This window comes from Cynara cardunculus (genome assembly GCF_001531365.2).
Source record: "Cynara cardunculus var. scolymus isolate 2C chromosome LG 16, CcrdV1, whole genome shotgun sequence".
Classification (NCBI taxonomy): Eukaryota; Viridiplantae; Streptophyta; class Magnoliopsida; order Asterales; family Asteraceae; genus Cynara; species Cynara cardunculus.
The window spans coordinates 14583520-14650568 of NC_037543.1; the positions used below are offsets into that span (position 1 = coordinate 14583520).

General features: G+C 36.8%; 2 protein-coding genes across 4 annotated transcripts; one reads left to right on the forward strand and one right to left on the reverse strand.

The window, feature by feature from the left end:
• The first annotated feature begins 30132 nt into the window (after positions 1-30132).
• On the forward strand, positions 30133-38511 carry LOC112529213 (ATP-dependent 6-phosphofructokinase 6-like). Of its 3 annotated transcripts, none has more exons than XM_025140358.1 (14): positions 30133-30160; positions 30480-30583; positions 31998-32044; positions 32137-32176; positions 32664-32726; positions 32799-32936; positions 34231-34389; positions 34472-34525; positions 35050-35118; positions 35658-35787; positions 36757-37025; positions 37615-37663; positions 37844-37998; positions 38104-38511. In XM_025140358.1, the coding sequence occupies exons 2-14, from the start codon at positions 30482-30484 to the stop codon at positions 38284-38286; spliced, it is 1458 nt and encodes a 485-aa protein (XP_024996126.1). In that variant the 5' UTR covers positions 30133-30160; positions 30480-30481; the 3' UTR covers positions 38287-38511. The 3 variants fall into 3 exon arrangements, with proteins under 3 accessions (XP_024996126.1, XP_024996124.1, XP_024996125.1); XM_025140356.1 differs by lacking the exon at positions 30133-30160 and adding an exon at positions 30167-30388 and having other exon boundaries at positions 30475-30583; XM_025140357.1 differs by lacking the exon at positions 30133-30160 and adding an exon at positions 30167-30388.
• Positions 38512-48439: 9928 nt separating this feature from the next.
• Positions 48440-59472, reverse strand: LOC112529738 (methyl-CpG-binding domain-containing protein 5-like). The gene is made up of 3 exons (XM_025141113.1): positions 59128-59472; positions 48884-48991; positions 48440-48798 (listed from the first exon to the last, which is right to left on the reverse strand). The coding sequence occupies exons 1-3, from the start codon at positions 59410-59412 to the stop codon at positions 48577-48579; spliced, it is 615 nt and encodes a 204-aa protein (XP_024996881.1). The 5' UTR covers positions 59413-59472; the 3' UTR covers positions 48440-48576.
• Positions 59473-67049: the final 7577 nt, after the last annotated feature.

The following is a 67049-nucleotide window of genomic DNA, read 5'->3' on the forward strand; positions in this document are numbered from 1 at the left end:
GATGACACATGTTTGAAGACGTGTCACATTTGGAAATTTCAATCTTAATTTGTGCTTAGTGATGCAATCTTGTATTTTGGGATTGTAAACTTTATTTAATTTATATTTATGTTTTGAAAATGTATGGTTGTGTTGTTTATACACTATTGCTATGAGACTCTACCTGCCATACCCCGTGTTTCCGCTTTAGCGGGGTGTGACACGATGAAGGAGTCCAATTCATTGAATCCAATCCCTTGAGTGTCCATTTGTCTGTTTAGTTTTTCGTACACATTTTGGGCATCCTTATATTTCTTCATCAGAAGTTCATTGGTTTGAAGCTTCTGGTGAAGAATCTCCCTTTCTTTTTGAAAGAAATCTTTGAGAGCTATTGAGTTAAGTCTCTCTACCTCGGATTCTTTTAAGGCCTTTGCCTTCTTTTCTAAGTCCTTAGTTAGTCACTTGTTTAAATCCACAAGTTTTTCTTCCTCTAATTTTTTAAGAGTGGCAATGCGAGTCTTTTCCTTGATGAGTTCGGCTTTTTCTTCGGTTAGAAGATCAGTCTCTCTTTTGTAGAAACTAACTTCTTTTTCCGCTTTAAGTCTTTCAGATTTTTCAAAATTTAATTTTTCTTTTAGTTTCAAGAAGTCCTCTGAAAGTTTTATTACCCTTAACTCTAGCCAGATCGAGCTTAGTTGGTTTTATCGATAGAAGACTCACATACATGATCATCAGAATTAGAGGCGGATTCTGCATTGGACTTGGCCATCAGACAAATGAGTGCCTTGTCTTCTTCATCGGATGAAGAATCATATACCCAATTTTCTTTTCAGCCATCAGGCTTCGCTCTCTTAGATTGTATTTACATTTATTTTTGTAGTAATTAGCATCCTTCACCAATCGTTCTTTGCATTCTTTGAAAAAATGACCGATTTTTCCGCACCTAGAGCAATGAAGGTCATTCTTCCTTTCGTCTCGGTCTTCTTTCTTCTTCTCTCTTCTATCTTCTCTTCTGTCTTCTCTATCTTCTCTTCTGTCTTCCTTTTGGTAGAACTTTAATGGCTTATTTTCATAGGATGGCTGGTACTTCTCCCTTTTGAAGTCTCTTCGTTCATAGGGCTTCTTGATGAACTTCTTTTGGAACTGTTTTGTGATCAAGGCCAGAGACTTAGCAAAGGCTTTTGATATCATCATCTGATTCGGATGTCTCATCCTCAGATTCTGATTCTACTACAAGTGCTTTCTTTCCTTTCTTCTTGTGGTTTCTGGTGGAGGTCCTTGAAACATCTTTTTCTTTAGCAGCAAGAGCAAGGGGTCCACCGATGGATACTTTCTTATCCATGATATCTTGCTCTTGTGCAGCAAGTGTTCCATACAGGTCATGAAGTGACCAGTCGTCTAAGTCCTGATTTGCTTAGAGAGACATAGACAGCTGTGTCCATTCATCGCCAAGACTTTTAAGAAATGAAACATTATTTTCTTCCTTCATCCTGGAGATATCGTTTCGACGACATTGATTAATCAATGTGTTGAAACGATTGTATGTCTTCTGAATCAGTTCATCAGGAAGAGCCTTGAAGTTGGTATATTCGTTGAGATATTGAGCTCTACGATTTTTCTTCGTTTTTGCTCCTCCTTCTAATTGGCTTGTCAGCTCATCCCATAATTCCTTTGTTGTGGAGCATGCATCGAGGGATTGGAAGATTTTATTGGGAATGGCCATGATGATTAGTCTTTTGGCCTTCTTATCAGTCTCCACGTGCTCTATATCGTCATCATCCCAATTCTTCTCATCCTTTGGGCATATAGTAGGCAGGAATTTATGCTGTGGTGCTTGTTTATGGGACTCTTGAAACAAGAGTCTGTGGAATGTAGGGACCCTCCATGACAGATCGCAGAAGATTTCTGTCCATCCATTCCAAAAAGTTTACCATTCGTATCGTCCATTGTGGATACTCTTTTCTTTGAAGAGTTGGAGGTTTGGTGAGGGAACCAACACTGTAGGCGGAATTCCAGTTGGCCATTTAAGATTTGGAAGAGAAAACTTACATTTTTAGAGAAGATCTTTTATGAATTTTTATGAATGAAAAATGTGAATTGAGAGATTTTAATGATTGTTTTGATTGGAAAAACAATCAATTGGCTCTGATACCAATTGTTGATCTCAGATCTCTCAGTAACACTAATAATTAAGTTAAGAATAACCTAATTATATAGTTTGGATGAATAAAAGGATGAACACTCAAGAACAATTGATGAACATTCAAAGAATATACTTGAGTGTCAAAGGTTTCACTTTATTTTTAATGATTGTGAAAAACATAAAATAGTCAAAGATTATAGGCCTAACCACCTATTTATACTAGTAATCTAGACAAGAAGATAACTATCTAGTGAGACTATCTAGTTAATCTTCTAGGGAAAGATAAAGCTTATCTAAACATGGATAATTAATAAAACAAGATAAACTTTGTAGAATCCAGTTGTTGATTTGTCATCTCCAGCTGTCTTCCATGGGGCATTAGTTCAATCTTATCTTCATATCTTCATCGCATGCCTCTGGTTGAACTTGTGTGGAAAACTCCAAGTGTTGGTACCCAGAGGGGCTATGAAGATGCACTTTCCATCGCATCTCTGGTCAGTTCATCGACCCTCTGGTTGTTCTTCAGACTTAGTTGTTTTGCCTTGAAGTCTTCCATCGGCCTTCTGGTTCTTCATCACTTGTTTGTCCTCATTACTTCCACACATAAGACTTATGGGGTCTAACAGAATGTTTCTTGCACTCTTCTTGAGTTTTTCATCATAATAGGGTATTTTCATCTAGTTATGTTGTGAATTTGTATTGAAAACCTGTTTGTGAGTATTTTGCTAATTGATATGTGCATGTTTCATTCAGTTTGGTGTATTTTTGTGATTTAGATCATTTTCTGACTTCTTCACCAAGTGTTTTCTTTATCGGCTGTTGATCATGTTCATCAAGCGATAATACTATTCATCGCGTGTTGAATATCATACTGTTCGTTTAATATTAATATCTGATTAAGTAAGTTTTGGGCAATAAGGATTTGAACGATTAGGTGTTTTATCTGATAAAGACTTGAACGGTAAGTGTTTAGGGTGATAAGATTTGACAGAGAAAGTTTGTCCGATAAGAGGTTGATATCGTATCAAGTCTGTCCGATAAGGCTTTATGCAATAAAGCTTGTCCGATAAGTGATTGACCGATAAGGTGTTCTGGCAGATAAGAGTTATTCGATAACCTTGATTTGGATGTTTTACTTTGTGTCTGATAAAGTGGTTTGATTGTCCGATAAGTGTTTTGTTTTGGTGATTTTCTAAGCTTTGAACTGTTCGAAGATCAAAAGTGTGATTAATCAATTTGAAAATATCTGAAATGATTTTAAAGTGTAAAAGAGAGAATAAGGATCTGAAAGAGAGAGTTTCTGAACTTGAAAAGGATATGAAAAAGGAACAAGACAAATATGTTAAAATGTTTTATGAAAATCATTCCAATCTTAGTTGCGCAAAAGATTTGATTAAGGAAAATGAGCAATATCTTGAAGAAAAGAAGCTTTTAAAGGAAGAAATTGGTGAATTTATCCCTTTGAAGAGTAGGAGGTTTAGTGAGAGATCCTACACTATAGACTGAATTCCAAGTGTTATTTGCCATTTAGAACAATCAATTAATGACTATTTCTTCTTCAAAACTAGAATAACCAACAGTGGTCATAGGATTTTAGATATGTAAAAGAAAATTGCGAAAATGGGTTTTTCGAACACAAAATTTCAGATTTGTAGAAAATACCCAAAATTTGAGAAAACAAATTCAATAGAGTGGATAGACAGATTGATCAACAATAATCAATTGGCTTTGATACCAATTTCAGATCAAACAGTTTATAAATGGAAGAACAATTAATCAATATTAAGAACAATATGAAGATATAATCATAGTCATATGCTTAATCGTGGTCATAGATCTTACATGGGTTAGAATGATGAGGGAATTTGTAGATGGAAAGTTTCTAAGAAACAACCCACAATCACAAATTACAAAAGGGGAAGGGGGTCCTATTTATAGGGAAATACAAGAAATAATGATTTTCTAACTTTGCACCCAAGTTTTCCTTTTCACACTTCTAACACTGAAATTGGGACTAACACTTATCGGTTAGAAATTCCAATTGAGCTACAAAAGATACATAGTATATTCCATCTATCCAACTTGTAGAAGTACTTGGTCAATGAAGAAATTAAGGTCCCACTAGAAGAGATTTGAGTCAATGAAAAGCAGACATATGTGAATAGAAAGGATAATTGATCAAGCTGCTCGAAGATGCAGTGGAAATATAAAAAATGTCACAATGCCACTTAGGAAAATGTGAAGGAATGAGGCAAAGTTTACGTATATATTATAAGGGAAGTAGGTTCCGATGACAGAATATCTTGGAAGGAGGGAAGACTTATAAGAGCTTGTTTTAAAACTAAGTATAAAAGAAAGAGGGGGATTTTATATATTAATAAAATAAACTAAAAATAATAATAAAATAGTAATAATAATGGGTTGTAAAATATTTATTATAAGTACTAAAAACAAAAAAAAGATGGAAAAGAGAGTGGTTATGAGGTATCTATTGTGGCATGGGGTGCTTAGAAGGAGGCCACATCAAAGGGTGAATCACCTAGTTCCAAACTATGTTCATGATTCTTGATTTACATGTGCATATTAATAAGAATAAAGATCACTGATGATTGCACTAGCGAGAAGTGAATCAATGAGTTCTAATAATAAAAAGATGGTTAAAATGAGGTTTAGGAATTGTGTATCATTGAGACATTATAATCGTGATAAGGGTTAGTAGAAATGACCCTCGATTCTTAGTGAAGGTCTCAAAATAGTACTGGAGGGTGTGACATCTGCTAGTGGAAATCCGATTTTAAAATGGTGAACATTATGAACATATTAGCTTGTTTACTTTCTATTATCAGGCTACAAAATTTGAATACATGATATTTGATGTATAAATTTAAATCACTAAGCAGTTAATTGCTTATAGTTAAGTATGTATCCAAGATATCATCCCATGCTTTGAAGGCAGCAGTTGATAATTTTGCCATTGACGGGGTCATCAGTTGATGAGTTTTTAGTTGATGATTGTTTTCTTATTAACCTGGATATCCAACCTGCTATACGATCCGACTTGTGATAATTGGACCCTAGTTATCACTCGAGGTAATTAATATGTGATTATTTGATAAATGATTATGTGATAGCATGATAAATTGTTATATTTGATCATGCTAATATGTGAAATTATGTGTATAAGTGGGTATCCATCAAATATGTGGATATAATTATATACATATACATGGATGTATGCATAGTATAAAATGCATGCATAGGAGGTTATGTGAATATGTATGAAGGGGTATATAGTTATGGATGTATGCATGCATGTGAAGGCTGCATATGGCAGCCGACTTTCCTAATTTGGGAAAGGTATAAAAGGAGGGTTTAGCCTCCATTTTATCTCTTCTTGCAAAATTTGGAGAAAGTGTGCGATTTAAGAAGAGGAAGTGGTGACCGGATTACAAGTTGATTTTCAAGTGATTGGTTATCAAAAGGAATTCAAGGTGAGTGATTTAACATTTTGATCTCAATTGTAAAGTAATTCCTTTGGCTTGATTAATAAGTGTTTTGAAAACTTGTTGTTACCCGGTTTATACTTAAACCGGACAAGACGTGAGCGGTTTACGGATAAATCACCTAAGGGTCAACCTCTGTAGCCTTAAATCGGACAAAGGCTGACCGGATTAGACATAAACCGGACAGTCTCACACGGTTTAAGGGTAATCCGACCAATGTATTAGCCGATTTAGGTATTGAGCGATTTATGAACTCTGAATTTATGATTTAGTGTTTTGAACGGAGAAGTATGAATACGACTAAAGGGTGACCGGTTTACTTGTAAATCGGACAAGTCTTGAATAGTGTTGTCCGGAGTAGTAATCCAGACAAGGTTTTGAGAATTAATCTAAGTGGTAAATCAGACACAATGAGAAGTGTTGTCCGGATTAGTAATCCGGCCAAGGTGTTGACCGGATTATGTGTTGACTTATCATTTTGTTGATTCTTTTAAAGAAATAGAAATTTTGATAAAAATGATTTTCAACTAATGATATTCCATTGGAACATTTATGACTGTGGTATGTTCAATATGGAATTATTTTACGAAATGTTTTGATGAGGATATAAGGGTGGCATATCAAGGAGAGGTGTACCATGGGTTAAGGGTGACATATCAAGGAGAGGTGTACCATGGGATAAGGGTGGCATATCAAGGAGAAGTGTACATTTGGATATAAGGGTGGCATTTGTATGTGTGTTATGTAATATAACTCTTACTATTATATCCTTTAAGATTACCGTGGTCTGGAATCTTTATTTCTTTGTGATTTAAAGGTTTAGAATCAGGGTTCTTATTGGAAATCGTAGTCTGGATATTATTGAGAAAGAAGTAATAGGTTTGGCCTGAAACTTTGAATAAACCTTGTTTAATTAAAAAGGTTTAAAAGTGGCACTATGATATACCTGGTTAGTACAACCTATGTGGGTTTGATATATTATTTGCAAACAGAGAATTTGGCTTGAAAAGTGGAAAGGTACTGGTAATATGTTCTTACATGTTCATATATTTGTTATATATACGAAAAGTTGTTTTACATAAAAGTTTTGGTGATTTTCACCCTGCAATAACATAAATAGGGTAACTCACTAGACCTTCCGGTCTAACCCTCGTTTTGTGATTTTAAATATGTATTGCAGGAGGCGCACACGGTAAGGGAAAAGGGAAAATATGATAATTCCCTATATGTATATCTGCATGAAGATTGCTGATGATATGTATATTTTTGATAGATGAAACTTGATTAGTACAAGGTTTGTATTTTGAAATTTTTGGACCGTGTATTCAGTTTTGGTAGATTCTTGTACTAAGGGACCTATGTGGTGTATAAATATGTATTTCTTATGTATGAAATATATGTTACATGCAATGTGTGGAATGGGTGTTACACGACTAATCCCAGGGTAACCACCCGTTTTATGGGTAGCGTGGAGTCACCGTTATAGACTAATGTTTATCATCAACTTTGTAATTGCCCACTACTTATTTCCAGCAATCATTTTCATTTAATGGAAAGTTCTTCAAAGTATTAATATAAGAGCAGTTACGATTTTCTAAGTTCAAAAGGGAATGATCCCTGCCAAAATTATTCAAAAGTAAGCTCTCACGCAATCTCAAGTTTGTTCCAAGTTATACACTCACCATTTTCTTGATGTTACTCATGAATTACCCAACAATCTTAAGTGATATTTCCATTACCTATAAGACTCTATCACCTTAATTTTTTTGTCCACTCCACTTAGTCGTATGAAACTGGCATGCATCCTGGCTYCTGAGACTCTTTCATATAATCCCTATCCCTTGGAAAGAAAAAGGTTTAGTGAGGAAATGTCGAGTAATCAATCCATGAGAAACGTGACGACCAAGTTCACCAAATAAGAGAAGTTTAAGGGCTTGTATTTTAGATGATGGCAGAAGAAGATGCACTTTTTCGCTAACCACTATGAAAGTGGTTTATGTGTTGAGTACTCTGATGCCAGAAGTGATGGAAGATAAGACTCTAGAGATGACATGACGTTAGGGAAAATGGGGGAACGAATATTACATCTGTCGTAGCCATATTCTAAACGGTATGTATAACTCTATCTTTGACATTTATCATAATATCGAATCTACCAAAGATCTATGGGACTCTCTCTCTCCAGTCCAGATACATGGTCGATGATGCTTTTAGTAAGAAGTACATCTTTAGTAATTTTAATAATTACAAAACGATGGGCTCAAGGCATGTGATAGAGCAATATAATGAGCTCCAACACATTCTAGGGCGATATGCTTAACATAATATGAATATAGACAAATCCATCTGCATATCGAGCATAATTAAAAACTTCCCCTTCTTGGAAAGATTTCAAGAACATGTTGATACAAAATAAAGATGAGTTATCTCTTATACAACTCGGTAATCACTTACGCATAGAAGAATATTTTCAGATGCAAGAGGCAGGGAAACGTAAGGCAAAAGAAGTTTATGCTCTTTTAGTGAAAATGATGGAAGAGGGCAAATCCAACAAGTTCAAGGGAAGATGTAAGTTCAAATGAAGCCAAGAAAGGTCCCAACAAGAAGGTAAAATTGAACATATTGTATGATAGGCCATCTCAAGGATCACAAACCACATTAAGGTCAATGTATTGATTTTAGTTTTAATTCAAATTTGAATCATGTACCACAAATATCTAAATCATTTTATGTGAAAGATGATGATATTACTTAGTGGCTCGACTCGGTTGCCATGAATCATGTGTGCAAGGATCAATGTTGGTTCACATCTTTGGAATCGGATAAAGATGCATCCATCTTATACATGGAGAATGAGTTGAGTGCTCCCATTCTTGGACGTGGCTTATGTTCATTCTCTCTCTCATTTATTTGATGATAATCCCTTTTACCCATCGAAGTATTATGTTTTTGTCTATTCAGTTTCAGCAATCGTCACTAAGTCTGTTTAGTGATCGCTGAAACATGTATTGTAATCCTACAGCGACAGTTATACTTCAAGAAGACAAAACTCACACCCAAGAACCTTCAGCAAATATCGAAGATTGAAACTGAAGATTAGTGACTAGTGCGTTCGTGATCTGAAGAGGTATTCAGTGATTACAACCTGGTCAACATATGTGTGAAGACTGCACAAGCCTCAGTGAATGTTGAAGAGACCTCCAACGTTATTCCAGCATTCAACGATCAAATGAATCTTGCCATACACGATTGTTTTTGTCTTGTCCTTTCACACACAAAGGACAAATCCATACAATCTCAAGAGTATAGTACATCATGGAGCCGATTAGTCGACTCTAGTGCCCACCAACTCCATGAAAGGATGTTTGTTCATGAATAGAAAAAAGTACTATTCACTGTAGCAAAAGACAAGCTTTTCTCTAAAAGCTTGACGCGTGTTCTGACTCTTCTGAATTGCATTTAATGAAATGGGTATAAATAGTTGTGTGCTCTCTCCCCTCATGCAATATGCGATACAAGCAGATTAGAATTTCTCTCTCTAATTCTAAGAAGCATACCCAAGAAGAACACACTTCTAGTCTTATCTCTTTCGGCAAATCTCGTATATTTGCTAAGTGTATCTGTGTGTATTTCTAGATTGTTTTAGATAGGTTTTTTCTTTACATTGTCTATTCCGCAAACAGTCTGTAAAAATTCATAATGTATTTCTTTATCAACAAATATTTTTAAAAGTGAAAGTCAATGTGTCTGTATTCATCCCCTACCCCTTTCTACAAACTGATCACCTCTAAACTCTAGTAGATTCGGGTGGGACCAACAAGTGGTATCAGAGCAGGCCTTGCCTTGTATTGTTTTATTATTTGTTTGCATTTTATTATCTCTTCTTCTTTAGATAATTTATTGCTTTTCAAATAGCTTTACAAAACACCAGCACCAACTTTCACGACAATGGCTCTCTTGCCAAACCTCCCCGATTCAATAGAGACAACTTCAATCTATGGAGCAATCAGATGTCTCTCTTCTTGTAAGATGTGGATCCTGAAATTCCACACTATATAGAAAATGGACCATATGTTTCATACGCTATATCTCTGTCTGTTCCTGAAACTGCAACGACTGCTACGATTCCTGAACGGCAGATTCCAAAGCTTCTTCATTAATGGAGCGATGAAGATAAGAAGAAAGTGGCTATAGACACTCGTGCAAGGTCTATAATAGCCATGTATCTTCCTGATGAGGTTTATCATTCTGTGATGAAGCTAAGAACCTCAAAAACCATGTGGGACACATCTTATGTTCAATATGAAGGTACTTCTCAAGTACAAGAGTCGAGAAAAATAAATTTAATTAGACAATATGAAAGTTTTCTCTGTGGAAAGAATGAATCGTTGTCTGAAGTACATCGACGCTTTAACTATCTCCTTATCGACTTGAGGACAGTTGGAAGAGAATATTCCAACTCCGAGACACTGACAAAGTTTTTGGAATGCTTGCCAGAATCATGGGATACTTATTCTATGTGTCTCAAGATGTCCAATGATATGTCCTCTCTCTCTCTCTCTCTCTTAGTTCTCTTTATGAGATACTACTTAATCATGAGTAGTCCTGTCAACTGAAGAGGAATCTCATTAAAGATTCCAGAGAAATGAAAAGCTCTCTGTTAGCTTTGATCTCTAAGGATTCTTTAGCTGATCTCCCATCTTCTTCTTCTTCCAAACCTCGTGTTTCTTCTTTTTCTGTGATGAATCTCAATCAGCTAAATCTAAACCCATCACTGATGATGATGATGAAGAGTTAGAAAGTTGGGTGTTCTCTCATTTTGGACAACCTAAAGCTTCGTTCAGCAATCAACCCAATGTTGATACTCCAGAAGCTTATGATGATCCGCTTATCATTCCAGTTGCAACTAATAACCAAGGAAAATCCTCTTCAGGGATTGTTACAGTGCCCGTTAGTTGCATTCCTTCCTCTACTTCAAACATTGACCCATCAGTGGATGAAATGCCTTCAGCATCTGAACCTCTATAAGTTGCTAAATGTCTCTGTGAGGCTCCTTTAGCAATTCAACCTATTGCTAAAGAATCTGTAGCTGAAGCCTCATCTTCTCTACCTGAACATCAATGCTCAGATTATAATCCTCTGCCAGCTCAGCGATGGAGGAAAGACCATACAATTCATCAAATTTGTGGTGATCCAAGTGTAGGTATTCAGACACGTCGTGGTCTAGGTAATATTTGTCTCTTTGTCAACTTCCTTTCTCTAGTTGAACCCAAGAAAATCATTGAGGCTATCTCAGACTCTAGTTGGGTCGTTGCTATGCAAGAGGAACTCACTGAATTTGATAGGAACAAATTATAGTACCTTGTCCCACGTTCATCTCACAAAACTGTGATACGCACCAAATGGGTTTATCGCAATAAGTTAGATGAACAAGGTATTGTAACCCGTAACAAGGCTCGCCATGTTGCTCAGGGTTATAGACAAAAGAAGAAATTGATTATGAAGAAACCTTCGCACCAGTGGCTAAACTAGAAGCTATTCGACTCTTTCTAGCCTTTGCTGCTCATAGAGACTTTAAAGTGTTTCAAATGGATGTAAAGATTGTATTCCTTAACGGAAAACTCCAAGAGTAAGTTTACGTTGAAAAACCTTCATAGTTTCTTGACCTTAAGTATCCAAATCATATCTATAGATTGGATAAAGCTCTTTACGGGTTAAAAGAGGCCCCTCATGCCTGGTATGATACCCTCTCCTCGTTTCTCATCTCTGAAAAATTTGTCCGTGGAAAGATTGACCATATCTTATTTCTTAGAAAAGTTGAAGGTCATATCATTGTAATCTAAATTTATATCGATGATATTATTTTTGGTTCCACTAATCCCTCTTTGTGTTTTTGGTTCGGTGATCGCATGAAGAAAGAATATCAGAAGAGTATGATGGGGCAACTAACCTACTTTCTAGGTCTACAGATCAAGCAATCAGATAAAGATATCTTTATCAGCTAGAGTAAGTATGTCAAGGATATGCTAAAAAAGTTTGATCTATCCAACAACTCATCTATGAAGACTCTGGTGGCTCCTCCTTTTTCACTAAACAATGATCCAAACGAAAAGCCTGTAAACGTTACTTTTATAGAGAAATGATTGGCTCTCTATTGTATCTCACAGCAAGTAGTCCAGATATCATGTACTCTACCTGTCTATGTTCACGATATCGATCTGAACCTAAGGAATCCCATCTGATTGCTGTAAAACTCATATTCAGATATCTGAAGGGAACTCCTAGCTTGGGTCTTTGGTATCCCAAGGGTTCAGATTTTGACCTAATAGGTTACTCAGATAGTATTTTGCATGATGGAAAATTGATAGGAAAAGCACCACTCGAGGCTGTCAGCTTCTAGGTGGAAAGTTGGTTAGCTGGACAAGTAAAAAAGCAAAATTGTGTGTCCACATCAGCTGCTGAAGATGAATATGTTGCCGCTGAAAACTATTGTGCTTAAATTCTTTGGATGAAAAACCAGCTTAACGACTATAATCTATAGCTTTCCAAGATTCATATCTATTGCAATAGCACCAGTGCCATTGCTATTGCAAACAATCATGTTCTTCACTCCAAGACCAAACATATTGAGATCATATATCATTTTATCAGAGATCATGTTATTAATGGTAATATTGAACTTCACTTTATACCAAGTGAGTACCAATTCGTTGACCTTTTTACAAAGCCTCTTGATGAGACAAGATTTAACATCTTGATCAGCGCACTAGGAATGCTGAACGCTGAGGATTAACTCCTTTAGCTATAAGCACCTCAATAAGTGAAATGATTCAGTCTTCATATCTATCATTGAACTCTTGAGTAAATATATCTTCTCGCTCTAAGGTATGTGTACTTATCCCTTTTTTCAAAACTTAAAACAATCATTGAATCTTTCCATATTCAGTGATCAAACTGTTTAAAAAGATTGTTTCAATGTTCCTTCTATCACTGAACTCTTTAAGCAAGTGTATCTCTCTAAGACGTACTTATCTTATCTTAAAACAAAAACCATCACTGACCCTTTTATTAATCAGTGAAAAATGTTTTAAAAGTTAAAATTCCTTCAGTGATTCTTCTTATCACTGAACTTTTTAAACTTATCTTTTCAAAAAGATATACTCTTAAAAACTTATGTTTTAAAATTACTTAAACTTTTTTGTTTAAAAGAAAATGGAAAATGAAACGTCTTCTGACGTCATTTCATTTTAATGATATGATTTTTTGAGAGGCGTATACCGTTCTGACACACGCTCCCCCCTCAAAATTCCATCCAATCGTGGATGAGGATGTGCTAACTTTTTCATCATTTCACAACTGTTAAGTCGTATTTTCCTCTCTCCTATTTCCATTTCTTTCTCCTCCTACCTATAAATATGAGACCTCTTCTCTCATTTTTCCTTATGTTTACAAAAAATTATTTTCGAACCTCTTCTTCTAAAACTTTTGCAAGCAAGAACTCAAAGAATGCTCAAAAACCTTCAACCTTCTTCTTCTAAAAATCACAGGTTGATAACCCTTTCTTTTTGATTTTGATAAGTTCTTCTTTTAAGAAACTCTTGTTATGTTATTTAAGAACTTGTTCTTTTTAACAACTAATATACAGATTATTAACACATTCTTATACTTGGTTATAATCTAAGTTTCTATACACTTATTCTTCTTGAAAAAACCCTAAATCTTATTGTGGATTTTTCAAAAGAAGTTTTATCAATTCAAAATTTGAAGTTTACACTTTTATCTTGGATTACTAACAAACATGTTATCTTCTGTTTTATCTTATATATCGTAGAAATGTCTGTCAAGAACGTAAATTTCACCATTGACGAAGTGTCTTTCAAGCCCAACAACCATGTGGCTCTTGTAGAAATTCCCGCCAATAAAACCACATTTTGAGGACGCTGCTATATTCCTCAAGGATTCTCCTATTTTCTTTGCTCTCATCCATGAACCTGTCATGGTGAAAGAAGTCCTTCAGCAGTTCTGGCTAACTGCTAAAGTCAAGCAAGAAACTGACAAGACTGGTAAACCACCGGTTGAGAAAATCTCATTCGCCTTTAACAGGATGACCGTTAGTTTTGGTATAACCACACTAAGGACAGCTCTCTAGCTTCCAAATGGTTCTTATGCCAGTAAACCTTCCATTGAAGACATCATCTCTTGTCTAGATGATATTGTCTATGCCTAGCCAAAAAGAAGGACTACAGCGATCCCCTCAAATCGCTCTCAAAAATTGAGAAGAATCGCATGTTTGCGAAATTTGTTTTCCCGTTTCATTCAGTTTATGGGAGGCAAAACTGGTGGAAAAGACCAAATGTCCAGACTTGCATTGAACATTGATATTTCTATCATTTTCCAGAGACCAATCAACTTTGTTGGCGTTATCTTTGAAGACCTGGTGCTGAAACTGAACAAGCGCCAAAGGGAAAAGGTAGTGCCTTACATCAGATTCTTGTATATGGTGTTTGCTAAGATCTTTAGCAACAAATACCCCACAGAAGGTAACTTGGCAATTTGCAGGCTTGGGTCTAGAATCTTGGATCATAAGTCTAAACCTTAAGATGTTGCACTTCTCTCTCTTCTAGATACCTCGCACGGTACACATTGCAGTACTTTTTCATCTTCTGCAATTGTGCCTGATATCCTTCTTCCCTTGCTATGGTGGTCAAGACTAAGGAAAAACCCCCTCAGTCTATCCCAACCACCATCACCCTCTAGTCTAAAAGATCCTCCTCTCAAACCACTCTTGGTTATCCATCAAGGTCCAAGAAAGCCAAAAAGGGGCTACCTACATCCATGGCTATTACCTCTCAACAGGTTTCAGTCATTGAAACAAGTCTTACCCCCGAGGCAACTTCTGTTATAACCCCACTTAGCTCTTCAGTGATTTCAGTCACTGTCATACACGTGGCTCATCTTCAAACCGCCTCAGTGACCCAAATCACTAAAGGTCTGAATATCAGCATAACCACTGTTGAACACCCACTTCCTCCATTCTCAGCCATCTTCTATTCTCCTCCTTCTTTGGTCTCAACACATGTTGGTGATTCATTAGTGATTGTCCTTGATGATGATGAAGCAATCACCACAAGACCTGAGATCGCTCCTCTCGAGATACCTCAATCAACGAAAGCTTATCCTCTCGAAGGCAACCAGGAGAGAACCAGTATCAATCCTTCAGATTGTGCTAATCACCCCTTAGGTACCCTACCAACCTACCCCTTCATTTATTCCAACCCCGGGCTATTTTTTTCTCAAACTTCTTATTTCCTTTCAATGAAGAGCTGACAGCCATGGAAGAGGAATACAACATGGCTGATGATGTCAAGCTGATTCTCCCAACTGTAGAGACTATCTTGATCAAAATGGACCAAGTCCATAAAAATATGCCTCTCAGGGATGACCTTTCTTCTAACTTCTCAACTGTCAAAGCTGAAGTCAATGATGTGAAGGAATTTCTATCTACGGTGCAACCCGATGTTCGCACCAACACTGAGGCTATCTTTGCTCTCAACAGCAAAGCCGATGAAGCACAGGCTCAACTTACCGGCATGGTGAGGTAATGCAGCAGATATTGGATCTTCTTCAAGGTCCAGCGCCAGTTCCTGCACCCTCCTTCACAAGCGTTGATCGCCTATCGTTGGATCAAGTGCTCGAACTTGATCTTCTTCAAACTCAGTCTCTGGCCGAGCTTGAACAACAATTGGATATAATTTCTAAAAGTCTTGATGATCTCACATCTCGTTATGCTGATGACAAAGATGGGATAAAGACTTACCTCAAGCTGTTGCAGCTGCTGGCCCTACAACACTAGCTGATGTTGATGCTCAAATTGAAAGAGCTGAAGCAAATGAAGTTGTTGTTGAAGTTGTAGATGCCATCACTTCCCGTGAAGCTGAGGAAAATGATGATGCCGTTAGAGCTTATGCTCAAAACGAAGACCTTCCTATCACCTCTGCAGCTAATGCTGGTGATAAGGAAGATGAAGATGAAGACGATGAAGCTGATGATCCTCTTTCCTTTCTTGATACTGGAAAAGATCTTGGTGCTGATGATGATGATGATGAAGACGATGATGATGAAAACTTCACCATTTAATACCACACCAAACCAGCTACCACTCATAAAGGAGTCTCTCTCAGGGAATCTTCATCCCATGGGGAGAAAGAGAAAGAGACATCTACAAAGAACCATAACACCTTCTCTAAAGACAAAGGTGTTGCTGAAAAAGGAAACATGAATGTTCTTTTCAAGCCAATCAATCCTCAAGGATATGTTGAACCCTCCAGTTTTGTTGTCATCACTTCTCTCTCTCAACTCTCATCTACCATTCCTTCTACCACCTGTGGTCGTCTAGTTGAGCCGGTACCTCAAAACCCAACTTCTAGTGTTCCTAGCGACCTACATATGACTCAGCTTAAGAAGTCACTTGACCAAACTAGAATAAAAAATCCTCTTCGTACCTCTAGTTGTGGTGAGTTCGACTTCCTTACTGAAGCTGAAAGACTCAAAGCACACAAGGCTGAGGAAGAACTCTGAATTCAATGACAATAGACTGAGGACAGCCTCAAGTTGGCCAAGTCTCTTGCCTCTTAATTTCTTCCAAAGAAAAAGTCTAAAAAGATGGTGAACGCTGTCAAGGCCCAAGATAAATTGCTCTCAACTACAGAATCTGAACAATAAAAAGAAAGGCCCGAGAGATGGAGTGAAGATCGCCTAAATAAAAGAAATAGTTCCTATCATATTTCTACTTTCTCAATCAGTGGTCGTAAGAAAGATGGTGGAATGATTATCTCCATGCTCATCATCAGAGACAACCTTGACGTTGTCATCGAGTATCCTTTCTACTTTGGAAAATATGGCTACAACGAATGACTGGAAATCCGCCAAGACATTCAGCGCTCAAAGTCAAGACATAAACCAATAACTGAAGACATACTCAGCGAGCTGATCAAGTAGATGTCCAAACTGTTGTTTGTACCTATAAAGCCGACACTGAAGCAAGGTGGAAGAAGAAAACCTTTTGATCCTAATGATGGACCAACTCTAAGGAACGAACATGAATCAAAGTTCTCCCTGGAGGAAGTCCTAAAGGATTCGAAGAAGGCAGATATCTCTATTTTGAACCTATCTTTGCCAGCGAAGGGTCCTTACACACCCAACTCTCTGCACCAAAAGCTTGAGTTTGGATTTATATTCCTTAACTATGATAGTGAACACAACTTTCAGAGAGTACCTGAGCTCTGACTCTGTCCTATAGAACATCTAGATTATCTAAGATATTGGTTGGACAATGACCTTTATGGTGAGACGATAGACCGCAAGATCAAAAGAGAATTTCTATGACTTCAGCTACTTAGACTAGTTAAGATTTTCTATCTTGTAAATCTTATTTTTCTCTGTCTTTTCTTTCAGTGTACAACTTATATGTAATAAGTCTAGAATGTACTATTGTAACACTTGTATTCCTCTTTTTTATTAATATAAGTATTGCACCAGTATCACTGAAAAAGATCCCTAAAAAGAGTAATAGGGACACATGTCTATGAGTTCCAATTTGCTCTTACATTCACTGACAATATTCAGTCAGTGAACATGCTTTCAGTTTCAGTTTCCCTTCTTGTACTTGTTTTTTTTCTTAAACTTGTAACTTAAGAAAACTTATATAGGAAAAACTGTATCACTGAAAAAGATCCCAAAATAGTTAAAAGGGACATGTACTTTACATGTAATTTTTCCTTACTATTATACCTTAAAGCAATTTTCTTTATGTTGCTTTGTCATCATCAAATAGGGAGAGATTGTTGATCATCTCTCTCATTGATTTGATTATAATTCCTTTTACAATCGAAGTATTATGTTTCTGTCTATTCAGTTCTAGCGATCGTCACTGAGTCTATTCAGTGATCGTTGAAACATGTATTGTAATCCTACAGCGACATTTATACTTCAAGAAGACAAAACTCACACCTAAGAACCTTCAGCAAATGTCGAAGACTGAAACTGAAGATTAGTGACTAGTGGGTTCGTGATCTGAAGCGGTATTCAGTTATTACAACCTGGTCAACATATGTATGAAGACTAGACAAGCCTCAGTGAATGTTGAAGAGACCTCCAGTATTATTCCAGCATTCAGCGATCAAATGAAGCTTTTCTTGCATGATTGTTTTTGTCTTGTCCTTCCACACACAAAGAAAAAATCCATACCCTCTCAAGAGCATATTACAACACAGAGCCGATTAGTCGACTCTAGTGCCCACCAACTCCATGAAAGGATGTTTGTTCATGAATAGAAAAAAGTACTATTCACTATAGCAAAGGACAAATTTTCCTCTAAAAGCTTGACGCATGTTCTACCTCTTCTGAATTGCATTTAATGCAATGGGTATAAATAGCTAAGTGTTCTCTCTACTCATGMAATATGTGATACAAGCATATTAGAATTCCTCTCTCTAATTCTAAGAAGCATACCCAAGAAGAACACACTTCTAGTCTTATCCCTTTCGGCAAATCTCGTATATTTGCTAAGTGTATCTGTGTGTATTTCTAGATTGTTTTAGATAGGTTTTTTCTTTACCTTGTCTATTCCTCAAAAAATCTATAAAAATCTGTATTGATATTTCTTTATCAATATATATTTTTGAAAGTGAAAGTTATTGTGTTTGTATTCTTCCATCCTCCCCTTCTACAAACAGATCACCTCTAAACTCTTGTAGATCCGGCTGGGACCAACAGCTTAGTTAGGCTAGAGTTTAGTTCTATCAAAATAATTGAACTTTCAGATGTTTTGTATGTATCACAAATTCAAAATAATTTGGTTTTTGGTAATATCTTGAATAGGTTAGGATATAAGCAAGTGTTCGAGTCCGACAAGGTTTCTCGTCAAAAAGGGCTCTTTTGTAAGCTTCGAGTATTTGATAAATAGCATGTTCATGTGGAATTTAAATAACAATAATTTTATTTCAAATTTGTTTATGTTGCGAGTTCAAATTCTCTTCATTCTAGGTTATGGCATGCAAGGCTTGGTCATGTTAATTTAAAAGAACTAAATAAATATCAAAATAAGGAATTAATTCCAATCTTTGACATGATTTCCTAAAAAATGTAAAACTTGCATGTTAACAAAGATCATTAGGCAACTTTTTTTCCTAACGTGAAAAGGGATTCGTCGATGCTTAATTTAAGTCATAGTGATATTTGTTATTTGCATTTAACTCCTTCTTTGGGCAATAAAAATTATGTAGTTACGTTTATTGATGACACTTGACGATTTTGCTATGTATTTTTGTTACATACAAAAGAAGAAGTCTTGTACAAATATAAAATATATAAAACGATCGTTGAATTGCCAAATGAATTGTTTTACAAAATATTTATGCATCAATCATGGTGGAGAGTAATACAACGCCATGTTTTTTCTAATCTTTAGAAGCCATTCATGAGACTACGACGCCTTGTACACCACAACAAAATAGTGTGGTGGAACGGAAAATAGAGTTCTCAAAGAAATGTGAACTCTATGTTATCCTACTCCGGATTGGTGATGGATTCTGGGTTGAAGCCATGTTAACGATTTGTTACCTATTGTATTTGGGTTAAAGTCATGTTAAGATTTGTTACTTATTGTATCGAGTTCCCAATAAAAAGAACAAGATTACCTCATATGAGCTTTGGTTCAAGAAAAGACCAGACTTGAGTTATATTCGAGTTTGGAGTTGTTGGCGGTTGTAAGACTACCCAAATCCGAAAAGGAAAACTTATAGGTTTTTGACAAAATAAGTCCTTGAAGTTTACATTATATCCCCCCTTGACTTTCCACCTCATTTCACTTTTAGCCCAACAAAATTAAATATATTTAAATTATTCCCTTACTTTTTCCTTTTTCTTTGAGTGTTACACTTCAGTTGATAGTTTTCAACTGACGAGGGTCCATAGTTGATGGTTTTGCTTATGATTTGTTATCAATGTTGGCTTTTGCCATTAACGAGGTCATCAAACAATGAGGCTTTAACTCATGGTTTTCCTATTGATAAGTTATCAGTTGATGGTTTTCATCAATTTTGTAACTGATATATTTTGTCACCCCATTACTGATTTCCAACAATCATTTCCATTTAATGGAGAGTTATTTTCGACGTTAATATATGAGCGACTACGATTCTTTAAGTTCAAAATGGAACGATTTTTTTTCCAAAATCGTGATCAAAAATTTGAGATTATCCTAGAGTGAATTTTGTATCCTAGAGTGAATTTTGTGATACCTAGGTAGATTAGGGTCGAAATATCACTAAAGATAGGTATATTCTCACATGATCTCAAGTTTTATCCAAGTTATACACTTGCCATTTTCTTGATATTACTCAAGAATTCCCCAACAAATATTACTCGTAGAAAATCTCTCAAAGATGATTCGATATATAGCTCAAAGGTTACAAATGAAGGATCCCAATATATCTATGACACTCCCAGATCTAGAAAAATAGCAACAAACTCTATAGAAATTGAGTAGATAATAGCATGAAAAACACTTAGTCAAAGATTCAGTACTCATAGGCTTGATTACAATGGAGGGAATAAGAGATTTGTATGTTCAAAGTTTTAACCGTAAGCTCTCTATATGTGTCTGTGCAAATGAATCTACCATTCAAGTTACAAATGAAAACCAAGGCACCTATTTATAGACCCAATACAAGTATAAATCCCAAGCCCACTAACAAGCCCAATTGATAAAGACTTTATGGAACTTTCATCTAAATAGGGGGTATTTAGATCCAACATTCTCACACTAAAGTTTTATAAAGAAAACACACCATGAATTGTCACACCCCGCTAAAGTGGAAACACGAGGTGTAACAGGTAAGCATATCATAGCACCAACTAATATATAACACCATTAAATAATATAATCCAGAAGTTTACAAGTCCATAACCAAACTGTTCTCGATGAAGACAACCTCATTTACAGAAAAAGGTTTCTAAAACTTGTGAACAAGTGTTATCGCAAAAGTGCTTCCAAAACTTCCATTCTTACTTATTTTCCTGAAAAGCATGAAACATAAAACGACGTCAGCTACAAAGAGTTAGTGAGTTGACGGGTTATCATATGCATAAAATATTTACAATGCATAAATCACTTCTTCAAACTAATACATAAACTTGCACAAGATGAATGTAAATTTCTAACGATGTTTAACACTTGAGACGCTACTGAACCTTACCTGACCAATGTGCCCATTAGTTTACAAACTACCATAAGTGGCCCGCTCACTCACTTAGGTACCAAGGTTCGTATCAGTACTACTTCAGCGGTGGCCCATTCGCACACATGAGTAGACTATAAAAACATAGGTAATGTGCACCCGTTTTTGGGTGGGACTGTCAACACAATAGCGGCTATCCACAATTACCACGGCCGGGGAACGTGCCCGAGTTAACTAGTAGCGTTTACGGAAGGGGAATTTTAAAAATATACTCTCAAGTACATCAATTTATCATTTATACATGGTGCAATAACATTCAATTTTTCGTGATTTCAATATTTTTGAGTGAAACCAAGACAATAAAACAACCATTCGTCAAAATAAATTTTTTTAAAGGAAAAACAAAGCATTTGGACTTTTATTTTAAAAGATTCAATCGACACAACTTACTAGTAACAATCTGTCAGTTCCAAAATGTTACTTTTAATGGTTAAATTCCACATGCAATGTGGTTTTACCTCATTTTCTTGGGTTCTAAGTTTGTAGATCATAGATTATCACCATTTCGATGACATTTTCATGTCTTTGATGAATAATCTCCCATCTTAGATATCCAGAAAATTTTAGCTCAAAGAGAAGAAAGAAATGTGACGGAAACGAGAAATAGTGTTGAAAAAGATACAAAGATATTAAAACTAGTCTATTACCTTTTTGCTTGTTATTACTTGAAGACTTGAATGTTATTCAAGATTTACGGAATCTAAGAGGGTTTTGGAAGGTGGATTCGGCTGGAGAGGAAGACTACGAGTCTTAGAGAGAGAAAGAGAGTGATACAAATGAAGGTGAAATGAAAGATTTCAAAAGAAGTGGGGTTTTTATATGGAAATAAAGAGGCCGGCCCATTCAAGGCCCCAAACCATCTCATATTTATTTTATTTTCTCATAAAATAGAGCCCATTTAAATGTTAGCATAAATACAATTTTATTAAATACTGATAAAATATATCATTATTAAATCGAAATCCCAAATTTTCATAAAAATTATTTGAACATTTAAATGAGACTTTTATAATATCAACTTTATTATGTTTGGAGAATTTTTGGCATTACATAAGTTAACTTTATTAGTTACCCGTCGAGACAGGGTTTTCTGAACTATAATTTGGAAACTAATCCAAATGAATTCTAATAAACATGACTAGACCCTAATATAATTCTAAATATAGAAATCCTATAATGATGCTAACCTGACGCTCCAAAAATGACGGATGTCACAGTCTCCCCATGTCGAAAGAATTTCGTCCCAAAATTTTATTCGTCAGTTCCTAGCTTTGGATCCATTTGAGAACAAGTGGGGATACTTGTTTTTCGTAAAATCTTCTCTTTCCCACGTATACTCCGGTCCATACCTTGAGGTCCAATGAACTTTAACAATCAGGATCTTCCTACGCCTCAACTGCTTGACTTCTCTATCCATGATTTCTATTGGTTGTTCAATGAAGCACAGATGATCGTTAATTTGCACATCTTCCAATGGAATGACCAGCGTTTCGTCGGTTAAGAACTTTTTGAGGTTTGATACATGAAACGTATCATGAATGGTGCTTAACTCCTGTGGCAAATTTAGTTTGTATGCCACTGGTCCAATTCTCTCAGTTATTTCAAATGGAACAATATATCGGGGGCCCAATTTGCCTCTTTTCCTAAAACGCATTATTCCTTTCCAGGGTGAGACATTTAAGAGTACTTTATCTCCTTTTTGGAATTCTAATGGTCTCCTCCTATTATCAGCATAACTTTTCTGGCGATCTCTTGCAGCCTTGAGTCGATCCTTGATAATTATAATTTTGTCAGTAGTTTCCTGGACAACATCGAGTCGAGTTGATTGCCGATCGTCGATTTCTAGCCAACTGAGTAGAGATCTGCACTTGCGTCCATATAATGTTTCGTAAGGCGCACACTGAGTACTGGCATGATAGTTGTTATTGTAAGCAAATTCGACTAATGGAAGGTGCGTATCCCAGCTTCCACCAAAATCTATGGCGCACACGCGCAACATGTCTTCAAGTGTCTGGATTGTTCTTTCCTTCTGTCCATCCGTTTGAGGGTGGTATGAAGTACTTAGATCTAGACGTGTACCCAAACCTCCTTGAAGTGATTGCCAAAATCTTGAGGTAAATCGACTGTCTCTATCCGAAATGATGGAAAGAGGTACCCCATACCGGGTGATGATTTCATTTATGTAAATCTGAGCCAACTTCTTCATCTTATAATCTTCCCGAATTGGGAGAAAATGAGCAGATTTCGTCAGTCGATCCACAATTATCCAAATTGCATCATGCCCTTTCCCAGTCCTGGGCAACTTAGTTATGAAGTCCATTGATATTTGATCCCACTTCCACTGAGGAATCTCAGGTTGCTGGAGTAGACCGGATGGTTTTTGGTGTTCAGCCTTGACCATTGCACAAGTTAAACACTTATTTACATACAAGGCAATGTATTTCTTCATTCCAGGCCACCAATAGTGTTCCTTAAGATCCTTATACATCTTATCTGCTCCCGGGTGGACTGAGTATTTTGATCGATAGGCTTCCTTCAAAATTATCGATCTAAGATTGTCAATCTTAGGTATCCAAATCCTATTTTCCAAGTAATTTACTCCATCTAATTTTAGTTGAAACTTAGTCTCCATGTGGTGTAAGGTCTCATTCTTCAAATTTTCTTCCTTTAATGCTTCTTTTTGATCCTCGAGAATTTGTGCTTTCAAACTCGTGCTTACTAATATTCCCAAAGCTCGCACTCTTGTTGGTTTCACCCTTTCCTTTCTACTCAAAGCATCAGCTACTACATTAGCCTTGCCTGGATGGTACTTAATTTCACAGTCATAATCACTAAGCAGTTCAACCCATCTTCTTTGTCTCATATTTAATATTTTCTGATTGAGAATGTGTTGAAGGCTTTTGTGATCAGTGAACACAGTGCACTTGGTACCATAAAGGTAATGTCTCCAAATCTTAAGCGCAAATACTACGGCTCCTAATTCTAGTTCATGTGTAGTATAGTTCTTCTCGTGCACTTTGAGTTGTCTTGAGGCATATGCAGTGACCTTATCTTTTTGCATTAGTACGCATCCTAATCCTTGATGTGATGCGTCACAATATACCACAAAGTTTTCTGAGCCTTCTGGTAAGGATAAAATAGGTGCATTACATAGCCTATGCTTAAGAGTTTCGAATGTTTCTTCTTGTTTCTCTCCCCAAACAAATTTCTTGTCTTTTTCAGTTAAAGCTATGAGTGGTTGCGTAATTTTTGAAAATTTCGTAATGAATCGCCGATAGTAACCTGCCAAACCAAGAAATTGACGAATTTATGTCGGGGTTCTTGGGGCTTCCCATTTCTTAATGGCCTCAATCTTTGAAGGATCTACATGAATCCCTTTTTCATTAACCACATGACCAAGGAATTGTACTTTACGAATCCAGAATTTGCATTTGGAGAATTTTGCATACAATTTCTGGTCCCTAAGTAGCTCTAATATCAATCTTAGGTGTTGCTCATGATTCTTTTTGCTTCGTGAATAAATTAGTATGTCATCTATGAAGACGATTACGAATTTATCCAGGTATGGTCTGCAAACCCTATTCATTAGATCCATAAAGACAGCCGGTGCATTGGTTAACCCGAATGGCATAACCAAAAATTCGTAATGGTTGTACCGGGTTCTAAATGCTGTCTTGGGGACGTCTTCTTCATGGACTCTCACTTGCTGATATCCTGATTAGAGATCAATCTTTGAGAAGTATACAGCACCTTGAAGTTGATCGAATAAATCGTCGATTCTAGGAAGAGGGTATCTATTCTTGATGGTCAACTTATTTAGTTCCCTATAATCAATGCACATCCGCATTGATCCATCTTTCTTCTTGACAAACAAAACCGGAGCACCCCATGGTGAAAAACTAGGTCTTATGAATCCTTTATCCAATAATTCTTGAAGTTGTCCCRACATTTCTTGCATCTCCGATGGGGCCAATTGATATGGTGTTTTTGCCACTGGGGTAGCACCAGGAATTAAGTCGATTCCGAATTCGACTTGTCTTGGAGGGGGTAGTCCTGGTAAATCTCAGGAAACACTTTAGAAAACTCTCGAACTACTGGGAAATCTTCAATACATCTCTCTTTGACCTTTCTGTCTATAATGTGTGCCAAAAATGCAACGCAATTCTTCCTTAAGTACTTCCGCATCTTCATACATGATACTATCTTAATTTTCCGATCGGACTTTCTCTCCTTGAATTACAAGTGTTTCACCTCCTTCTTGAAGAATTTGGATAATCTTTTCCGAACAGACTATTTCAGCTCGATTTTTGGATAGCCAATCCATGCCTATAACTATATCAAAACTTCCTAACTCAATCGGAATAAGGTCTATGCTAAAATCCTTCTTGGCTAAACTTAAAGTGCAGTCCATGATTATGTCTCTAGCCCTAATTTCTTGACCATTAGCAAATTCTATTATGTAAACTTCTTTCAACTTTTGAGGTTTTAAGTTAATCTTCGGCTTAAAATTTAATGATACAAAACTTCTATCTGCTCCTGAATCAAATAATACCGATGCAAATTCATTATTCAAGATAAATGTACCTGTAACCACATTGGGATCATGCCTAGCCTCCCTTGCTCCAATTTCAAATGCTCGGGCCCGTGCTTGACTTTCTGAGTTTCCTTGATTGGCTGGTTGGGCTTGGTTAGCATTTGTTTCTTGTTTTCTCTTCGGACAAACGTTTCTCATATGATCCGGACTTCCACAATCAAAACACAATCGCTTTCGGCAATCCTTTGTAGGATGGCCCCCTCTGTGGCATCTTTGACAAATGATGCAATTTCCCCAGTGCGGATATTTACATTTATTGCACTTAGGTTTGCTTCCTTGATTTACCACTTGGGTCTGTACCCCAAAATTTCCTACCACTTTCTTATTCTTGCCAAATCTTCCCCCAGATCTCTGGTTCCCAAGTTCTTCCACCTTTCTTTTTTCCTTTGTTGAATTCCCCAGACCGAATAGCATTATTTGTGAGCTTGGTCGCAATGTTTATTGCCTTCTGAAGGGTCTTTAAGTTTGCCGAGGTGATATTACCTCGAATTTCTGGAGACAATCCTCAAATATATCTCTCGATTCGGACTTCCTTAGGTGTTACCAGATGACTAAATTTGCTAACTCATGGAATCGAGCAGTATATGCAGCTATGTTTTCCCCTTTCATCTCATGGTTCCATAACTCCATTTCCAACTTTTGGAGTTCACTCCTAGGACAGTATTCGTCCTTAAGTAATTTCTTGAACTTCTCCCATGATAGTTGGTTGGTCGTTTCCTGACCCCTAGTCTGAACTAACGTGTTCCACCATGTCAATGCTCGGCCTTGCAGTAAGCATGCAGCGTATTCTACTTTGTTTGCTTATGAGCATTTACTAATATGGAGGACATATTTCATACCCTCAATCCAGGTTAATAATCCTACAGCTCCCTCAGTTCCATGGAATTCTTTTGGGTTGCAGGATCTGAATGATTTATAGGTGCATTCCCTGGGTGTTCTAGGCTYAGAATTGGTTGGTTGGTTAGCTTTCAATCCTACCGCTACCTGGCTGACAATATTGAGAAGTGCGGCCAAGAGTTGTTCTGACACGAGTCGTGCAACTTCAGGGTTTTCTCTTCTTGACGGCATTTTCTAAGGCCTAAGTTAAAAGGGAATCTCGTCATTTTTATAGCAATGTCATTGACAATATTCTCTAATCAACAGAATGATGCATAGGATATTCATCTTGTAGATATCATTCAAACATTTACATGATTAAACATAATAGGTTTATATTCAGCTAAGGTTCAGTACATTTAAATATTTTCAAAAGATGCTACGGGCTTACAGTTGATTACAACCCTCAAAACAGATCTTAGGTTTCAATGCAAAAGAGTAAATGTTCTATCACTAGTCATCGCTTTTAAAGCAACATCCAACAGATCAGCATTCCTAGCATTAGCATCATCAACACACTCGCCACTAGACATTTATACAATTTCCTAATCTCTCGCCTAGCAGCGAGGACGGCATCCGAGGTTCTATCATATGCTGGTGGTGCATCTCCAATACATTGGACAGGTTGTTCAAAATGTAGTGGTGATACCCTAGCCGGGTCTGGTGAGTTTGAGTCTCTAATGCGATACCCCGCACCCACTCTCGTTCATCCAGAGTCATACCCTGGGTGTATGATGCAAGTACCCCAGTCACCACTCGTGAGACTCTGCTCCCATGCTGCGGTTGAGATGCCTCTCCTCTTGTTCTATTAGAGTTCTCGAAAGTCACCCGTCGAGGTAGTGGTACACTTTTCCTAGCCGTGACCCTAATCCTCGAACCATGAAATGTTTGAGGTGGAATATCGGGCACTGGCTCCGATAGGGGTAATGTTGATGCAGGTGGTAAAGCAGGTGTCTCGCTAGTCGTTGTGTCCTCATGCTCATATGGGTCTACATCTTCATTGATTGATAAGCTCCTTCTAGATCGACTAACAACATAACCAGATTCGTCTGCCAAATATTCGCTAGGAATAGATGATGACATAGTGATCTGCGATATTAACAAACTTAATTACTAGACATACCATCAATAAGCTTAAGGTTAGGACAAAAGTTACTATGCAGGGACAAAGGATGGCAAAGTAATTTAGAGCCTCAGGATTACCAAAGCTTCTGGTTGTATTACCAGAGCTTCTGGTTGCATTGCCAGAGCTTCTGGTTGAAGTTCCCATACTTAAACAATAAGTGAATTTTCTAGTTCATCGGTCTCTGGCTCCTCATGCATAGCAAACCAATGGATCTCTTGGTCCATCAACCTCTGGTTCCTCATACTCAACAAACCAATGAATCTCTTGGTCCATTGACCTCTGGTTCCTCATACATAGCAGACCAATGGATCTCTGGTCCATCGATCTCTGGTTCCTCACACTTAGTACATCAATGAATCTCTTGTCCATCGACCTCTGGTTCCTCATACATTGCAGACCAATGGATTTCTGGTCCATCGACCTCTGGTTCCTCATACATAGCAGGCCAATGGATCTCTGGTCCATCAATCTCTGGTTCCTCATACATAGCAGACCAATGGATCTTTGGTCCATCGATCTCTAGTTCCTCACACTTAGTAGACCAATGAATCTCTGGTCCATCGACCTCTGGTTCCTCATACATAGCAGATCAATGGATCTCTGGTTCCTCACACTTANTCCTCACACTTAGTAGACCAATGAATCTCTGGTCCATCGACCTCTGGTTCCTCATACATAGCAGATCAATGGATCTCTGGTTCCTCACACTTAGTGATATAAAGGATTTTTAATTCATTGGCCTCTGGTTCTAATACACACTTAGCAAATATTTTCCTTTCGAGGACCAGAGCCTCTGGTTTCTCTAACCAGAGCTTCTGGATGCCCTCCACTCATAAGGTTAAATATCCTTTAACCAAAGCTAGAACGCAGAGCTCACTTTATATGTCAAGGCAGATCTTATCTAATACAGAATAAGAGTAATTGAATACAGGGGTTATAGAGACTAGACTCTTTATCTACGTCTAACCACCAAGTATTCAGATACAGAGTTGGCCCTATGGTTGCCTTAGCGCTCTAGATACATAATTGAATCTCATTCCAACTCAAATCATCCTCCGATTGGAATTTAACACATAATTTTGGTACCTTAAGGTTAATCTCATGTGTTTGAATGATTTTGAGCATCCAAATCATCAAGTCAATCTTCAAATCTTTGAATAGTTGCCACAAATGATCAAATTTGAAGTAGATTTGCTTCAATAGGCTTTGATACCAATTGATAATCGCAACTAGCAACAAACTCCATAGAAAAATTGAGTAGAGAATGGCATGAAGAACAGTTAGTTAGAGGTTCAATACTCATAGGCTTCATTACGATGGAGAGAATAAGAGATTTGTACATTCAAAGTTTAACCAGTAAGCTTTCTCTATGTGTGTGTATGTTTAAATGAATATGCCTATTCAAGTTACAAATGAAACCCAAGACACCTATTTATAAGGCAAATACAACAATAAAGCCCAAGCCCACTAACAAGCCCAATTAACAAAGACTTTATAAAACTTTCATCTAAATATGGGTTATTTAGATCCAACAATCTATTTGTACGTGCCAAAAGGGGTTAGGAAAACATGTCCCAATCAACATTAGGTACGTGTAAAGTGAAATTAACGCTTACAGAGGGACTATATCATGCAGCGGAAAAGTCCTCTAGTGTTGGATGTCTTATGGCTGGTCTACTTAGAAAATGTTTTGCTTATAATTGTACTTGATCAAAAAGAAGCTATTTCTGATTTAACTAAGAAGTCATCTTTAGAGTCGTCTTCTATGTTGATCTAGAAGCCTACACTTGTTTTCTCTTTGAGAATATTTCTTTATAATATTGTTACAATAATAAGAAGACTGAGACTTCTAGATATAACACGATCGGAGGAGTCTGCTGTAATGTGTGTTGGAGTTTTCATCGAAGAATGTGTACATATAAGCAAGAACCAATGATCTTCTCCCCCTTCCCTTACTGTCTGCTCCGTCTTTCTTCCCCTCTGGCAACACCAATGATCACACAAGTGGTGGTGTGTTGCTAGTGTGGTGTATGATGCAGGTGGGGGCGGTCCTAACAACGATCGAGAAGGAATGAGATGAAACAACAAATTTTAAGGTGGCCAAGAAGATGATTTGATGATGGAGGTTGGGATCAGGGAGGGGTAGTCAGGAATCAGAGAGGGTCAAAAGGAAATTAAAGAATGGAAGAGAGAGAGAGAGAGAGAGAGAGAGAGAGAATTATTATATATAAAATAGAGGAAAATTCCAGACGAGACATAAATAATTATAAAAAATACCATAATAACGCCTGATAGAACGAAAAATTAGACGCAATGCAAGCTATAATCTTTATCAATATAATAAATGAAGAGCATTGATGAAGCAAAATTTTCAAAAAACCTCACAAAAAGAGATTTATTTAATAACATCTATGTATACTCATATCTAAAGAATGGATCATGCCATTTCTCATATTGGTTCCTTATCTAGAAGTAACTGAGTTGGCTTTTGGCTTTTGGCTTTTGGCTTTTTGAGTAAAGGTACAAATAGCAACTATTTTGTGGGTCTTGAAATAAAAACCAGCAAAAGGCAAGCGTGGGTTTGTATTTGATTCAAGAGCAACTATTTTGAAACCTATGACTACTGAAAACCACCAAACGGTAAGCGTGGGTTTGTGGGTAAACCTTATGCAAACTTACGCCACCTGTTTCTGAAATCTAGAAGAGGGTTTGTGGACTTTCATTCTCACTTTTCAAAATCCGAATACTTAATAGTCTGCCGTTGATTATTGAATGTTTTGATAATCAACCCATTTGTGAGATCTTGACAACTTTTTAAATTTCAACTTGCTTCTTTGAGCCCGTGCGTTAAATATATATAAACATACGGTTCGCGATTCTTTTTTGATACCTAAAACTCTATTCAAGACGATCAAATCAAGTTAACCCATCTGCTGATTTGTGTTTACGACAAGGAAAGCTATGGAAAATCACAGCAGTTGTCCGATGAAAATTGAAACAGGGGATGCAGGTTATGTGCTTGAAGATGTGCCTCACTTAACTGATTACATCCCTAATCTCCCTGTAAGTGATCCCTAACTATCTCTTTCTCTTTCTCTTTCTATATATATATATATATATATGTATATATATATGGACATCTGATCAATTTAGTATCTGATTGGATTTATTTATATTGTTTATGAGAAAAAAGTATTGTTGTTACTTTGACTTTTAGGTTTTGTTTTTCAATTTTAATTTTTAGTCGAAAGATTCCCTAGAAGTATGTTTTGTGGGTTTGTAGATCTGTTGCATAACAATGTGAATCCTTCTGACGAAATTGCTGTTACGGGTAAGATAAACTATGATTTTGGATGTCAAAACAATTTACCTTTTCAAACATTAAACTTGATAAAGTTTTGGATATTTTCTTTGATGCAAGACCTGATTTCATCACCTCGCCCTTGGCTCCGGTTATCTTCAACACGAGGATTATGAACCAAAGAACCTGCCTCTTGATAGTAGACTAGTAGTGGCAATTAGTAAAGGCATCACAAAGAAGTGTTTGACCGATTATAGAAGTGATCAAAGAAAAGTACACCTGAAGAATGTCCACTTTTTAGGTTGGTGCAGTGTTGATCAATTGGCCAATAAGATGCCATGAGCCATGACCATGGAAGCAAATTTTCTTTTTGAAATCAATTATGGAAGTAATTAAGAAGAAGACAATTGTTTGAAAGTACAAGAGTGGTTAAAGCCCCCTTGTTTTGTTAATGAACCCCTCTTTATTTATGGTTTATTGTGGTCTTGGCTTGACCAGGCTGGCCTGAACCCCGTGGGTCTTCTTGGGTAAATGCCTATGGAATACAAGTAGATTTATGTTGGTTGTCATCATGAGACCAAATGGATATCAATTGGCATATGGATTGTACTATGTTTGACATGAAAAGTCAAGGTGTAGTTCTTTTCCATGAATAGTGTTATTGGCCAAACTGGTTCACCAAATAGAATGTTGTTGCAGATCTCTCTTTTATGTTTGAAGTCGATATTTAAGTGGTATTATCCACTTGGGATACCCCTTATGATTAGTGTCCTACTTTTGTTGCCCCTTTATGGATGAATGGGGTGGTAAGAACATGGTGTGTGGAGATTCAACAAAATCAACATACATTTTATCTCAAACTAGATGAGAAAGGTAGGGGAATTCTTGGAAATGAACTTTGTATCTTTCACGAACAAAATTGATGATCATATCTTAGATCTAAACCTAGCAAATCTCAATAATTGATTGGTATATACTTGGTCTACTTATATATATATATATATATATAGAGAGAGAGAGAGAGAGAGAGGCTTTGTGAATGGTAGATACATGAATATGCAATCGTTTGCAATGTTTTGTGTGAATATTTTCTTACAAGGGTCTGTTTCCTACATGAACCGTTTTCAATAAATATATTCTAACTAATTTTTGTTTCTTGTTATTTATTCAATACAGACTTATCCCAATCCATTGCGATCCAATCCTGCATATTCTGTTGTGAAGTAAGTTAAATTTGCATCTTTTCTTCAAGAAAACACAGGTTTACATTTTCTTTATGGCTATTTGTGATGTTAATCGAACCTGTCGGTTTCAGGCAATACTTTGTTGATGCGGATGATACTGTGCCTCAAAAGGTAAGTTTTATTTCTTAGCATGTACAATAGTATATCATGCATATTTGTAAGTTGACATATATGATGGAGTTAAATTTGCGAACTAGAAGAACAATTAGACTGATTTTACCACCAAGTTAAAAACTATTCTTTCCTAAATGACATCAACTATATTTACTTTTTTTTTTGAAAGGGTGTCCCAGGTTGTGCCTGGACTAATCCCAGCAAATTGTGACTGCAAGAAATCAGCCTGATGAACTCAATGGCCACAATTGTTGTGTACGCCTGGAACCGAACCCTGGGCAGAAGGGATATTCCACCACATCCCCTAGGACCTCAACCACTATACCCCAGCCCTTGTGGTTTATATTTACTTATTGGAGTCATCCTAGTTTCAACAATCATATTGATAAAATATTCATGAACTCATAGATGGATATAATCCAATTGTAAGTAAGTGTAACCACTGACCAGGGACGACTTGACTAACTTGTATGTCTTCCTGTAGGTTGTTGTCCACAAGGATGGCCCAAGAGGAATACATTTTCGACGTGCTGGACCTCGCCAAAGGGTACAGTTTTTACTTTTACCTATAATCCGTCTAATATTGGTTTTTGCTAAGGGAGGGCCTTCATTGCTGCAGGTTTATTTCGCACCAGATGAGGTGCATGCCTGTATTGTAACGTGCGGTGGTTTGTGTCCTGGATTAAATACGGTGATCAGGGAAATTGTATGCGCATTGTATCACATGTATGGCGTGACCAAAGTTCTTGGGATCGATGTAAGTCTTTCTTTGACATCACCATCTGATAAATTTCTTTTTGTAGGGACTCGATATTAACCAAGTCTTAGATACCTCCACCTTCAGACTCTCTGATTTGACTGAATACACCGGAAGAAATTGATTAACGCATGATTTGATGATGAAATTATCTCTTCTTTCATTTCTTAAAAGAGATGGAGGTATTGCATGTATTATTTTCCTGGTTATAAATTTTGTGGAAGATAAATTGTAATACTTTCATTTGGTTTTTTATTTGTCTAAAACAAGCTCTATTATAAAATCAACACTATGTTAAATTTGTTGTTCCTTGATTACCCTTCCTTTCTAAATATATGATGAAGTTCATTTTGTTAATTTTGTATCTTATCATGTACAGTGTTCTAGAAAGCGCTAAGCTAAGCTAGGCGGTTGTCAGAAGTTCTAGCTTTTAATCACCTAAGTGGGGATGAAGCTGAAGCATAAGTGGTATATTTTAAAATTACATTAATATTTAGATCAAGTAAACATACAATATATCAGAATTTAATACTATATTACTTCGATACAATTACTTTTCTAAATGACTATTTTCATTATTACAATTAGTTAGAAAAGATCGGAAAGATTCTTTCCAAGTTGATTGACAAAAAGAAGTTGAGCATATTCTATTAATCCATGCTTTAGTTTTTGAAAGTTTAATTCGATTATTAGTTGCTAAACTGAAGCAGTGGGGGGATCCCCCTAAGCGGCCTTAGGCAGGGATTTTAGAACGCTAATCTTGTATAGAAATTAAGGTGTACTCCACTAGATTTTTGTTTATTGTTACCATGTTTTGTCCATCTAGAAAGGGATATGCTCTTTGTTTGTAGAATCTAGCCTTTCACTATTCATATAATTAAAATTGACATGGATGTATTTAGCTTTCTAGCATAATCAGTTTATGATTACAATATGTTGTTACAGTTTGATGCAATAACCATGTTACAACAATTATTGGTCACTTTTGAAGTTAAGGAAGTAACCAAATTTGGCATTGGACTCTCTTTTTGGTGATAAAGGGAGTGCCACAATGTACAAAGAAGTTGTTTTCGTAAAATGAGACATTTTAATAATGGTGTGTAATGTATAAATAAATAGATAACTATTAATGCAAAAATAATACATTTGCACACAGACATTTATCATTATCTATGTTCTGGTTCATTGTTGTTGCTTTGAGTATTCATGCGAAACCAAAACACAAAGATGTGGTCATTATGTTACTTTCCACTAATGTCTCACCTCATATGATGGTGCATTTGTTTTTGTGTAGGGAGGGTATAGAGGTTTCTACTCAAAAAATACCATTACTTTGACACCAAAGTTTGTGAATGACATCCATAAGCGTGGTGGTACAATTATTGGTACTTCTCGAGGGGGCCATGATAAACCAAAGATAGTTGACAGTATTCAAGATCGTGGTATCAATCAGGTGTGTGAAGTATATATTTTTAGCTATTGGTTGTTTGATTAGACAAGAGTTGATGTCACTGATTGGTTCTTTTATGATTCAGGTCTATATCATTGGAGGGGATGGAACTCAAAAGGGAGCAGCAGTTATTTATCAGGTAAATACTCAGCGTCAATCTTAAACAACGAGTCCTTTATTACAAACAAGGCTGAAAATGAAATTCGCCACAAATAAAGAGATGCAAATAAGACATTCACTTGGTTTCTAAATGCTTTGGTGCTTTAAGACATGCACTTTTGGTGCTTTTCTGCACAAGTTTTGTGCAATGTTTGCTTATATAGTGAAGATAGAAAATTAAAAGGGAACAATAAAATGAGAAGGCTGTAAGCACTTCACCAAGTTTGGCATTCCTTCTCAGCTTCTTTATCCGTTCTTGTTTATTAAAAAGGCTAAGTTTTATATATCTTTTTCAATATGTTTTTTTGCCATGTGTTTGTGTGTTTATGTGGCATCTACTTTCCCTTCTCTTCATATACTAACATTATCAACTTCAGGAATTTTATGAAAACTTGAGAGAAGTTGTTCAGTTGGACACTTTTATGGAGATACATAATATGTTTCTTCATGAACAACTATACAAAGTTAAGGTATTCTCTTTACAATCTCATTCTATTTGTGCAGGAAATAAGACGACGTGGACTTAAAGCCGTAGTGGCTGGGATTCCGAAGACAATTGATAATGACATTCCGGTATTTATTTGCATTCCTATAAATAACAATTTCCTGGATTAGCTATATGTTCTTGCGTCAACATGTGTCTACTTAACACATTGAGTTTTCAAGCTAGCCACTATTCAGGAGCCGAGGGTTATTGACCGCTCTTGAACCTTCCATTTTCACTAGGGTTAGAACAGAAGTATTATCAAAGTGCGTAGAGGTAGTTATAATATAAATAGTCTACCTCAAATCATAAAATTACTGAATATAAGCAGTAAAGGTTATCTACAACGGGCACTTATCATAAAAAGGTGAAGACTAGGTTCAAAATAAAGAAGGCATGAACATGATGAATGAAAAATGGTACTTTTAAGTTAAATAGGTGGCTTATCACTGTAATTGATATTTGGTATTTATCTTCATAACATGGACAATATTATTCCAAAATATTAAGTTGGTCACTTGTTTTGGATAGTATCATCTGTGAATGTTTTGGATTTCCTTTGTTTTTTCAATGTAGATAGCTAGTATCTTTGGTCAATGCTTACAGGCTTATTGCATGTTTATTCCAGGTCATTGACAGATCATTTGGTTTTGATACTGCCGTTGAAGAGGCTCAACGTGCTATTAATGCTGCACATGTGGAAGCAGAAAGTGCTGAAAATGGCATCGGGGTGGTCAAACTGATGGGGCGCTACTGTGGTATGCTTCACCTCCAATTGATTTTTGGAAGTTGTGTAACTGTATTAGTAGTGTACTTCACATAGCATCAATAGAGTTATTGTAGAGAAGGTAGCAATCGTAGAATAATTGATCAAAAAAACAATCAATAAGATTAGAGTTAAGTTGAGACCTATGTTGAGGAATGAGGATCTTGACGCAATTTAAAGAACTAAGTGCTGTTTAGATAATTATTTGCTTTATCATTACAAGAAGAGGAGAATTGACATAATGATCTATGCTTAGAAAAACATAAGGCCTGTAAGGTATAAAGAAAAAGGGTAGACACCACCCTTTGGACCGCCCACAATGCACCGGTCCCACGGCCATCATGGGGGAGGTAAGGGCATGTTTGTTAGCAGCTTAATTAGCTTAATGGGACAGCTTATTCGGTCAGCTATATATGACTGTTTGGTAGTGGCTTAATGATAAAGAAAGTGACTTATTCACTAAGATTCTACAGGGGAGTTTTATGCAGAAAGTGAGTTTTTCCAAACCTGGCCCTCCCAATTAAAAAACATTCTCCTTTCATCTAAGAAAAAGCCCTCCCAAACAAAAACCTTCCTAGTCTATACAGACAGATTAATCCATATTGACAACTTTATCCATACAAGACTTGATGGAAAACCAGCCAAACAGCCCCTAAATCACTGCTAGTCGGTAGTAAGTGGTGGTGCAAGGGTATGAACCCAGGACCTCTTTTGTCGATGCCCACCATCCTACCACTGAGACAAGACGCGGGGACTTTTGTAAGGTATAGGGTGTTACGCTCAAGTATTGTATGGTTTTACTCTTTTTGGGCCATAGGCTTATTCTCAACTTCCAGAAACCTTCCATTTTAAAGAGTTTTGGATCATAAGATAACACTCAGTCAAACGTTGGTCGCACTAGGTCAAATATTTCAGGATGTCTGATTATTTCCCTACTGAATATGTAATTGTTGTTTTTCAGGGTTTATTGCAATGTATGCAACTTTGGCAAGTCGAGATGTTGATTTGTGCTTGATTCCGGAATCACCTTTTTATCTTGAAGGAGAAGGTGGACTTTTAGAATATGTAGAGAAACGTCTCAAGGACAACGGACACATGGTTATTGTTGTGGCCGAAGGTGCCGGTCAGGAACTTCTTGCAGCAGAAAGCTTGAGTTCTGCAACTGCACAAGATGCTTCCGGAAATAAACTACTTCAAGATGTTGGATTGTGGATATCTGATAAAATCAAGGTATTTAGCTCATGCTTGATAATTTATAAATTTGAAGCTTGCCCATCATTTTTGCTATTACTGGTCCCTTCCCATGAAACTTGCAATGACTAGTTTCTGTAAAATGTTTTGAGAAATTGTCAAATATGCCCAGGGTCCCAAAGTAAATGACCGCAATAAAAAAGCACACAGTTTCATAAATGTATTAACTAAATGACAATTCTACCCTTAATTATTGCACTTGTTTCCACTAAAAATTTCTCTGTATCATCTCTTAAATATTCTTGTGTCATAATTAAGGATAGAATTGGAAACTTAGTAAATTATAACTATCTATTTTTGAAAGTGGACACTTATATTTTTGGGACACACTTGCATAGAAACGTGGACACTCATCTTGATACGGAGGGACTATCTAAAGGATGCTCTGATGAAGATATAAAAAAAGCTCGTGGACACATATCATGTTTGCTAGTGCTGAAGCTGTGGCCTGTGTTCAAGAAACCGACTAAATTTTGTTAATGACATGGGTGCCACAAGGGTTGGCTACTGAAATTCTGATTTTTCCACAAATATTAATTTTTAACGAGTTTTTTTTCCTTTTTTGTAGGCTCACTTTGCTAAACAGCAGTCGATGCCCATTACTCTTAAATATATAGGTAATTCTTTGCCATCTTATGTTGCTAAATGAATCCCTTTCATCGTGCATTAGAAATGTAAAAAGAGGGGTTGATGTTGATTGTGAGAGTGAAATTGGTATTTCAAATATGACTTCTTTTTCTTGACACACACAACACAAAGGGGTTAGAACAATTGGGAATGATGGAGTTGTTTGGCAGATCCGACTTACATGATCCGTGCGGTTCCAAGTAATGCATCTGACAATGTGTACTGCACTCTCCTTGCTCAAAGTTGCGTTCATGGAGTAATGGCAGGTTACACCGGCTTCACCAGTGGGCTTGTCAATGGTAGACAGACTTATATTCCATTCAATGTAAGTTAACAAACTCCATTTTTTTGATGAAATAGCAATTGGGATGAGATGGTTTTTTATAATCTTATATGTATTATATATATAAATATATATATTGTTGTGCAGCGTATCACTGAGAAGCAGAATAATGTTGTGATAACCGATAGAATGTGGGCAAGGCTACTGTCTTCTACCAATCAACCGAGCTTTCTGGGACCAAAAGACGTGATTGAAGTCCAGAAACAGGAGGAACCGCCGGCTCAGACTCAGTTATTGGATGGAGAAAATAGCAAGACGGCAGACAATTAAATCAAGATTCACGATTATGCACAAAAATAATAGGCACTACAAATTTGCTATTGTGGATGCGCGATTAACCATCTGTATTGGAGCATCAGATAAGTTTACTTAATTCATGATCCGAGCCTCTTCCGAAAAAAAAACATTAAAATTGAGGAGTCTTTTGTTTTGGGATATTTTAGTATGCAGCTGTGACTGGTCTTGCATTTTGAGCACCCTTTGTTGATCTTACCCACTTTTTGATTTTGTGTGGATGAATGCCATATAACTCGGATCATATAGGGTTGTTGGGCACAAAATTGATTAGAAACCAGGAACCACCTACGGTACACCAAGTTATTCATCATGAATATGTGATTCATGATTAATAGGAATCCATATTTAGCATAAATGTGTGATTCATGATGAGTAACACTTCTAAATTCATCTTTAAATGTGTTATTCATCGTGAAGAGGGACACGTATCGTGGGCAGTCGGGTTTCTAATCGATTTTGGGTTTTGTAATCAGAGAGAACTAGGACCGAGATATTAAAGAGAATTCTTTATTATATGATTAATCATAATATTCTAATTTACAAGAGGAGAGACACTATATATAGACATAATTACACGGGAAACCCTAACCCTAAAGCCCATCGGACTTGGACACATTACCATAAACAGGTTACTTAATTAACACTCCCCCTCAAGCTGGAGCATATATATTGATCATGCCCAGCTTGTTAAAAAAAGATGTGATTCGGTTCCCTGGTACGCTTTGGTGAAGACGTCGGCTAATTGATTGCTAGTTCTGACATGAGAGGTTGAAATAGATCCATCTTCAAGCTTTTTCCGAGTGAAATGACAATCTATTTCAATATGCTTAGTTCTCTCGTGAAATACGGGATTGCTTGCAATATGGATAGCTACCTCGTTGTCACACCATAAATTCATTGGTGTAGATTGATTAAATCTAATCTCTCCCACTAGATTACGCAGCTATATCAACTCACAAGTAGTTTGAGTCATTGCACGGTATTCAGATTCAGCGCTTGATCTTGATACAACATTCTGCTTCTTGCTTTTCCAAGATACCAGATTCCCTCCTACAAAGACACAGTAGCCTGTTGTTGATCGTCTGGTTGTTGGGTCTTCATCATAGTCTGCATCAGTAAACCCTTCTATGACATAATGACCATGGTTTTGGTACTTGATGCCATAACCAGGAGCTCCCTTCAGATATTTCAAAATATGGCAGACTGCATCCCAATGTGTAGTTCTTGAAGACGACATAAATTGACTCAATACACTTACCGGAAAGGCAATATCGGGACGCGTGATTGTCAGATAATTCAGCCGTCCCACAATTCTCCTGTACTTCTCTGGGTTCTCAAGAGGATCCCCATCATCAGACTTTAGCTTTACATTCGGAACCATAGGAGCTTCACATGGTTTCGTGTCGATCATGCAAGAATCATGTAGTATGTCAAGGCAGTATTTTCGTTGAGATAGGCAAATTCCTTTGTGATTCCGAGATACCTCAATACCYAAGAAATATTTCAGTGGACCAAGGTCCTTAGTTTGAAATTGAGATGCGAGGAATTCTTTCAACTTCTTAATTCCATTCTCATTACTGCCCGTAATCATAATATCATCGACATAAACCACTAGCAGGATACATCCAGAATCAGATGAAGTAAAGAACACTGAGTGATCATATGAGCTTCTTCGTAACCCAAATGTAGTTACCACAGAATTGAACCGACCGAACCATGCACGAGGTGATTGCTTTAGGCCGTATAACGACTTCCGCAATTTACAGACCTTCCCAGACTCCCCCTGAGCAACAGACTCGGGGTTGCTCCATGTAGACTTCCTCTAGCAGATCGCCATGTAAGAAGGCGTTTTTCACATCTAATTGGTGAAGAGGCCAATTATAGGTAGCAACTAGAGAGATGAAAAGCCGAATAGACGCCATCTTTGCAACAGGAGAAAAAGTTTCAGAATAATCCACTCCATAAGTTTGGGCATACCCCTTTGCAACCAAACGAGCTTTTAACCGTGCTATCGAGCCATTAGGATTAACTTTCACAGTAAACACCCACTTACAGCCAATTGCTCTTTTGTCAGCATGTAACTCTACCAAATCCCATGATAGTGTTATGATCAAGAGCATTGAGCTCATCAATCATAGCATCCCGCCATCCAGGACGAGTCAAAGCGTCTCCAACCGTAGATGGAATAGGTATAGAATCAAGGGTAGAGACCAAAGAACGAGATGACATGGAGAGTTTATCATAAGAAACAAAGGAAGCAATAGGATACGTGCAGGAACGTTTACCTTTTCGGAAAGCAATAGAAGCGTCAAGATCAGGATCCTCATTTACTGGAGTGGGTATAGAAGCTTCAAGAGGTACATCTTCTGGGGATGGTGGATCTGCAGATTCAGATGATATTGGTGAAGACGGAGGAGGTCGTTCGCGCCTATTATATACATGAACAATGGGTGGTTTGGTGGCTTGAGTAGTGGACTCAGGAGTGGGTATGGCATACACCAACAAGTCATCATCTTTCTCATTTAAAGGAGTCGGAGGGGAAATTGGGAAGAACGGCACGTTCTCATAGAAGGTAACATCCCGAGATACAATATAGCGGTTAAGATTGGGAGAGAAGCACCTGTAACCCTTTTGGAGACGAGAGTACCCAAGGAACACGCATTTCAGAGATTTGGGATCAAGCTTGGTGATAGTGGGGCGTGTGTCAGGAACAAAGCATGTAACACCGAAGATCTTTGGCTCAATAGGGAATAATCGTTGTCCTGGGAACAAAACAGAGAATGGAGTTTCTCCATTCAGGACAACATACGACATTCTATTGATAAGAAAACAGGCTGTTGATACTGCATCAGCCAAAAAGACTGAGGGACGGACATCTGAAACAGAAGTGCTCGGGCAACCTCAAGGAGGTGACGATTTTTTCGTTCGGCTACCCCATTTTGTGCTGGAGTATCAACACATGAGGACTCATGAAGGATACCATTTTGCAACATATAGGATTGAATTTGTTGGGATACATACTCTTTTGCATTGTCACTTCGTAAAGTTTTAATAGATGTTTGAAACTGAGTTTGGATTTCAGAATGAAAGGAACGTAAATGATTAAACACTTCTGAACGGTTTTTCATGAAGTATAACCAAGTAGATCGAGAATAATCATCTACAAACGTAACAAAATACTTAAAACCAGACTTAGACGTTACAGGACATGGGCCCCAGACATCAGAATGTACTAATTGAAATGGGGAAGCAACCCGTTTATTGACTCTAGGACTTAAGTGAACACGTTGATGTTTGGCAAACTGACATGACTCACATTGTAAATACTGTAAATGGGAAAATTCAGGACACAACTTCTTGAGACTCTGTAAGGAAGGATGACCTAGTCGAYAATGAACTTCAAAAGGAGATGATGAACTGGAACTTGCCAAGGAATATGGTTTGGGTGGTTCAAATATGTATAGGCCATCCGATTCCCTTCCTCTACTAATAATCCTCTTCGTCTGCAAATCCTGAATGACATAGTAATCAGGAAAGAATGAGACACTACAATTCAAAGTGCGAGTAATTTTGCTCACAGACAGTAAGTTAAAAAAATTGGTAGGCTCAGGACTGAGGATAACGAGACAGATGGGGACAATTTAACAGTGCCAGACCCAATTATTTGGGAGACAGATCCATCAGCTATTATGACTTGAGCTGAGGATGCATGTTTATTGAAATTTAGGAGAAGGTGAGAATTACCAGTCATATGGTTTGAGGCACCTGAATCAATGACCCATTTGGAGGAGGATGATACAAAGCATTTGTCAGAGTTACCTGTCTCAGCAAACATAGCAGTGGAAGCAGCGGGGTGCTCATTTACCAGATGAGGTTCCTCTTTGTGTCTCATAGCTGTGTCATCTGATGTAGTTGCAGCATGTGCTAAGGAGAGTCTCTGATTTCTAACCTGTCGTTTCTTGCAATTAAACTTAGTATGACCAAGTTCACGACAGTAGTGGCACTTTACGTCTGAGTTAAAATCAGTTGGTCAATCATTGTGGCCTCCTCTAGTGCTACCCCTTCCACGATAGCTACCTCGAAAACCGCCACGGTATCCACCTCGGCTAAGTAAAGCCGAATTATGATCAGATGGTGGAGTAGGCTGAAAATCTTCATGCCGAAGAACCCGAGCAAGAGTCTCTTGAAGAGAAGGTATCACGGATTCATTTAAGAAATAAGATCTGATGGAATTATATTCTGGGCATAAGCCAGTTAGGAAGCTTATGACAGCACTCTGTTCCCTTTGAGTCTGCATAGTTTTCAGATCAGTACTCAACGGGAGAAGAGAGTTCATTTCCTCATATATCTTCTTGAATTCCATGGCATAGGCGGTAAGTGATCGGTCATGTTGTTCCCCACGATGGAATGACTTACATACGTTGTAAATCCTTGAAATATTACTTTGTCCGGAGTACAGGAAGTCAAGATATTCTATTAGCTCTTTCACATATTCACAGTGACTGATTAAAGTTGAAACGGAGGGATCAATAGAAATTATAATTTGCAAGAACATACGGGCATCTTGTTGTAACCAAAGGTCATGATTACCCGTAGTGGGAGGGTCAGATTCCAGATGGGAAGCCATTCCCATACTTCGAACATACAAACGAATCGTTTTGATCCATTCGAAGTAATTGTTACCATTAAGCTTGTTTTCTGTAACTTTACTACTRGCTGAAATTATGTCAGGAACACGAGTACTACCGGAGGCTTTATCATCAGTGTTCGTCATATTAATTAAATCAGAAACGAACACTCAAGGGACAGATTATCAAAAGAAACCAGACTAAATAGATAGCAATTAACAAAGTTTGACCAAACGGATGAGATCAGATCTGTTGCGACTAGATAACAACAAAATTAGACCAAAAAAGATGCCGGAAAACAAACCAGATGGGGATTCCGACCAACAAAATTAACAGAGTTACTGTAACTCCGGCGATGAACAGTAACGGCGGTGATGAACAGTAACGGCGGCCAACCCTAGGCTCTGATACCATGAATCAGAGAGAGAACTAGGACCGAGATATTAGAGAGAATTCTCTATTATATGATTAATCAGAATATTCTAATTTACAAGAGGAGAGACACTATATATAGACATAATTACACGGGAAACCCTAACCCTAAAGCCCATCCGGCTTGGACACATTACCATAAACAGGTTACTTAATTAACATATTTCTAATGTCCAAGGTTGTTTATCTATATTTGAAGGGGCAATTGTGTAAAAGTCCATTCTAAAAGATTAAGTGGTTATTGAACTGGTCCAACCGGTTACGACCAGCCAAGGATGGACCTACAGCGGTGTGTCATCGTACTATTTCCCGTTCAAGGCTAAAAAGGTGTTTAGGTTCATAAAAGGTGTCACCATATAATTTCTTTTGTGCCACGATATGTATATTGAAGTTATAATGAGAACAATTTTTCTTCGGTAGAGTTTGGTTGCAAGACTTTTGATCCACCTCTGGCTTGAGTTTGAATCCTGTTAGTGTCATTTCTGTAGTCAAATGGTGTCACGGTTTGAAAAAATTTATAGGTCCGTTCCCTGCTACTAGCTACGGTTATTATATCTAGAAACTAGTCCATACCAAGTTTGTGATTAACCAGTTTGTCCATCTCTACTTCTGATTTTAGTTATATTTCTTGCAAAATTTTCCCAAAAATTGAACCTAAACCTAAGAAATCGATAGATACAAGACCATGCATATAGATATAGAGGACAAGAAGTTGAAATCAACCTATAACCAATGGCATTATGCTATTTTGTCATTTAAATCATTTTGATGTTTTGGTTTGTAAGAATTTTAATATAGTTATATATGTTCTATTTATTACTTGTTCATTCGACCAATAGTCTTACATGTGTAACAGGGCCTTCAAGTACATTAGAACGTCCATGATGGCATACAATAATTGAATATAAAATACTTAGGGTGTTTGGTTTATGTATGGAATGAAATTGAATTCCATACATTTCACCATTCATAGATTTGGTCATTCTCTCACATTTCAGAAAGAATTTAATTCCATTTCATCCTATTTTCTCAAAAAGACAAAATTGCTTATCTTCCCTACTTGATTTGAACCACCGCCAACCATTGTCAACCACATCGGTTTGAACACCGCCAACCACCACCGATCGGAACCATCGTCGACCACCACCGATCGGAACCACCATCGACCACCGTCGATCTGAACCACCGTCGACCATCATCGATCTGAACCACCGTCGACCACCTCTACATGAACCACCGTCGATCTAAACCACCGCCCGACCACCACCGATCTAAAACCACCGCCCGACCCACCAACGATCTGAACCACCACTCGACCCAGCACCATCGACTTGAACCACTGTCGACTACCATCGAACTGAACCACCGTCGACGACCACCAATCTGAACCATCGTTGACCACCACCGATCTGGACCACCATGAATCAGGACCACCGTCGACCACCGCCGATCCGAACCACGGTAGTTGGATTTTGGTTTCAAAAATTTCAAAAAAGGGTATTTTGGTCGTTTACCAATATTTGATTCCAATTTCAAAGCTACATATGCCAATCAAATAGACAGATTCTAATTCCCTTAACATATTCCATTCAAATGTTTGTCAGCTAAACAAGTGGTCAAACCTGATAACATTTCATTTCAATTCCTTCAAAATCAAATTTATTTGACAGATTTCATTTCATCCAAAAAACATTCTTCGTATCAAACGCTCCCTTAGAGTAAGCAATCATGAACTTCTTTAGAGGTTCATGACTTTGCCACCTCAGTTTCTCTTTTTTAATAAGATTAATCGAAAAATATTAAACATTTGACTCATTCTGAAGGTATTTTTTTTAAAGTGAAACGTATTTTTTTAATATATTTTAGTTAATATACGATTATGAATGATAATATGATAATGGTGTAAAATGAAAAAGAAAGAGATATAAAGTAAATTAAATTACTAACTATAAGGGTATAAAGTGTAACTTAAAAATTAAAAATAATTTGATTTTAATATTATCTTTGAAAAGTGGAAGTTTCATGGGAGATGTTTAGCTTCAAAACTTGTACAAGTTGCATGTAGTACCTCTTAATTTTCAACACAAAACAGTTTAGCATGCTTATATATAGTATAGATATATATACCCCTACAAAGCTTCAGTTTCATGGGAGATGTTTAGCTTCAAAACTTGTACACAGTGCATAAGGGGACCTCTTAATTTTCAACATAAAACCGTTTAGCATGCTTATATATATAGTACAGATATATACCCCTACAAAGCATCAATTGCAGCCCCTACCCCACTAACTTTAATTGCTTCCAACTTATGGATTCTCTCCATTGTTTGTAATTTGTAATCCAATCGACATCTATGATATGATGAATGGAATCCGCTTAGTCCGACCAAAGGACGAAAGGGGATCCTACAATTTCATCATGGTTGATCCTCCATCCCTAGAATCGACATCTGCTCATCGTCTTGACATTTGGTAAATAGATCTTTGTTTTTTGTTAATCTAATCGCATATGGAGTTAGGAGTTTAATAGGCTATTCAAAATTACAGATGGATTTTTTCTTTGTATCAACTCTTCTAATTCATCCTCGTGCAAATGTCAAACATTCGGATAATGGCCCATCAAATTACAAAACTTGATAATTGCAAATAAATAAGCAATGTATTAAACACAACCAACATTTTAGACTTGACAAGTGATGAGCGAAACTCAATTTTATTTGCTTTGCTACTTCAATTACACGTCTATTCTCTATATGTTTCTTCCTCTATATTTAACTCAGCAGTATGCTCTTATCATGTGATTGTGAAGGGAAGGAGAGGAACTCCATTCATTCTTGGCTTGCATCTGTTAGAGAAAGACGTCTGTAGTTTATTTAAAGAGAAAGAAATTAATGTTATCGGTGTTCTTTTTTCTTGTGACTTTGTGAATGTTACATTTAGATTACAATCTTTCTTTTCTCGTCATTCATGTTTTCTGTTTGTGTAAATTGATCATTGTACTTCACATACTTGCTCCCTCGATAGGCTTTGTAATTTGATTATTATAATGCATATACTGATAGATTTTCCATGAAGGTAGCTTGTCTACTTTCCACTTTTTCTATCTACATGTCTAATGTCATTAGTTCAATCCATGAATATTATTGAATTAGTTTCTATTTGAATTGTTGTGATGAAGTCGGTTGAACTTTTTTAGTTTCATTTGAATTGTTGTGATGAGATTTATTGATTTTACTTCTTCACTAGTGATGAGGACACTTGGGTGCTGAAAATGATGTTGATTTTGAGTTATCGTATTATGGATTATCTTATTAATTGATGGGTATTGGAGATAGAATTCATTTTTAATTGTTGAATATGGATCATCTTTTTAATATTCATAAAAAAAAATTGGTTACATATTCACAATAAAGTAATGCTGCATACGATTTTATATCCGATCAACAGACGGGTCTAACACTAATTATAATAATTTGTGTTCTAAATAAAAAGATATTTATTTTATTAAAAAAATTCGGTTGATCATATGTTAAAACAAAATAAATAAATGTTATTTGAAAAATAAAAATAAAAACAAAATAAATAAATGTAATTTAAAAAAATAAATAAATAATATCTTTCCACTACTTTACACTTCATGAAGATGAAGCGGTTCCTTATTCTATTTAATTTATGAATGTCGTCATATTAGAAAATATTGTTAGACCCCAGATCCACAGAAGATTAACGTTAAAGCATTTATAAACAAGAGATTGTTGAAGACATGAATAGAAGCCGGCTGTTTTCTTTATTGAATAGAAAGGAAAATACATAACTCTCTCAATGACCTAATTGACTCTCATGCGAAATTCATTTTTTTTATTGCCTTAGAGGAAATACCCTTTTATAGGTGTTTCCAGAAAAGGCATCTTCTCGAAATACATCTTTGCAAAATCAACGCGTCCACCAATCTGTTGCCTCTACGTGTTTGATTGTAGTAACCGTTTCTGAATACATGTCGGACAGAGGCTGGAACGCTGTAAGATGAGTTGTGTAACCTTCATACAGACGGGCTAAGTAGGAGACCCAGAGGCTCTGCATGTACTATGCAGAGGCTCTGTGTCTGGGAGTTAAGCTCTGTATCCGAGTACTTGACTATTTGCTCTTCATGTTCTCTGTGTCTGAGCTTTGTATCCGAGCTCTTGGTTTCAGACAACTGTATGACTAAGTCCTCTTGAAGTAAATCATCTTCAGACTTCTTCATATTTGACACTTAGAACACTAAAGTCTTTGATTCCAGAGATCTGAAAATAGTCTTTCAGAGCATAGTTCAACCAGAGGGGTTGTCAGTTGTTGTTGCATTGACACTTAGCATCCAGAGCATAGTTCGTCCTGAGGGGCTTTGGTCCTGAATCTAGAGGCTCTGGTTGTTCTTTCAACCTTGGTCGTTTTAGCATAGATCAGATCTCTGAATCTTCCATCTTTAGCTCGAATTGCTTTAATAGAACTTTCAGATTATTTAGAACAATTTTTGTCCTAACAAATATCAAGTTAAACATGTGTTCGAAAGACGTCAAACATTCCTCCAAAAAAGCTAGAATATGGATGAAACATTTTAGATAAGCCTCAAGTATTAGCTTCTAAATATCAATATACCATGTGTTACCAAAAGAGATGAAAGCTGGATGAATCCATCCTGAGTTTCATCTTCGACATATAAAAGGAAAAGAGAATAAAACAAAGAACAAACCATTCACAAATAAGAAAACTCGAAAAAAAAAAAAGTTAGATTACCGACAACCCTAATATGTCCCACATAAATTCCACCTTCAAGGACATCAATATGAAAAGACATTTTTTTGGTTCGCACAACGGTAGAGGCTAGCAGGGCCGGGGGTATCAAGCCCGTGACGTGTCTTGTATATTTGGACAAAATCGCCCAAAGGGTGTTTGTCAACTGACCTACACACAATCTACTGTTTGCTTCATTATTTTGTGTTTTCTACTACAAGAAGATTACCAAAAGGTCATTCGCCCAGCAGTTACCGATAATATGTACTTAAGAAAGACAACACAAAAGCAAAACTACCCAACAAAGAAAAATTAAAAATCGCATAACGAACATGTTGGCTGTAGTCGACAACTTTTAACTTTAAATACTTTGTCATCCAACAAACAGTTGCCTGTTTCACTATGTCTAAGTAACTACGACCAACGATACATTCTACTTTTGGCATACATGATTGAAAACAGCAGCCCACTCTTGTTTAGTGGCGAGCGGTAGACTCCAATCGCCAATGCTCGGAGACCAAACATCCTCCGTTGCATAGCTCAGGCACCAACTAACCTTTTCTGGCGGATTTCGGAAATCGAAGGTGAAAGCAGCATGAACTTTTTTCCTTGCACCCGTCTTCTTTTTACTACGAGGGGCGGAACCCTCCGAGGTCTGAAAAAACATCATTGCATATAATAAGCATAAACTAAATTTGAATGAGTTGATGCAAAACAGAAATTACGTTTTATTAGCTTACAGCGTCATCAGAATTAGAAGCTGGCTTCTTTCGTTTGCTCCCTGTTTCTAGAAAGTTCAGCACTTCGTTTTTTGAGCGCAGACGATGACCTGATGGTGCAATATAGTACTGTTCAAAGCAGACATGCACCATATGTTTAGTAATATGAACATCTGAACTTAATGCCAGCACATAGAAACAGAAACATAACTACATCATCAGGATTGATACCAATCCCCTTTTAAATCAGATGGGCCCGAAGTGATGGCCTTTTTTACTTGATATGGTAACCTTTTAAGTCACAAACAGTTCAAACCTAAGAAAGATGATCCAACAAGTATATGTGTGTGTATATATTATATCCACACGTAGGCAAATCTAGGACTGAGAATCACAAGCTGCAAAATCTTGAATTATGGCAATCAATGATGGGTATCATATTTTACAACCATCAATGTGCTATAAACCAAATTGGTAATCTCTCTCTATGGAAATATGGTATGAGTAGAATACTTTTCTGCGAGGTGCAGTCCATTCCTAGTACTGCCTCAGCAGTCAGTCAAGTCATCTACCAGCCTCATTGCATGTGCCCAACCTTGAATTGCAACTGGCCGATTGGGTGTTTCTTATAACATGACATGGAATAATGATCGCCTCATTTAGAATCTTGCCACCAATCCCATGCTTATAAAGCCGATGGATCTTCTTGTCGTATTGGCAGTGTAGTTTGATGACCTTTCTCTTCACGTCCTGACTTTTCTGAAGACCCTTCAACATCAATCAACATATTTATTGTTCTCTAACATATTCCCACTTTCAGGATTCTGGAAGAAATCAGTTTGATTAACACAAACAATGAGTTGATGGGACTTTACTGACGAGATATTTCAGTAGCTAGGGTTGCAGTGTCCAGGATGCTCGAACACCGATGAGAGCATTTCCCTCATGAATTTGTAGAATTTTCTAGAATCAGTCAGTTCCAAGATTTATGTGAATTGTGACAGTTGAGAAAGCACAAATTTAGAACCTCCACGAAATAGGCCTAATAGTCAATTCTGAGATTTTATGTGAATTGTTTCTTCATATATGTTTCCTGTCTGCTCAATTTTGTTGTGATCATTCTTATGTCACAAAATTCTATACTCAAATGAAAAATGTAGATGTGACTTTATTAATTTGTATGTACCCATGTTCAAACTTGAGTTCAGGCTTCCGTTAACTATAGTGATGATAAAGTTACAGAATAAGTTACTTCTCATGGGATTCACATGGATTTTACATTCTTACTATGATGCACCTTTCAGGTAGAACAAATCACTGTTGTCTCTCATGATTCACTGTACTCTTTCTTATGCTCTTTCAAGCAGCTCTCGTGGTAAATATCCCTAATCCATACAGGATATTGAATATCTTCAGGTATGATTCTCTAATGACAAAATGGCAGGTGATACCAAACTAGATCCCTTCACACATCTGTTTATGGTTACTCTTTTTGTATAATAAAGAGTCATCACTGCTATCTATAGTCTAAGCCTCTAAAAAGATGCTTACAGATAAGAATCCAATAAGTCAGATTCTGTTTTCCTCTTGCAAGTGATACCAAACCCCCTCGTGTTCCCATACTCATAATGTCAATAGAGTACCCACCAAAAGTTCTATGCAAAACTAGCTGACCTGTTCGGGTCGCTTGACTTAACATTGTTTAAAAATAACAAAGGCACTTGAGTATCCAAATGACAAAAAGGGTATAAGTCGATAACGTCATGTAAAAGATGGTTGCACTTCAAAAGAATGCAACATAGGTCCAGCAACTCCTAGACTAACAGATTGCTCAGTTGAATGGTCCTCTTCAATGCCAAAAGGCCTGACAGGTGGCTCAAAGTTATTTACAGGCTTAGGAACATAAGATCTTCTCTCCTATAGTCCTATTGTATAAATACAGCTCCATAACAGCTCATTTATCATAGACAAAGAATGTCTTTCTCAATTGCCTTCTCAAAGAAGAGGCATACATGGATCAGCATGGTGGTGGTGGTGGTGTTTAGAATGAAGCTTTATAGTGTTATCTATGAATAGTTTTGTATAAACTAAAATAGTTCCCTAGAGCTCGGTTTTGCCAACTAATACAGACCCTTTGCTGGCTAGATTTCTCTTGGAATAATAATTAGCATTCTGCCTTTTGTAGACAAAGATAGAGGATGGGTACATGTAAATGTTGATAATACGATCAGAACATCCAAAAGGCTGAGTTCGGAATATGTTTTTCTTAGTCGGTTATGGAATTTATATATTATTGTACTTTTTTCATGTCATTGAGGTGTTTGAGCTCAAGTCAGAACACTCAACTGCAAATAACGTAAGTTCAATCTCGTGTATTAGTGCAGGTTGCCAAAATGTAGCATGTATGTGTAAGCCAAAAAGTGAAGGAGAACTATGGGTAAGCAGATCTTTCTTGGGATGATTTGTCATTGGTGCTAATTCAAGGTCAATTGTAGATTTTGCAAGGGAAGGTTTCATGTTTAAGCTAGCAAGGCAAGTTCCTGATTACTAGGACTAGGAGGTTCACCACATGTGACCAACTTTCCATAACTTCAATCCACTAGAGCTCTGTCTTTTGCTACCACCACCGCCATCGCCACTGACCACCGTCGTCACCGACGCTGTCAACGCTTATTTTGACTCCATCAAAACCTAACGCTCAAGGTTTCTGTTTGGCATATGCAAATGAATCATCCAAGGAAGTTATTCAAAGGCAAAATGAGGTAGATGTTGTCCCAAAATATTATGTTACCTGTGATGTAGATGTGGTTGATGCAGAGCAACTATTTTTTATTCAATACCCTAGCGGAATCACAGGAAAGCCGAAGGGGGTCTGCATACTACAGAGGGATACATGATAATCACTGCAGCAACACTGAAATATGATTTGACTACAGGTCGTCAGATATATATATTGGTGTACAGTGGTTTTGTTGGATTACAGAACACCACTATGTGGCTGGCATATGGGCCTGAGTTTAATGGAGCAGTATTTGTGATTTATGAACAGGTTTTTAATCACCGAGGTTCTGGACAAAAACAAGCACAAGGTGACAATATTCTTCACTGTCCTTACATTAATTGGATTTGTGTTTGATAGGTCACGTCCCCCTCACACGCCAAACCTTTTGAAAGACATCTCTTGTGGGAGGACAAGGCTCTTATCCCTTTTGAATATTGTCGTTATCCATGCCATACACAAGAAGATATGGGTTGCAATGTCTGTTCTTTCAAAAGCCATTGTTGGAAATTATATACATATGGGTGTTATCAAACGGAAACCTAGAAAGGTAGTTTATGCATTCTTGGAGATTCTAATCAACAACCATGTTGTTTATATGATGAACTCGGCTATGAACACTTCTATGCATAAAGTTAGCTCGTTGGAATCTGGATTAAAAGGTATCAAGACAAGCATCTCAACTCATACCGCACCTGCAATTGATTGTTTAGTTGCGTGTTATTTCAACATTGCCATCACAAAGTCTCTGACTTCATCGCATACAGCCAATCTCATTTGGCTTATTGCCCTGTGCTCAACATTGCTCCCCAAAAGATTGAAGACCCTGTTTGGGATTGTTTTATTCAACGGCTATAGGATTCAGTGGAACCTTAGCAGACCAATGCTAAGCTTGGATTAATCAATGAGCAAAAATTATAAGATGAACGCGTTATGAGTCAATTCAGGTTTCATTTCTTTCCACCTTGAGGACAGGGTAGAAGTTTAGGTGGCGGGTATTGTTATACCCCTAATATTAGCCACACAAGTAAGGTGGGACTAATTCAGGGTCATTCTAGAAGGTTCCAGAGATAGTAGTGGGGAAGGGTTAGTTTGGGCGGGAGAATCTGTTTAGCTGTGTATAAATAAGAAAAGGGAAGGCCTAGAAAGGATATATGATTTCTTGGTTATTTTATGAGCTAAAGCCTAGGAGAGCGTCTGGCTTCTCGAAAGCCAGTTCACCCTTGTATATTACATATATCTTTTGTTATTCGATTCAATTATCCAACTAGAGGGTATTTTCAAGAAATTCTAGCCAATTTGTATCGGTGTGTGGAAACGGATTACAAATACAAAGATTTCTAGGATACACCAAAGACGAGTCAAACTAGGGTTCTCAATGTACCGAATAATGAGGCAACAACGATGGTTATCAACTTCACATGCTTTTATAAGAATTTAACAAAACTTACAACCAACTCTTTTCATATGCCCATGATGATCTTGATTTGAATTTTACCTCATATAGAATGTATGACAACTATGTATGTATGATTACACTTTAAGTACACATACCATATGGTGAACATATATAATGAAGTTTCAAAGTGTGTCTCTTTGTATGCATATATGTATATATACACTTGGGATCACGTGAGACCAACCAGTTTTCGTGAGACCTAAGAGACCACTTTTTTACACTTGAAACATCACAGCAAACACTGAAGGTAAGTTGTGAAGGTTCCTCTGCTGTTAATATCGTGATATATCGTCGATATATCGGATATCGCTCCTAGAGAAAATATCGGTCCATAAATATCGGTCAAAATATCGTCCCCGATATTATCGGCGATATTTTCCGATTTTTCCCGATTTTTAGCGATATTTTGATGCAAATATCGGACCGATATATCCATTTTTTAGGGTTTAAATATTTGGGCTTTTGTTACTTCATGGGCCTAGTTTTTTGGGCTTGGTAACTTAAATAGGTCTGAAATTGATATGCCTCCACAACGGTCTTCTTCTTTCTTTTATATTAGCTCGTTTTTTAACACTTTAGATGATGTGATGTTTTAATTTTGAAACTATATTTCTAAACTCTAATTAATGCATATTATATATATAATTATAAGAAATATTATGTTAACCGCTATTTTGGACCGATATATCACCGATATATCGAATATCGGTCCTAACCGATATTTCGTATTCTGACCGATATAACAACATAGGAAGGTTCGGAATTTTTTTTACCTTCACAGTGTTTTGTTATTAAGTTTTAAGTGTAAAAAAGTGGTCTCACAAGTCTCACGAAAACAGCCTGGTCTCACGAAAACTCAACCCTATATATATATATATATATATATATATATATATATGTGTGTGTGTGTGTGTGTGTGTGTGTGTGTGTGCAAGTTAAAAAGTTACAAGAAAAACAGTCGACTATATCCTTTAACAATATTTATCGAGAAATCGAATTATTTTCCATCTAGAGTTGCATCCCATTGACCTATGGATCTAAGATAAAGACCTACAAATGACAAAGCGTACCTCGAATTCCACATTATATAGTGGTATAGCTGAAGATTTCTTTCAAAGGTCTTTGAATATTTTAGTTTTTATATAAAAGAAGTGTGAATGAATCTGTAACCAAAATTATAATCATCTTTCACCAAATAAAAGACAATGAGAAAGAGAGAGTGTGAAATGGACTTCCAAGAAAATGTCTCCAAACCTAGACCCATCATCAGAAGGGGAAAAGTAATAGGTGGATAGGTCACTACTATGAGATCATAATTACATCATCAACAACTCATATACCAATAGTTTATAAGGGAAACATATTTAAATAAGATATCATGGACCAAGTTAATTGGATGTTGTATGATGAACACTGGACTGATTTGAGGGATACAGAACTGTATTAGACATCAACTTAATGTTTACAATAAGGTTTTTGGCTTTCGAGATACCAGATTCTCTCCCAAGGCTCTCGCCCAAAATAGACTTGACAAATTGATCCCTCTTGTCTAACCGCTTGCTCCCTTTATTTATACTACCTAAAGCATGTACCAGTGCATTAGACACTTGTAAGCCTACTCAATTTGACTTATTTACTAAAATACCCAGGGTATAACAATATCCGCCCCCAAACTTCCACCTTGTCATCAAGGTGGGAAAAATTGGAATTGATTCCAACAATTGACATCAATGATTGTTGGTGGTGATAACAGTGGCGGCAACAGCAGTAGCGATAACAGTGGCGGCAGAACGGTGGCCGCCACGGTGGTGGCAGTTTCCAAAGGCCATCGGCCAACCATTCTCCCCCTTTTGCCATTAAAAGGACAGTTTGATGAGGAGACAAAGGCTCATATAATTTTGAGGATCAAAGAGAGCATCCCTTTATTTCTGTCATCAAAGAGATTGAACACTAGCTTAGGCCAGACAAAAATCATTAAAGCCTTGGGTCATAAAAGCACTAGATCAAGCTTTGATTGCTTATGGGCTCTTTCATTTCTAAACTAGTTTTTAGATCCAATGATCCACATATTTTTCAAGATCTATGTTACATTCGCTGATGGACATAATGATGATGGAAACACCATTGAATTCAACCATAACAACAGCCATGGCGGAAAGGCGATAATCAACAATGAGGAGGGAGGAGTTGGTAGCGGCAGTGGTGAGAAAGACAATAGTAATGACAAAAATGGTGGTGAAATCAACAGAACTTAATCTGAATGATACTCATCCTTCTTGCCTGTTTTCCTTTTTTGTTTTCCTTTTCTAAATTTTCTCCTTTCTTGTCCTTCTCTACCAGATCTGGATTATTGCATATCCTAATTAGGTTGCTTCGAATTCCTGAATTTCTTCCCAAACATGAATAGGATTCAAGATGATTCGTCTTCTTCAACTTGTCTTCTAGTAATTCGATAAGCTTTTCCATCATTTTCATCATTGTTTGCAAATCCTTATTCACAGATCCTAAATGTTCCTGAATTTCACTATTTTTGCCTCCACATATCCCAAATCGCCGTTGCTCCCCAAATCGCCAATTTGAGATGTAACGCCTCTCATCATCCTCCCTGGATCGCACTGCTCTCATACCAATTGATGAACATCGGACTAATTTGAGGGATATAGAACTGTATTAGACATTAACTGAATGCTTACAATATGGTTTCTAGCTTTAGAGAAGCCAGATTCTCTCCCAAGGCTCTCGCTGAAAACAGACTTACTGATCCCTCCCTTCTAACTGCTCGATCCCTATATTTATACTACCTAAAGCATGTACGAGTGCATTAGACAGTACTATATTTGACTTATGTTAACAACTTGTCAACCCAATCACATCCCTAGCTAATCTAATAGTTGTCCTACTAATCCTAGTAGATTTGCACCATAAAAATGGCATCTTAAGTTAATGATAGATGAAGATACATCTTGAACCATCTTCAAGGCATCAGGTGTTGTTTGTTTTCTAAGAGATGCTGAAGTCTGAAGTCTTATTTCAGTTATGATTGATAAGAGGTAGGCTGAAGTCTGAAACCAGAATCAATAAGACTGTCTGTTTTTTGTAAACTAATAGAAACCTGAATCTTTATAATTATCTATTTTACCCTTCAAAATATTATAATGTCAAATTTATGAACACATACAATTTTAAGGTTAATCAATTGAGAGAGGAGTGATTGAGAAACACCCGTCTGTTGAGGGTCTAGAGAAAAATAAGAGGCAAACAAGGGGTTGGTTTACCTCTTACCATATAAGAGGACGGTAAGACATTGCCTCTAAAATTTTGATAAAAACAAACAATCTAAATGGCCCTACCTCTTACCGTCTTACTGATTCAAACATAAGAGGCCGATAAGAGATTTTTTTTTTTAAAACAAACAAGGGCTCAATCTCCTTTTCCTAACATGTACTTACAATTATAACTATAACAAAAATGGAAGTGCATTTTCAGTAGTACCCTAGATTAAAATGTGATGCTACAAAAATCTACACATTATTATGTCATTAAACTAATCCTCCTATATTTGCACCATCAAAGATGGAATGTTAAGTTAATTAATAGATGAAGATACAACTTGAAAGCATCGGTCTCTTTATCCTAACATGTATCATGCAATTTACATCTATATGAGAACTAAGATAGAAGTACAATTCAAGTAGTAGTATAGTACACTAGTACCCTAGATTAACATGTGCTATTTCAAAATTTACACATTATGGTGTCATTAAACTTCATGTTTATTTGAGTTGAGTGATACACTTGTAACTTTATTTTGTAAGAAATGTCATGCATTTGTTGTGTCAAACACAACATGTTGTCCTTTTCAAATATCTCTTTGTCTCCTACACTATCATCTTTCTTGGTTGACATGAAGCTACTTACTCCTTTTTAACGTGTTCTATAACTTCCTACAAGAAAGGGGTCCTTTATCTTCAATTATCCTCCTATTAGTACATGTTATGTCCTTAATAGCATCCTGACCTACCAAAATTAGCGAATATAGAGAAATTTAATGGACCTCTTTATCGGTCATGATAATTTATGTGCAAGTTAGTGATATATGAGAATGGGGTGGTTCATGGTTGTTAACGGCGCGCCTAGGCTCCGAGGCTCATAAGGCTCAAGGTCTTGGGCTTTTTTCAAGTTGAGGCTCGGCGTATTCACGAGGCTCACCAAGGCACTGCGCCTCGGCTGAGGCGCCTTATGGGCGTAGGTGCGCCTCATAAAGAGTTATTAATACCTAGTTAAACCCTAAGATTAAATAAGTTATCTCATCTTCTCATCTCCTAGATTTCTTAAAAAAAAAGTGTTATTAAATAGATAACAAGTCAAACCCTAATATTAAATCCTAAGTCCTTAGAACTTCAAGCCTCCTTCTCTATAAATGCCCAGACCTTAAAACTTCTCCTTCACAGCTCAAGCTTTAAACCCTTCTGCCTCTATCGAATTACTGTTGGTTGCTGCATTGGAGACTTGTGTGTAACTCTATGTGTGAGTGTGTGTGTACATGGATAAGAAGTGCCTCACATTCTTGAGGCCCACGCCTCACACCTGCTCCTCGTGCCTAGGTCCTAGGAACCCGTTGCGCCTAAGTGCGCCTTGAGCCTTTAACAACTTTGGGGTGGTTATGGTCTAACAAGTCCTACAAATTTCTATGACATAGTAATCTTCGAGTTAAATAGAAGACATGAAAACTAAAAACACGATAAAAATCCAAAGACAATTGACTGACATTATACATATAGACATTATATATATAAGTAAATCATCAACGCGTAGAAACCAACAAGGGCTCTGATGTAGCTAAATTGAGTTGCCACACAAGGCATTGTGATAAATACCTATGGATCAAGAATCAAAATCCTCCGGGAATGATGCAGCATAAACATTAAGGGGGTATTTGGTAGAGGGTATTAGAAGGTGGGGAATGGAAATAACAATCATTAATGGTGTTTGGTTCAATTAGGGAATGGAAATGAAATAACAATTGTCCTTGGTTTTATATGATGAAATCAATCATTAATATTATTTTAAGTTGAAAAACCATTTCTCCCTAATTTGGGGGGAATAAAAAACTGGACACTCCATCTTCCTTGTCGCTCCCCTCCCTCTCTCTACCCCTCAAATTTCTGATCAATAATGATGAACTCCAGCCAACAATGGTAAGCTCTGATCAACAACATTAATGGTGAGCTCGAACATGCTTCAATCGATGAGTCATTTTGGCCATACCTGCTTCAATCTATAAGCAAGCTGAAGAGCGAGCAAATCTAGGGCATGATCGGCTTCAATCCGCCTCTCCTCCCTCTCTCTCTCCCTCCACCATCGCCATAACACCTCCTAACCCTAGTTTTAGAAAACCCTACTGCTATCTTCAAAATCCGCCCTTGATGATAGCCGTTTTGTCCAAAGTTTGGATTTGTTTTAATGTTGAAGCTGTTTAATGTTATCTTCAAAAATTTTGATTTTATAGTTGTAGGTCTACCATTTTGGATTTTGGATTTTGGATTTTGTTTCTTCACAGAAGAGCTTTTTAGTCGTTTCTTCAAATGGTTTTGGGAGGAAGAAATGGGTCTTGTCATTTTGTTTTCTATCTCCAAAACATCAACAATGCAAAGGATTGCAAATCAATGCAATGAAGATATCCATTCCCATTTCCCAACATATTCAATCCCATTCCCGTTCCTTCAATCAAACCAAACACCCCCTAAACAATTAAAATAATCTTAAACTATCTCTAAACAATTAAAACTGCTTTGCACCCCCACCCCCTCTTTCATACATTATCCAAAATAAGATTTCTATAACTATCTCTAAACAATTAAAACTGCTTTCATTAAATTAATCTTAAACTAAGCACTGATAGTATGTAAAAGAACTAAAAGCCACAATAAGTATCTGCAATAAAGATTATACAGTTACCATACAAAAATTACCAAAAGTTAAGCAGCATAGAAAACATAGTAGTGTATGAGAAAATGTATCACCGACCCTGTCAACTGTGCCCTCGGTGGCACCAGAAGTACGTTGTCTTAATTGCATTTCCCAATTTTCGGGCAGCCATGAAGGCCTGGTTCTTTTCAGAAGGGCAGAACTAGGGTTTGGCGAGTTCTCTGCTTCCTTGGAAGCATTCTGATCTCCTCCGTTGTTAGGATCGATAAAAGATCCGGACCCCAAAAGTGGGTCCGGCGCAGCAAGCTGATCTTCGGTCTCCGACGGAATTATAATCGGTGTTGTTTGTTCGCCGTCGGCGGCTTGTGTCCCTGAATTAGGCATGGATGTGGTGGAACTTCGAGGGAGTCTAGGGCAGGGTGGTGAGGGGCGGAGAAGGGATGGGCGAGGGTTGTTCTGCTCCCCTGCCGGGGTTATATAAGCACTAGGAATCGATGCATCTAAGGTAGAATTAAATATATGGATTTTATTTTTGTTTTCCGTTATTTATTTTGATCTTTAAATTATATTTACGTTTAGAGAACGAATTCAAAGAAGGACTTGTTTATATTCGTTTGTTTAATTTAACCAAACAAATGAATGAACACAAACGGTAATGAATGAAAATCTTTATTTTCATGTTCATTCGTTTAGAAATCAGGTTTGTTCGTTTTCGTTTATTTTCATTCGTTACATGTTAAATGAACGTGAATTAACGAGCATAAATGAACGGGCTAAACGAACATAAACGAACGAACACCACTAGTTTGCTTATTTTTAAGATGAATAAAGTTCTTGAGTAATCTTATTGTTACTCATGAGCCACAAATTCTTAGTACACGTGATCAATGATTTTTCTTTAGTTTAGACCTTCTCCAACAGAAATTTGATGCTAATAGATACTAGAATACAAGGGCTAGGGGAGAAGATTGTTCTTCATCGAGTCTTCCTTATCAAAATGAAACCAGAAGCAAATACCCACCAAAAAAATAAAGCGATTAATAAAATAGAAACCAGAAGACTGAATGTGTATAAAATATATATATTTTCTATGACCTTGTTAAAGGAAACCAGGAAACCAGTTAATAGGGGGAAACAAGCAGATCGAATCAAGGAAATAACAAAACAAAAAGAACCGTACCTGTTGGTGGAGAACATGAGCGAATAAATGAAGCGATTTAGGGTTCACGTTCACAGCCTTTTTCAACCTTTCACGATTTGTAGAAGGTTTCATATGGAGACTAGGGTTTTGAGGGAAAAGTGAAAAAGTAAAATTTTCAAATAAGATAAAATGATGATAAAAGTTAAATCTAAATATATTATAAAAACTTAAAACTTAAATAATATTATTTGAATTCAAACTAAATAAATAAAAGATTATATATTAAATTATGAACATAAATGAACGGATATAAAAGAACGTAAATGAACGAACGTTCACAAACTTAAATAAACGAACAACTCTTTTTCATGTTCGTTCATTTAACTAAGCGAAAAAAATTGTTCATGTTCGTTCATTTATTAAATAAACGAACTTCCCGCCGAATGGTTCATGAATGGTTCGCTGAATGTTCGGTTCGTTTACCGCCCTATTTACATTTTGGAGTAAATTACATTTTTCATCCTTGTGGTTCCAATAAATTTTTGTTTTTGTCTCTAGTCTTCATTAGCTATGGCTTTTGTCATTATGGTTTGCGATTTGTTACTGGTTACGTATGAGATTGTCCTCTAGTTTCAGTTGTTAACTCCTGAGCATTTTGGTCTTTATATCATTTCATCTAATTTTTATTATATATATATATATATATATATATATACAAACACGTAATCTTTCACCATTCCATCTCCGATGAATAGCACTCCTTTCCCTCTTCCCCTCTTATCCGGTGAACGATACCCCCTTCCCGTGTTCTTCCTGCACTTCCAAAATCAAATGCACACCCAAATTACTTAAGAGGCGATTGATTTGCATAATAAAATCTGGTGGAATTCGAATCAATCAAAATAATTGGAATTGAATTCAATACAGTTTGATCATTTGTTTGGTTGTCAAGAATTGGAATGAAGTGCAAGGGTTGTTTGAGATGAACCTTGTATCTTTAAGAACCAGTTGTGTAACTAGTGGTCCATTTGGGTTTTCCAAACCCATTTCATACACATCCTTCTCCTAAAAAAAGTGTGTTGGGATTGAATTTAGTGTTAAATTGTATTCGTCTTGAAAGATTAATATTGTATTTTACTAGCTTTGACTTTGTTTGTAATAGTTGACTTTGACTAGAGGCTTACATTGTTTGACCTATAAATAGTTTGTCTTGTAGTGATTGTAAGTAGAAGAGCTTTATTGTAAACATACGTAAACATTGAGAGATATATAGAACTTTGACTGTTTGACTTTTCCTCTCTAAGTGTTCTTATTGATTATATGAAGATTGTCATGGATTCTTGAATGATATTGAAGATTGATCATATTGTGGGACTCACAATTGATATCAGAGCCGGAATGCAGTGAAATCAATATGAAGAAATCATATTTTGTAGAATTTTTTCTAGAAATTTCTCAACTGTTCATCTAATGTTCTTATAGTGTTCTTCATTTTTTCAAGATTTTGATTCATAAATCTTTCAAATTTTCGTGTTTTGATGTTAAAATAATGATCATTGTGTGTGTAATTGTTTAGTGAATCTCTGTTATTCACAAAATTTTGTGATTTGATCGATCATTTTCGAGATCTGTTGTTTTCGTGATTTTTGAAGAGTTTCGTGTTCTTTGAAAAAGTTCATAATTTTTATTTTATTTTGATCCATTCTTGAGTGAAAAAGTTAATGATTTTGTGTTTTTGACATGTTTTGATCGGATTCTTGATTATATCACACAAAGCTTACCCGGATTTCTATACTTAACCATTTTCTGCTTAGCCTAAATCGCATACAATGTTAGCCGAGTTCAAGCTATATCTCACAAAGGCTTAACCGGATTCCAAGTCTTAGAATATTTGTTGTAGTTTAAATCGATCAAAGGTCTAGCCGAACTTGGTTATATCATAGACTCAATCTCCATACTTAGCCTCTTTTTCATCGTGTAATCCGGACATAGCCTTGTCCGGATTTGGTCTAACTCGGAAACAGGCTTACACGGATTAGGACATTCCTAGCACAAAGCAGCATCCGTATTAGGACTACATCGCTTAAGTCACCCATATTCAAGCCTTCATCGCTTGCTGGCCTATCCGATTTAGCCTTTCCTCGGACATAGCCTTGTCCGAGCTTGGCTTTCTCGGTCTCTTCTTGGTCGCGATCGCTTATTCTCACATCCATACCCGGACACTGCCTTGTCCGTATCGCTTCCTTCCTAGGCCAAGCGATCTGGTTCCTCGGACATCCCCGTGTCCGAATTTCTCATTCCTGGGCTAAGCGACTTATCTTTCCCGTGTACTTGGTCACCTGGATTCATTTTTCCTCGATAAAGACTTGATCGTTTGCAGCCATATCCGGACAGAATTGTGTCTGGATTTGAATCTTTCTTGGCCAAAACACTTAGATTTTCAAGGTTGTCCGATTTAGCTTCATCACTTAGCTATTTTCATCATTTGTCCGATTTTGAATTTTTTTTTATTACCAAAAGTGGATATTTTCAAAACTGGTTTTTGCTCAGATTTTACCTTTTCTCATTTTAATAAGTTTTTATCTGGTTTTCTTCTATTTTTATCTATTTTTCATCAAAATCTCTCTTTTTTAGAATTTTAACTGTTTTGAGCTGTCTTTTGATTTTGTGAACTGTTTTGAACAGTTTTAATAGTTTTTGACTATTTTAACAGTTTTTGACTATTTTTAACAGTTTTTGACTATTTTACTGATTTTAACTGTTTTAAATGAATTTGTCATATCTGAACAGTTTTTGAGTTTTTCTGAGATTTTTCGCGTTTACTGATCTTATCTGTAGATTGCAATTTCTATATCTGATTTCATATACTACATAGATTCATTTTTCTTGATCAATCTTTGAATTCTAAATGACATCATTCTTTGAGAAGGTGAATAAGGAATTGAAAAATAATGTTTTTGATTTAGAAAAGAGTGTGAAAGATTATAAAGACAAATATATACACATGTTCTATGAAAATCATGCAAATGAGGAACTTATTAAAAATTTACGACGTGAGCATAAAGAAGCTAAAGAACAAGTTGAGAACGATTCCAAGTATTGGATTAGCAAACGTGAGAAAACCTTGGATGATGCAAGGAAAGAGTTTGATGATGAAATAAGGAGTTCTAACAAGACAAAACAAGATTTATTCAATAAACTTCATAAAGCTGAATATGAACTACATGCTGAGGGGAACTCTCCAGAAAAGAAACATACAAAGACTGAAGATTTCACAGAGAAACTTCATGAATCCGAGAGTGAATTGATTGATGTAAAGAAATCATTGGAATTAGAGAAGAAAAAGGTTTTGGAACCTGAAAAGAGTTTAAATGCTGAAAGGATAATTTTAGAGAATGAGAAGAAGAGGATGATTGAAGTAGTGAAACGATTTGATTCTGAATGTATATCTTTTGAGAATAAGATTAACTCGTTGGAGCTGAATGCCAAAATGCTTTTAAAGCAAGTTTCTTATTTTGAACAACTTATCATCTTGGAATGAGCCAAGGTTGATAAAGAAAAGAAAGAGTTCAAAAAAATGTCTGAGCAAGAATTTGGAATTGCTTACTAGTGCTGAACAAAAGCAGAAAGCACTAAATGAAGAAAAGAGACTGTTTGCTCTTGAAAAGAAAAACAATGTTGAGAAACAAGCAGCAATTGCCAAAGAGCTTGCAAAGAAGAAGAAATGGCTGGACATTGCTTCTGAGAATGATAAGGGAAGTTCAGATGAAGAGAGAAAGAAGTTTGAGAAAGAAAGGAAAATGTTTGATAAGCTGAAGAATGAGTTAGAAGGTAAGTTTTTGGTTACTTCAAAAAAATTGTCTGATCTAGAGATAGAACTTGTAACTAAATTAAACATGAGAACCAAACTTAAAAAGTACGATTTAGTTGCTGATGAAAGAGACCAGTTATTAAAGAAAGTAAAAGACTTTTCAAGTGCTAAAAGCTCAACTGGTTCTCCATCTCAGTGTAAAACTAGCTTTTATGACTGTTTTAGTGTTAAATCTAACAATTATTCTGTTAGACCCCATAATTCATATTTGTAAAAGTAATGAAGAACAACAAGTGATGAAGAACCAAAAGGCCTATAGAAGACTTCAAGGCAAAACAGCTAAGTCCTCAATACAACTAGAGGGTCGATGAATCGACAAGAGGTGCGATGGATCGAGCATCTTCATAGCCCCTATGGTTACCAACACTTGGAGTTTTCTACAGTAGTTCAACCAGAGGCATGCGATGAAGATATCAAGATAAGGTTGAATAACGCCCCATGGAAGACAGCTGGAGATGACTAACTGACAGCTGGATTCTACAAAGTTTTATCTTGTTTTACCTATTATCCATGTCTAGATAAGTTTTATCTTTCCTAGAAGATTTGCTAGATAGTTATCTTCTTGTTTTGCTTTCTAGTATAAATAGGTGTTAGGCCTATTGTAATCGGTTAACGCTTTGAACGCTTTTTATTATCATTTTGGAATAAAGTGAATATTCCGGCACTCAAGTATATTCTTTGAATCTTCATATTTTGTTCTTGAGTGTTCGTCATTTTATTCATTCACACGACATAATTAGGTTATTCTTAATTTAATTATTAGTGTTATTGAGAGATTTGGGATCAACAATTGGTATCAGAGCCAATTGATTGTTTTTCAATCAAAACGATCATTAAGAACTCTCAGTTCGCTTTTTTCATTCATTCTAAAATTCATAAAAATCTTCTCTAAAAAGCGTATTTTTTCTCTTCCAAATCTTTAATGGCCAACTGGAATTCTGCTTACAGTGTTGGTTCTCTCACCAAACCTCCAACTCTTCAAAGAAAAGAGTATCCACAATGGAGGATAAGGATGGTGAACTTTATGGAAGGGATGGACATAAATCTTATGCGATCTGTAATGGAGGGTCCCTACATACCAAAGACTCTTGTTCCAAGAGTCCCAGGAACAAGCACCACAGCAGAAATACCAGCTTACTACATGCCCAAGGATGAGAAGAATTGGGATGAAGATGATATGGAGTGCATAGAGACTGATAAAAAGGCCAAAAGATTAATTATCATGGCCATTCCCAATGAAATCTTCCAATCCCTCGAAGCATGCACCACAACAAAGGAACTATGGGATGAGCTTGTAAGTGAATTAGAAGGAGGAGCAAAAACGAAAAAAAATCATAGAGCTCAATGTCTCAACGAGTATACTAACTTCAAGGCTCTTCCTGATGAACCGGTTCAAAAGACGTACGATCGTTTCAACACATTGATCAATCAATGTCGTCGAAACGACATCTCCATGAAGAAGGAAGAAAATAATGTGTTATTCCTTAAAAGTCTCGACGATGAGTGGACAAGCAAATCAGGACTTAGACAGCTGATCACTTCATGACGTCTATGGAACACTGGCTGCACAAGAGAATGATATAATGAAAAGAAAAGTATCCATCGATGGACCCCTTGCTCTTGCTGCAGAAGAAAAGGATGTTTCAAGGACCTCCATCAGAGACCACAGGAGAAAAGGTAAAAAGGCACTGGTAGTAGAATCAGAATCGGAAGAAGAGACATCCGAATTCGATGTTGATCTCAAAACCTTTGCCAAGTCTCTGGCCTTGATAACAAAACAATTCCAGAGGAAGTTCATCAAAAAGCCGTTTGAGCGAAGAGACTCCAGAAGGGAGAAGTTCCAGCCCTCCTATGAAAAGAAGCCGACAAAGTTCCATCAGAGGGAAGACAAAAGAGAGAGAAGAGAAGAAAGAGAAGATGTTGGATCTTAAATTCAGCTTTGATATTGATCTAATACTCTAGAAAAGCTCTTGAACAATGAAGTGCAGCGGAAGTAATAATGAGAGCAAAACAGAGTATTAAGAACACACAATATTGATGAAGAAGATGAACACAGGAGAATTGCTTCAAAGGTTTTTCAATCAATTCAATTGAAAAAATTGACGATTACAATACAGGAAGCACCACCGATTACAAAGGCCTTAGCCGCTATTTATACTAGTTCTTAACGACCTTAGAGACCAGATCTTGACGCGTGTCTTCATTTGAGCCATCCAAATAAAGTCGATTATTCCCTAGTCACGTGAGAAGCACATGCGGCTAACAATCTTCTTAAAGTGATGGAACAGAAACTTCACAGAAGACGAAATCCGCAGACCCTCTGTGAGCCATCTCAGAGGCTCTGCTGTAACTGACTTGCATGTTCTATATTACAGAGGACTATTTTCCAGAACCTCTGTGAGACATACCAGAGGTTCTGCCACTCTTAACTTGATTGATCAAACGGCTTCTGTCGTTAGTCCTCTGTGGTCTTCTGTGGAGATATCCATCTGTCAAGACTTGCAGTATACTTTTCTATACTTTTACAAATAATTAAGCTAACAATCTCCCCCTAAGTATGAAAAAGTAATTTTGGACAGTTGGGTGCAAGAATTAACTTATGAGAAAAATACAAGAGGAGATTAATTTCATCCTCTGAAAAAGAATTACAATACTGAAAGAATTAAAAGATAGTACAGGCCTACATTATTACAAGAGATTACTCCACAACAGAGTTTGGAAAATCGTCTACGACATATTGCAGGTCAATCTTGACAGTCTTGTAGACCTTGAAAATCAATTATCTGAAGGAGACTTGTATCTTGATTGTTTCCAGAACGTTGGTTACTTCAACCGCCCTTATTTTACCTTTTTGCACCTCTGTCACCACCAAGTTGAACACCCACTCGAGAGACTATGTGGAATGCTTGTGTGTCTCTTTTGGATCGAAGAATCTTAGAATCTCATCCTTGTCCAAGAAAACAAACCCAAAGATGGGATTGTGGACAATGGTGTTGGGATGAAATCTAA

Excerpts from the sequence above, each read along its gene's own strand:
- LOC112529213 (XM_025140358.1), top strand. The coding sequence starts at position 30,482 with ATGGAAAATCACAGCAGTTGTCCGATGAAAATTGAAACAGGGGATGCA. Across the intron at positions 34,526-35,049 it reads GAGCAGCAGTTATTTATCAG|GAAATAAGACGACGTGGACT; the intron begins GTAAATACTCAG and ends CTATTTGTGCAG. Across the intron at positions 37,026-37,614 it reads GGATATCTGATAAAATCAAG|GCTCACTTTGCTAAACAGCA; the intron begins GTATTTAGCTCA and ends CCTTTTTTGTAG.
- LOC112529738 (XM_025141113.1), bottom strand. The coding sequence starts at position 59,412 with ATGCCTAATTCAGGGACACAAGCCGCCGACGGCGAACAAACAACACCG. Across the intron at positions 48,992-59,127 it reads CCGAGGGCACAGTTGACAGG|TACTATATTGCACCATCAGG; the intron begins GTCGGTGATACA and ends TGCTTTGAACAG. Across the intron at positions 48,799-48,883 it reads CTTCTAATTCTGATGACGCT|ACCTCGGAGGGTTCCGCCCC; the intron begins GTAAGCTAATAA and ends ATGTTTTTTCAG.